The sequence below is a fragment of the Lissotriton helveticus genome, chromosome 2_1 (genome assembly GCF_964261635.1).
Source record: "Lissotriton helveticus chromosome 2_1, aLisHel1.1, whole genome shotgun sequence".
NCBI classification, from domain to species: Eukaryota; Metazoa; Chordata; class Amphibia; order Caudata; family Salamandridae; genus Lissotriton; species Lissotriton helveticus.
The window spans coordinates 850,097,481-850,169,569 of NC_136059.1; positions in this window are offsets into that span (position 1 = coordinate 850,097,481).

Genomic DNA, 72,089 nt, shown 5'->3' on the forward strand with positions numbered 1-72,089 from the left:
TCCCTGCAAAGTAGCAGGGATGCGGCAGTAATTGTGTGCCATGCCACCACCACCCATTGGCCCAAAACGTCACAGAAGCCTTACGCATCTGTGCCGTAAAGGCAGCGCATTGCTGGAGTTGCGTGCCAACGATGGCGCAGCTCCAGCAATGCTCTGGGGTACCCTATCTCCCCAATGCTGCATCAAGCCGTACGTCGGCTTCAAGCGCGCAGGGTTTGAGTCATGCATCATTGTCCTAAAAGTGACTGATTGACATCTTGTAGATTTCCCTCAGCCACTTTTAGGATTCGTTCCTGCGCAGGTACGCCCTCCCTTGCGCCGGAACGCCCCCTGATGGCGCAGGGCTTTACAACGTGATGCATCGCCCATATGCCCATATGTGTTTTTTTTTTTAATATATACGACGCACCAACACCATGGCGAGTCTTTTGTTCTGCTGCTGCGTCAGAAAAGGCACGCAACAATGGAGGAAAATCAGCCGCAACTTCCGCAAGGGACTTATAAATCAGCCCCAACAGACTGAAGTCCAGTCCTTCCTTTAGACAGTCACATGGCTATCAGAAGAAATAGTGGCGGTGGTGGCGGGTGGATTGATAGTTTGAGTATTCACTGATCTGCAAGCAGGATGGACTTTGTCTGTCACGTGTTGCGCACTGCTGCCTGCAGTGCCAGGCCTAGGCAAACCTCTTTAGTAGTCTGTTTATTGAGTTACATAGGAACTTTCTAAGTCAACGTTCCGCAAATCAGGCAATACGAATAACGTAGTATACCACATGAGATAGATCCCGTGGAATAGTTGTCTATCTATTTGCTATTTTTCCAAAATATGTTGTTATTGTTCTTTTGAAATGTTTGATTTGGTTGAAAAATCTCATCCATGTTTTCTGGTTTTTCTTTCTTTCATGTTGTACATCAGCTCCCCCCAAGGGCAAGAGGACACAGGAGGAGGGTGCTGAGGATGCAGGCCAGGATCGGGCAGGCGAGGGCTCCTTTGCTGGCCCCAGTAAGTTTACATTTTAATAAACAGTACATATTTTTTCCTAGCGTTCCTCATTCGATTTTTTCTAAATCGTCTTTGATCTTCTTGTAGACTGGATATAAATTCTTATCCTGCCTCGAATATGACTCCCTGTGGTATTACTAGACTATTCTTATTAGTCTGTCTGTGTAGCTAACTAAGATTGGACATTTGGCAATTCCATTGGACTCCCATTATATTCAGCAATACCTCTATGCACTGTCTCCTTACTGACTAGATAGTGTGGCAGAGTCATTCAGCTCCCGAAGTCACCGATTATAGATCCCCAATGATCTCTAGATTATCGTACGCAGGACAAGAGAGTAGTACGGAGTCACAGCACAGTCAAGAAGTGTCAGAGGCACTCATGCTTGCAAAAATTCCAAAACCTTTAGCTCATCCACTCTAGTCTAGATTAACAAAAACCACAGAGTCTATTTAAGTGTAAAAGCTTTATTAAAAGTAAACACATTTATTAAAATCTACTTTGTCATAAAACTATTTAACTGTAAACGGAAAAGTGGTTAGTGCTGACGATTAATTGGACACATTTCTTGTGGTCGAGCCGAACTCTCACCTAGTTTGAACTTGATCCTGGTCGTGTTCTTAGGACTCAGGAGTCAAGCTTCTGTCTGTTAGGAGAAAAAGTGGTGCGTGTTAAAAATCAAAAGCAAGCATTCATCAGTTGTGCATAAAAGTGCAGCAAGACAACAGCCTTCCCTGGAAAATGGGACATTTTTACTATGGAGTAGACAGTCACAAATTATTACATTGTATTCTGTTTTTTTAACATTTCTCCTAGACCAAATATTATATAGTAGTGAGTGGTGTATTCTAACATTCTTAAATGTACTTTGTAGGTGTAACATCTGGTGACGGGGCCAGCGCGGAGGTGGCTGTGTTGGACTTGGACTCGGAGGCCTCTGGGGAGGAGGCGGCGGTAGAAGAGCTGGTGGCCGTTCCTGTGGGGGATCAAACGGTGGTGGCGGAAACAGGTAAGCTATATATTCCTTACTTATTGAGATTGAAGACTGCATAGTGTGCTTTCTGCACGGGTGTATTACAATTACAAATCAACCAGGTAGTAGCCTCCTCGAAATGTACTTCGACTTAGCTGTGAAGTTTTTGGTGAGAAGAATCCCAATAAGTTCTTAGACGAACGTGATGGATGGGATGAACGAAAAGCGAAAGAAGGGTGTAAGTAAGTGGGACGCGAACTTGTATGATGGCTGGCAAAGAAGAACGATATGTGTTTGCTTGGACCCAGAGGTGGCTGGGAAGGAAAGAATATGGTATGGTGCATGGCTGGGTCAATGATGAAGCAAGGATGGGTGGAAGGACAGCAGCCTGGGTGGGTGAAACAGAAACTGTATGTGTGCGTATACTTTGACTGAATGGATGCCTGGAGCATGGTATTCTCTGACTCTTACATAGCACATGTGTATCTAGAGAGAGTAGATGGTCGCCAGGTGAAGTAAGTGTTACCTTGAAGAGCATGTACCACCGCACCCGCACGTCCGTCCCAGTGCAGGGAAGGCAAGGAAAAGAAATTGTAAATGTGTCCAATACTACCATGAATAGTAGCAGTACTTTGTATTGCGTTTGCATTCACAGCATATATCTGGTTATTACGGTGGACACTCCGTACCTCTCTTAATAACTTTAGTTTACTTGTAGTACGTCATTCATGTGTGGGTGTATCACTGTTCACTCAATATTAAGCAAAGCACCTAAAGTCATCTCATCTGTCATTAAATACGTCCCATGTGAAGTGATAGATAATCAAATTAGTTAGCTTCTTCAGTTTCCTTTTCTAGTACTCATTTGCACTGTAGGGTGAAAGGTAAATTAATTAAGCAGTAGCCCTTGTAACAGAGTATTCTCAGTGCCACCCGTAATAGAAAAGTAATAGCTTCACCACCTGCATGTACTGGACCGGTACAGTAACGCAAGTCTGTCTCACTCATCATGGTGTGCAACTTTTTTTCTCGGGTGCAACTTCACTGTGCTGTGTCCATGTCATTCTGCCGGCTTGCATAAGATAACGTACCCATTTCCCTAAACAAGAGAGAAGAAGAAGAATAAGACTGGTGTACTGTCATAGTCGACTGTAATGGAAGTCCATAGTGGTCGTAGAATTAGTTCATTAAACTACCACTACTGTTAGAGCAAGGATGCAGAAGTGGGAGGTTACATAGATACTGTCCTCAATAGTTATGTACTGTGCTTTCAATTTGCTACTTGTACTCTGTGACCCAACTTTCGGCTCAATCACTTTGTGTTATTAATAAGGAGCATTGGTTACAGACTATGTCTTTCTTTCTTCATATAGTTGCTCCTTCCAAATCAACAACAAGGAGGGAGCAGGCTAGATTGGCCCGGCAACGGAGGCTGGAGGCCACAGTCGCCGAGTATCGGCGGCTGGTGGCCCTGGAGGAGGAGGAGGACACGCAGTCGAGCGGGGCAACATCTTCGACTGTGACCACTGCATCCTCCTCCGTGACTAAGCCAGCGGGACCGAGCCGGGCTAAGAAAGCCGACCGCCACCGCCAAGCAACCGAAATACCAGCTGCCCCCCACAGGAGCTGCAAGGAACGCCAACGCCGCCTACGAGTCCGCATGTCCAACCTGGAGCAGGAGGTCCTGAGGTATAAGACCTTGGTTAAGGGCCTCCGCTCCGAGCTTGCCACCCTCCGCAAGGAGTATGATGCCCATGCCGCATCATGCACCAGCACCAGCACCCTCCAGTAGTGGAGTGTCCCTTGCCCTTTTTTTATAGACTTTTGGGGGGTGGGATTTGGGAGTTGGGATCGTTTTGGGACGTTTCAGAGACAATCGTTGGGGTTAGGGTGGGTGAGGGAGATTATTTTGTTAGGGATAAATAAATATATTTTTCAACTTTATCTGACCATACCTGTTTTTTACTGCTTTTCAGTCTGGTGGGTGGGGGGCGGGGGTGTAACAGTAACTTTGTTTTCCTGAACAGTCGTAGGACTTTAGTAGTACAACCGTCAATCTCTTGTCTACTCCGAAATAATACTCCATTATACTACCTCCCACCAAACGCTTATCTTACCTGTAATTTGTGTTAGAAATTAGGGCTAGGCCCAGGGCTGGCTCCAGGTGAAATGGGGATTAACGTTATCATTCCTGGGCGGGTGACATTTCCTCATTGCGGTGGTACTAGTGGTGTGACACAGTGGCAGTTGCATGCCTATGGAAAAAAAGAAAACGAAACCTTGTTTGTACTCCTTACTGTAGCATTACAACGGTTACGGTACGATCGAGAAAATAGCAGGTGACAGTACACTAGAACAGTGCCATAATGTAGCCTAACAAATGGTAAAGTATTGCAAGTATAACTAGTACTTGCGTTGAATTTATTTGACATTGGCTACTACTACTAGAAGATATAGTACTGAAGCTGAGTAAGTCTAGAAGATATCCTCGTATTCCTTCACCAGCCTGTTGCTGCTATCACCTTATCCTCCCCAGCAAGTGTGTGGAATTATTGATGTCATTTTAGTCAGACATCAAGCAAAACAACACAGCCCGGGGGAAGAGGGTTAGGGTTTGTAAAATGGATGGGAATGGGGGTTTCTTTTTGGGTAGGTTTTGTTGAGAGAAGAAAAAAAAAGCAGAGCATGGACAAACAATAATTGAAGATACAGAGTTTACAGACAATCTTTGGTTACAAACTAAAGGTAAGCACATGCAGTCACACTCATAGAATAAAAGACAACAATGGATACTGTATCTGTATTGCGTATGTTGTTGGAGTTGTCCTGTTGAAATTGGTAAGTAAGTTGCATGCAGCAAACAATTCCTCTTATTGGCGGCACTCCTCCATTCCAGCTGACGCTTCGTCCATCAATGTGGTGGTGACCACTGACAGAAGAGACACCCTGTCCACTGCCTGCCTGGCGGATGTTGACTGAAACCCGGCCTGTAATTATTGAACGGAAAACAGGAAGTGCTATTACAATACCACTGATAAATAAATAAAAGGTATGTACGCTGTGTGGTTCAAAAAGTGACACTTTGATTTCCCTAATAGACAGTACAATATTTTTGAAATTGCGTGCTCTGTCTGAGTCACCTTTTTAAGGATCAATAAGTATGGCCAAAATATTATAGCGGATCTTTCCCCTCAAGCCAGGTGTACTGTAAACTGTGTTTTAGAACAAAATTAGACCTTCCCAGCAATGCTCCCACCAAGACCCTTACTAAAGCCAGTCGCAAAAATGTAGAAGAACCCAATCATATCTCCAAAAACGATGCCTAGCAGAAAAATGGTTACAAAACGTACTTTGAAAGTAACAGTAGACCCAAATACAGACCGTGGATTGTATTCAAACCACTTGCCTGCAAGCAAAAGTATCCATAGCCAGCATCGCTCCAACAGTGCTCTACAACAACAGAACCGCGTTGCAATAGAACCCCCCTAAACACATGCAATCCTGCTGCTAGGGCTAACCCTAACGAACCCTAACTTACAAAAAGTGCCAAAACTGGTGTTTCCTTATGGATTTTGTCCAACAAACTTCTAGCCGGTATTAGACCTTCCCAGGAATGCCCCAGGCAAGACCCGCCAACCCACCCGCAAAAAAACACCCGACACAACACCACCAAACAGCGAAAAAGCTAAATCTCATACTTACAATGTCTCTCGGCCTTCGGTCCAAACGCGGCGCTGTGCAGCTAGGTCGTCATCATCATCAATCATCATAACTCCTGTTTTCCACCACGGATTTCCTGAAAAGCAAATGCAATCAAGATTAGACTGTCGCAGCAGTGCTTCGACAGAGACCCCGGCCGCAACCCACCCACGAACAGCAGGAAGCCCCCCAAAACGCTACATTGAGCAAGATGTCTGAAGAAATGGCAAAAAAAAGGCTTTTCCTTAAGGATTTTGTCCAAAACACTTCTATCCGGCATTAGACCTTCCCAGGAATGCCCCAGCCAAGACCCGCCAACCCACCCGCAAAAAAACACGCGACAACACCCCCAAACAGCGAAAAAGCTAAATCTCATACTTACAATATCTCTCGGCCTTCGGTCCAAAGTAACGCGCTGTGCAGCTAGGTCATCATCAATCATCATAACTCCTGTTTTCCACCACGGATTTCCTGAAAAGCAAATGCAATCAAGATTAGACTGTCGCAGCAGTGCTTCGACAGAGACCCGGGCCGCAACCCACCCACGAACAGCAGGAAGCCCCCCAAAACGCTACATTGAGCAAGATGACAGAAGAAATAGCAAAAAAAAGGCTGTTCCTTAAGGATTTTGTCCAAAACACTTCTATCCGGTATTAGACCTTCCCAGGAATGCCCCAGGCAAGACCCGCCAACCCACCCGGAAAAAACCACCCGACAACACCCCCAAACAGCGAAAAAGCTAAATCTCATACTTACAATATCTCTCGGCCTTCGGTCCAAACGCGCTGTGCAGCTAGGTCATCATCATCATAACTCCTGTTTTCCACCACGGATTTCCTGAAAAGCAAATACAATCAAGATTAGACTGTCACAGCAGTGCTCCGACAGAGACACCAAAACCCACCCACAAACACCAGGAAGCCCCCCAAACAGGCCCCCGAAAACGCTACATTGAGCAAGATGTCAGAAGAAATAGCAAAAAAATATTCTGCATGGATTTTGTCCAAACCACTTCTATCCGGTATTAGACCTTCACAGGAATGCCCCAAGAGACCCGCCAACCCACCCGCAAAAAAGCACGCGACAACACCCCCTAACAGCCAAAAAGTTAAATCTCATACTTACAATATCTCTCGGCCTTCGGTCCAAACGCGCTGTGCAGCTAGGTCATCATAACTCCTGTTTTCCACCACGGATTTCCTGAAAAGCAAATGAAATCAAGATTAGACTGGCACAGCAGTGCTCCCAGACCCCAAACCTCACCCACAAACACCCGGAACCCCGCCAAAGAGCACCTCAAAGGCAAGCAAGTCAGCAAAAACGGCAAGAAATTTCCGCCTCATATTTGGTCCAAAACACTTTTATCCGTTATTAGAGCTTCACAGCAATGGGCCCAGAGCCGTCAACTCACCCGCAAAGAAGTAGAACACCTCCACAAGTGCTGAGCCTTTCTTCATTGGGCGTAATCCAGCCCTCTGCTTTGAGGGAAATAGGAGTCTGGAGGAGGAGGATAGAGGAGCATGTTCTTCTGAACTTGTGAACCTGAGGAATGTAGACTGCGGCACCTTCAAATCAATAAGCAAACAAGTGAAGACAGTTCTGATGATGGTCTTGTTTTTGGGATTAGGTGATTAAAGTTTGAATTAAATTAACTGTGCAAAACAAAGAAAGAGAGACACAAAGCACACAGGAATAAAAGTGAATAAGGACGAAAAAGAAAGTTCTTGATTGATTGTCTCATTTTCAGGGCTCGGTGTCAGGGAATAAGAACAAGATTTCGTCATCATACTCTGCGAATTCAGGCTGGATGAGGTCAGTGGCACCGAACAGAGAAAAAATCCCCTCATCTACGTTGCTGTCCTCCTCGTCTTCATGCGGCGTGCTTTCTCGTACTTTGTAATCTGGTGGTATGAGGTGCTGATTCATCTTGATCATTGTCAGCCGCTCCACATTTTTGGGCGAGAGGCGGCTCCGTTTGGGAGTTACAATGCCACCAGCAGCACTGAAAACACGTTCAGAAGACACACTTGCGAGTGGGCAAGACAAATAGTTTATAGCCAGGTTGAAGAGCTGTGGCCACAATTGTTTTTTGCCATGCCAATACTGCAATGGCTCATCATTAAGGAAGACCTCTGTTGAGTCATTCAGATAGTCCTGCACCATCGACTCAAGGTCATCAACTGTTCCTCCACTTTGCTTACTTTTTGCTGTGCCTGTGACATTTTTTCGAGAACCATACCCCATCAAACTTAGCCAATCCTCCTCCCCAGCCACTGTTAGTGTTGTCATTGTGTGTGGTGCAGATGATCCAGTTGCCGGTGTCTTTAACGGCTGAGAGGTCACTTGTGCCCCAGCCACAGGTGCAGAAGTGGATTCTTGTGACTGCGGATGGCCTGCTGATGCTGATGTACTGGCTTCTCCTTCAATAACCTGCCGTTCTTTTTCAAACCTCTTGGCTGACCAGGCTAACCAATGTTTGTACTTTTGAACATCTGCATCAGCGAAAGGAAAGAATGCGTTGTCTGCCAGCGCCTTTTTGTAGCGTGGATCCAGAATAGTAGCACAAATGTAATGCTGATCTGAGTTGATGTTTTTAAGACGTTCATCACCACGTAGGCGATGTAATAATTTCTCAGACAAAATGAAATGTTTTTTTTTTTTTTCATCTTTTTGAAACTCAGAAGAAACCGCCATCAGTTGGTGCTCCAGTATGCACAACAATGGGATAGCTTTTCCCAAATTACAGTCCTCCTGGCTGACTGCACGCGTGAAGAACTCAAAAGGACGAAGCATGTCTGTCAGGCTTTTAACTATGGCCCATTGCGCCTTACTCATCCGCAGGTCCTCCTTCTGAGATGTAGCCTCTGTCAAGAAATAGTGATCGAGTACCGTATACTGCTCATACAGACGCTCAAGCATGTAGAAGGTTGAGTTCCAACGTGTTGCCACCTCCTGGATGAGTGCTTTCACTGGCATTCCACGTTCAAGTAGCAGTCTCCGCAGATGCTTCCGGGCCTTAAAAGAATGGCTGAAATGGTTGCACATTTTGCGGCAGGTGGCCATTACCTCGAACGCTGGACTCTCTTTATCACTCAAGAATTTTTGAACTACCAGGTTGATACAGTGCGCCAAACACGGCACTCTAACATGGTCACCCTTCAACATGGCCTTAACTACATTGGCGCCATTATCCGTGGAAACATAACCAATCTTGCGTTTTAGGGGGGATAGCATTTTCAAGACCTTTTTGTTAAACTCTTCCAAAAGGTTTTCTGCTGTGTGACTTTTCTCCAAGCCAAACATGGCTAGTGTTGCATGTTTCCGAGCAGCTTTGAAAACTTTGTCCGGGTCAACACCTGCGTTTAGCTTTGCTATAACACCTGAAAAAGAGACCCAGTGTGCAGTGATGCACATGTAATCATCGCCTGGGCCACTGGTCCACATGTCTGTTGTCAGATGTATTGTGTGAACAGCACTCTTCTGCAAAGCTGCCCCAATCGCCTGCAGCACATCTTCATGTAGTGCTGGAACCGCAACTCTGGCAAAATAGAACCGGCTCGGAACCTTCCATTTAGGGCAGAGCGTTGCAACTAATTCAAGAAAACCTACCGCTTCTACAAAAGAAAAAGGTAGAAGGTCCACAGCTAGCATTTTAGCCAGCTTAGTGTTATACAGACGCGTCAGTGGGTGGTTGCGTTCATATGGCACGTCTGAAGTAAGCATTGTTCTAATGTTGCCCTGGACCAAGCATTTACGGGCTGATAATGACTTCGTTGACCCAATTTTGCTCGCTGGTGAACTTTTGTGCGTTGGTGTCTCACTCGCTCCAACACTCTTAGTGTGCCTCACATTGGGTGTGCTGCTGACAGGGGTACTGGGTCTAAGGGAAGTGTTTGACACGTCTTCTTCCTGCTCGTCAACATCAGATGAAACATCAACGTTTCCTTGATTTTGGCCTTTCTTGATCGCAGCTAGGTGCGCAAACCATTTGACAGCGTGCTTTCTCTCAAGATGACCACTCTGGCCGCCGGTACCATAGTTGCTACCTGACTTACCACGACTAACTGCAAGCTTACAAAGGGTACAAATGGCAAACTTTGGATTTTTGGGACAAACAGTAAAGAAGTCCCAAACTGGGGACTTGAAGTGTCTGTGGGACCTGGAGGAGGCGGCGATACTGGTGGTGGTGGTCATGAAGCTAATGCCAGATGAAGTGGAGGATCTGGATTGCCCAACTTTTGTACGTTTTCCACTTTCACCGCCACTAATTAAGGTCGAGGTTGACGCAGGTCTCTTCTTGCCAGAAAGAAATATGGAAGCGGGACGAGTTGGTGTACTACTTAACTCCAATGATTGTGGTGTTTCCACTGCCTCCTCATCGACAACATCATCATCATCATCATCACGCGCAGCAGCTCTTCGGGCTAGGGTCAAAATGTCTGTTTGCTGCATGCCCGCTGGGGCTGCAGTGACCTTTATGATGACTGGGTCGTCGTTGGCAGAGTCTTCATCAGCAGCAGTATCCGCCACTTCTTGTTGAGCCTCATCACACTCCATAAGTCTGAGACTTTGGACGAGCTTCCTTTTACGCTTAAGTACCTTTGTTGGATCATGGTGTGCCTCACTCTCAGACGGCTGTGGTGCTGGTTCCCAAGTTTGATCCGTATCATCAGAAGGAGGTGTGCTTGAAGAGGATGTAGACACCACCCTTGATCTCTTCCTTGCTAGGGTTGTGGAAGACAATGAAGGATCAGCAGGAGGAGTGGCTTCCTCAAATGATACCTCGCCTTGATTGTCGATTTCCTGATGTGCCCCTACTTCGGGAGGAACAACTATTGTGGGCACTTGTGACCCTCCATGCACCTCTGCTTGCGCATCTCCTTGCGCTGCCTCTCCTTCCACATGTACTTGGGCTTGTACTTGCACATGTGATTGTTGTTGCGGCTGTGGTTGTTCAACACTCGTCAGATGAGCTACAACAACCTGTGTTGATTGAGGGACATTGCTGCTGCTTTCTTGCGATGAGCCAACATCACTGGTCGATGGTGATTGAAGAACTATACTGGCTGCCTCTGCAGCACTCAAGGGCTTGGACTTAAGTTGGCGTGGTGGTGGTGGTGGCACTGAGCCCAATGGAGCGGGGGGGGTGCTGCCAGCTTGGTCCCCAGCAGATCCCGCTGCTGCTGCTGCAGGCATACTTTTTTTTTTACTCCCAAAAAAAGGGGCGGGCGGCACACCAGTCTCCTTGGTAACTTGCTTCTTCTGCTCCTTACTGGCACCTTTCTTGCTAGAGGAGCTACGGGTTACTTTTTTTGGGGCCATCCTCTTCAGAGCAGGTCAGCAGGCAGCAGTTGCACGAGTTGCAGAGGGTTCTGTGTCCAGACGTGACGTCGCGTGACGTTATGCTGCACACACCGCTGCAGGACTTCTTCCTGGCACTGGTGGTTCTCTTGAGTCTTCTTGTGCACCTAAAAGCAATGGAAGACAGAGGAACATCAGTTCAGTTATACACCACAAAAATTCGACAAAACACAGAAAAATGAGCACAATCCCATGCCATCCTTGATGTTTACATTGAAGACACCCCACAGAAAGACTACGGACATGCAAGTATGCAACACTCACTACCCCTGGGCATAATGGATGAAAAGTAGGCAAAATAAGTGCAGGCCTCAGACACTGCCTCTCCTCAAAATGGCCCCTTACACCCCAGGCACATGTTGCCTGTACCAGCCAGCACTCAAGATGGCCACCACCACCACCCACATGGCCAGTCCACATCAACAGTACACCCCCAAAAAACAGAAAAACAGCCAGAAATCACCACAATCCAACGCCATCCATGATGTTTACATTAAAGAGAGTGAGACCACACCACAGGCACACTCAGTCCATGCACCACCCACCACCCCTGGGCAAAAGGCCTCACCAGCAGCCCCCCAAAAACGACAAAAAACAATAAAATAAGCCCAATCCCAGCCCATCCATGGCCTCAATTATGTTTAAATTCAAGAAGACACCCCACAGAAAGACTAGGCCCATGCAACACTCACCACCCCTGGGCAAAGGGCCCCACCAGCAGGCCCAAAAAAACGACAAAAAACAATAAAATCAGCACAATCCCAGCCCATCCATGGCCTCAATGGTGTTTAAATTCAAGAAGACACCCCTCAGAAACACTAGGCCCATGCAACACTCACTACCCCTGGGCATAATGGATGAAAAGTAGGCAAAATAAGTGCAGGCCTCAGACACTGCCTCTCCTCAAAATGGCCCCTTACACCCCAGGCACATGTTGCCTGTACCAGCCAGCACTCAAGATGGCCACCACCACCACCCACATGACCAGTCCACATCAACAGTACACCCCCAAAAAACAGAAAAACAGCCAGAAATCACCACAATCCAATGCCATCCATGATGTTTACATTAAAGAGAGTGAGACCACACCACAGGCACACTCAGTCCATGCACCACCACCCCTGGGCAAAAGGCCACACCAGCAGCCCCCCAAAAACGACAAAAAACAATAAAATAAGCACAATCCCAGCCCATCCATGGCCTCTATTATGTTTAAATTCAAGAAGACACCCCACAGAAAGACTAGGCCCATGCAACACTCACCACCCCTGGGCAAAGGGCCCCACCAGCAGGCCCAAAAAAACGACAAAAAACAATAAAATCAGCACAATCCCAGCCCATCCATGGCCTCAATGGTGTTTAAATTCAAGAAGACACCCCTCAAAAACACACTAGGCCCATGCAACACTCACTACCCCTGGGCATAATGGATGAAAAGTAGGCAAAATAAGTGCAGGCCTCAGACACTGCCTCTCCTCAAAATGGCCCCTTACACCCCAAGCACATGTTGCCTGTAGCAGCCAGCACTCAAGATGGCCACCACCACCACCCACATGGCCAGTCCACATCAACAGTACACCCCAAAAAAACAGAAAAACAGCCAGAAATCACCACAATCCAATGCCATCCATGATGTTTACATTAAAGAGAGTGAGACCACACCACAGGCACACTCAGTCCATGCACCACCCACCACCCCTGGGCAAAAGGCCACACCAGCAGCCCCCCAAAAACGACAAAAAACAATAAAATAAGCACAATCCCAGCCCATCCATGGCCTCAATTATGTTTAAATTTAAGAAGACACCCCACAGAAAGACTAGGCCCATGCAACACTCACCACCCCTGGGCAAAGGGCCCCACCAGCAGTCCCAAAAAAAAAAAAAAAAATCAGCACAATCCCAGCCCATCCATGGCCTAAATGGTGTTTAAATTCAACAAAACAGTTGTATCATGCACCCCTAACCAACCCTGGTCCTACTGGATACTGTGGCTACCCACAATATAATTTATTTAATGTTCTGAAAAAGTTCCAAAATTTTACTTGCAGCAACTGTAATGCCCCAAACAAACTTACTTGTGAAAGTTGATTTCTAATCCAAAAGTGATCCAAAGACAGTCAAAAAGGCCTCAAATCCAAATATCCAGCAGCACCCACAAAAAGTAATCCTTCCAGCTCCAGATCCAAATGAAAGTGACCAGGAGATGGACAAAGCACTGGGAGGAGCCTGAGGACAGGAACAGGAAGTTGGAGACTGTGGGGCACTTCCTTCCTCCCCCCCCCAAAATGGACTCCTTGCAAAAAAAAAAAGCCATGCAAATGTCAACCTGAGGAGTGATTCTGATAAAAATCATAATTTTCTGAAGGTTTATCCTGTTTGCTGGTGATTTTCTTGTGCGAATTTGCAAAATCTCTATTTCGCAAGTGCGAGATTGTTCCTTTCCGCCGCAACTACGTGTTCGCAATTGCGAACTCTCGCGAGGTGTGCTGTGCAAGGTGGCAAGCCGCGAGTACGTATTCGCGGGCGACAAAGTCCCGCGGGAACACGCAGCAAGATCTAAAATGGCGCGTCACTCGCAAAGAAAAACAACTCGGCAAACGCTAAAATGACGGAAAGTGAACGCCGTGCACCACGCCGCGCGCCGCAACCAAGCAAAAAATCCGCCGCGAGCGGATTCACGGATTTTCGACAAATTCGCGAGCGTTCGCGGATTGCGGATTTGCCGAAAATCCGAAAAATCCGCGAGCGGAGCGGATTTTACGCCCATGCTTACCACCTAGTCATATGGCGATGCATTGTGTAGTTTCCGTAACTGTATTTCTTCTCGGTCCCTCTGGACAGTCTATCTTGACATATAAGGCAAGTTACGTATCTTGCATTTACTTTTTTCTCGCCTTTGGGAAATTTAAAAAATTGCCAAATGAAGTTTTCTTTCCGGTGAGACCTCCTGGGCTCCTCAGGCAAAAACTGCCTCTCTTCCTGCTCTTCCTCCTCTTCCTCTTCTTCCTCTTCTTCCTCCTCTTGCTGAATGATAACTTCAGCAGGTGGTCCTCTCTTCCTTGGAGGTGGTGGAGGTGGTGGGGAAGCACCAGCTGAAGCTACTAAAGAAGCCATTGCTCACTGGTAACAAAGGGTCTTTCTCTCACAAAGATGAAAGTCAGAGTGAGGAAAGAAGGAGGGGTTTTCATCATTTGGGAAAAACAATAGTTCTCAACCAATGAAAAGTGTTAATTTTATATTACATGACCTAGTGTTACATCATTAGGAAACCAAAAGTGAAATGAACCAATGAAAAGTGTTATTACCAAGTCACATGACCTGCTGTGTTTACGTTACGCGCTTTGCGCCGCCTCCCGGTTTGCTTCTGGGAACCTGCGCTTCGCGCCTCGCTTCGCGTACCAGTTCGCTAACGTAGCACGTCATATGACGTATCACGCGACAACGTGAAACGTCATGCGGACGCGAGGCGTCACGATGTTTTCTAACGCGGCAGTTGCGTTAAAGGAACGTTTACCGGTTTGCGGACTATTTCGCGGCATCAAGGTCAGCTAACGGGAAGCTTCCCGATTCGCGAAGCGGGAGGGAAGAAAAAAAAATATAAAAAAAAAAATATATTAATAAACATATAAAATATATTTTTGGATTTAAAGAAGAATACATTTTACAGCTACAGATATTAGCTTTTAAAAAACCAATGAAATTCACTGAAAAAACCATAGGTTATAGACCATATATAGTTAGGAATTAGCATTTACAAAACCTTGAAAATTCACTGAAAAAACCATAGGTTATAGACCATATATAGTTAGGAATTAGCATTTAAAAAACCTTATTTTACTCACACAAAACCATTGAAATTCCATATATAGTTAGTTGCACTAACTATATATCGCGCACCCGCAATCCACTGCTGATGATGTCACATATTACATCATTCATGACATGGTCAGTGACATCACTGATGACATCACTGATGACATCTCAAATGACATCACTGATGACATCACTGATGACATCTCATTTGACATCATTCTTGTGCTAATACGATAAACCTCTTCAGACTCTAATAAAACCTTAGATACACTCAGTGTATACAGACACTCACACACTGTTACTCATCCATGGAGTTACTCACACACCTAGTCAGTCATGCAAAGAATCAATCACACCTCTATTTCCTCAACTATACAGTTATACACACCTTTTTTATTCAAACATATACTAACACATATTTACTCTCTTATACAATCCCTGATACAAGTTCACAATGATCCATACAGCCACTCACACATTCAGTGGCTCTCATGCACAGTTATTTATATATGCCAACTCTCACATGTACTGTGTTTTACATATGTACTTACTATGACATGTAGCATTGACATATCCATTCACTCATCAATACACTCATGCACACAGTCAACCGCCCATGTAGCTGTTTCCACATGCACTCTTGAACTCATACACCTAGTGAATCAACTGCTCACACATCTATGCACAGAGTCACACACCTCCCAGCCACCCCCACACAAACTCAATCTCCCATACAAATACTTGGGCAACCAATCAATAACATATGTAGCCTCTCGTATAGCTAATGATCCACACATGCAGCAGTTTACATCACAACAGACATACTGAAGCAAACATTCAGACAGTTTAGTCACTAACCCATGCATTTAGTACGACACATTTATTCACTCACTCATACAGTCAGTCACGCACCTACTAAATCCTTCATCGAGACACTTATACATCCACTCATTCTTCAATATATCTAACATATTTAAACTTTACAGAAACACACAGTCACTGGATGATGTCATCAGTGATGTCATCAGTGATGTCACTGACCATGTCATGAATGATGTAATATGTGACATCATCAGCAGTGGATTGCGGGTGCGCGATATATAGTTAGTGCAACTAACTATATATGGAATTTCAATGGTTTTGTGTGAGTAAAATAAGTTTTTTTAAATGCTAATTCCTAACTATATATGGTCTATAACCTATGGTTTTTTCAGTGAATATATATATATATATATTACCTACTGGCGATAGCCAGTAGGTATATATAGTTAGGATTTTTTTCCTATGGGATTTTTGAAAATTCTATGTCGAATAACTTTGGCGTTTGAGGACAGAATTGGCTGAAATTTTCAGGAAAATTGAACATCTTGTTTCTGAGCAGCCCCTGAAACTTTGGGGGGGGTTTCGTCAAGGGGGGGCCGAGAAAAAAGGGGGGTCCCAAAACATGTTTTTCCCATGCAATTTTCCATAGGGCGGTTGGCCTCACTTTTAGCCTGAACGGCTGAATGGATTTACACCAAACTTGGCAAAATTGTAGGGACTGGTAGCCCGATGTGCCTTTGCTATGTCTCAAGATATAGGCTCCAGTGGTTTTTACGAAAATTAACTTTGAAAAATATATATTGGGCTACATTGGGCTATATATATGTTGGAGCCCAAATGTAGCCCAATGTAGCCCAATGTAGCCCAATGTAGCCCAATGTAGCCCAAAGATGGCCACCAGAGACAAAAAAAAACAAATGTAGCCCAAATATCAGCCAGATGTAGCCCAACTATAGCCCAATGACAGAATGTCCCAGAGTGTTCTAAAGAACAACTAGAGTGCTAACAGTCCTACTTATTACAAAGGTATGGCACACCTGAAGCCATCTTGATTGGAATAAAGTGGTAACTCTTAAAACATTTAATTTAAAAAGGAACAAAATGAGGGGGTTCATTTTGCCATAGAAAGTATGATTAGCGAATATATGACGAAATCCCGCATACCATCAGTCCGCAAAAAAAATCCCGCATGTACTATTAGGCCGCAAATTAAAATAACGAAAACTTTTAGAACGAATATGCCTTTAGCATACACTAAACAACTAAACTACCCTAAACCCTAAAACACTACCCCCAGCATGACCCTACACTACACAAACAGTACAACACTACCCTTAACCCTAAAACACTACCCCCAGCATGACCCTACACTACACAAACACTACAACACTACCCTAAACCCTAAAACACTACCCCCAGCATGACCCTACACTACGCAAACACTACAACACTACCCAAAACCCTAAAACACTACACCCCAGCATGACCCTACACTACGCAAACACTACAACACTACCCTAAACCCTAAAACACTAACCCCAGCATGACCCTACACTACACAAACACTACAACACAACCCTAAACCCTAAAACACTACCCCCAGCATGACCCTACACTACGCAAACACTACAACACAACCCTAAACCCTAAAACACTACCCCCAGCATGACCCTACACTACGCAAACACTACAACACTACCCTAAACCCTAAAACACTACCCCCAGCATGACCCTACACTACTCAAACACTTCAACACTACCCAAAACCCTAAAACACTACACCCCAGCATGACCCTACACTACGCAAACACTACAACACTACCCTAAACCCTAAAACACTACCCCCAGCATGACCCTACACTACGCAAACACTACAACACTACCCAAAACCCTAAAACACTACACCCCAGCATGACCCTACACTACGCAAACACTACAACACTACCCTAAACCCTAAAACACTACCCCCAGCATGACCCTACACTACGCAAACACTACAACACTACCCTAAACCCTAAAACACTACCCCCAGCATGACCCTACACTACGCAAACACTACAACACTACCCTAAACCCTAAAACACTACCCCCAGCATGACCCTACACTACGCAAACACTACAACACTACCCAAAACCCTAAAACACTACACCCCAGCATGACCCTACACTACGCAAACACTACAACACTACCCAAAACCCTAAAACACTACACCCCAGCATGACCCTACACTACGCAAACACTACAACACTACCCAAAACCCTAAAACACTACCCCCAGCATGACCCTACACTACGCAAACACTACAACACTACCCAAAACCCTAAAACACTACCCCCAGCATGACCCTACACTACGCAAACACTACAACACTACCCTAAACCCTAAAATACTACACCCCAGCATGACCCTACACTACGCAAACACTACAACACTACCCAAAACCCTAAAACACTACCCCCAGCATGACCCTACACTACGCAAACACTACAACACTATCCTAAACCCTAAAACACTACGCCCAGCATGACCCTACACTACGCAAACACTACAACACTACCCTAAACCCTAAAACACTAGCCCCAGCATGACCCTACACTACGCAAACACTACAACACAACCCTAAACCCTAAAACACTACCCCCAGCATGACCCTACACTACCCAAACACTACAACACAACCCTAAACCCTAAAACACTACCCCCAGCATGACCCTACACTAAACAACCACCACAACTCTACACTACACTAACACAACACTACACTACACAACACTACACTACACTACACAATCACTAACCCACGAAAAAATTAACACAAACCCACTTACCTCTCTCGTCATCGTGGTTTTCACAACGCAAATGCATTTACCATACATGCCTTTAAAACGTAATTCTTTGTAAAGGCATGCGCGATAAATGCACATGCGTTTTGAAAAAATGCGGGATAATGGTATGCGAGGTCAATGACCTTGCGGGATAATGGTATGCGGACTGAAAGTCTGCGGGATAAAAAATGCGGGAAAATGGCTGCAAACCATGATTAGCAGCAGACTTCCCTGGTGAGCACTAGCTTTACTACAGTGATCTAATGAGCAACTAGAGTGCTAACATTCAGAATTTATGGCAAATGTGTGACACATCTGAATGCCTTCTTGATAGAACCAAAGTAAACAAGCATTGAAAATGCAATAGATCTCGCCCTCGTTTAAGTTAAAGCCATTCTGTTTGTAATGAGGTGGCTTTTTAGCTTTGCTTTTATTAGTGTTTTTAAAACTTTCATGTAAATAACATGCATATGTATGCATATATGTATATGTATGCATGCATTTATATTTATATAGATATGCAGATTATATATGTTTATATATGTATATTACCTACTGGCGATAGCCAGTGGGTATATATATAGTTAGGATTTTTTCTCTATGGGATTTCTGAAAATTCTATGTCTAATAACTTTGGCGTTTGTGGACGGAATTGGCTGAAATTTTCAGGAAAATGGCACAATTTGTTTCTGAGCAGCCCCTGAAAATTTGGGGGGGTTTCGTCAAGGGGGGGTCGAGAAAAAAGGGGGGTCCCAAAACGCGTTTTTCCCATTCATTTTTCCATAGGGCGGTTGGACTCACTTTTAGCTCGAACGGCTGAATAGATTTACATGAAACTTGGCAAAATTGTAGATATGGTTTGCCCGACGTGCCTTTGCTATGTCTCAATATATGTGCTCCAGTGGATTTTGAGAAATTAACGTTTAAAAAAATATATATATCTGTGACAGCGCTCCGGTTAGCGCCCCGGTTCGCGTACCTGACGCGTAACGGAACTTCGCGAAGCGAAGCTGATTGGCTCTCCGGTGTCTGTCAACATTCTAAACAGTCCGGAGCGGCCGCCATCTTGTCTCTCGGTACGATCGAGAGACAAGATGTGGTGAAAAACGAAGGGGGAAATGAAGGAAAGGGGGCAAGGTAGACCACTCCTGACTCCCTAGGATTGATGAGGGGGATATTAAAGTGCCCCGCGGGGCAAAAAATAAATTTTTTTTTTTTTTTGCGATTTAACGCCGTAGAGGCGCGTCCCGGTACGCGAACCGGGCAGCTCACCGGGCAGCTCACCGGGCAGCTCACCGGGCAGCTCACCGGGCAGCTAACCGGGCAGCTAACCGGCAGCGTAGCTGTCAACATTGTAAACAGTCCGGAGCGGCCGCCATCTTGTCTCTCGGTAGGTTCGAGAGACAAGATGTGGTGAAAAAAGAAGGGGGAAATGAAGGAAAGGGGGCAAGGTAAACCCCTCCTGACCCCCTAGGATTGATGAGGGGGATATTTAAGTCCCCCGCGATTTTTCGCGGTAGAGGCGCTTCCCGGTACGCAAACCGGGCAGCTAACCGGCAGCGTAACGGGAGTCCGCCATCTTGTGTTTTTGGAGCGTCCGGTTCGCGTACCGGGTAGCGTCCCGGTAAGCGTAACAAGGGGAAAACCAAGAGAAACAGTAAAAAAAAAATTAAGGGAATAGTTTTCCAGCAAACTTGGCAAAATTGTAGGGACTGTTTGTTTGATGTGCCTTTGCAAGGCCTCAAGATATGTGCACGTGTGGATTTTGTCTAATTAAGGTTAAAAAAAATATATATATCTGTAAGCGTGCTCCGGCACGCTTACGTTACGGGTTTTGTTTGCGCTGCAGAGCCGATACGTCACGGTTATGCGACGCGTCATGAGGCGTCTCACGTGGCTACGTGATACGTCACGTAATAAAGAATATATTTTACAGCTATAGATATTAGCTTTTAAAAAACCAATGAAATTCACTGAAAAAACCATAGGTTATAGACCATATATAGTTAGGAATTTGCATTTACAAAACCTTGAAAATTCACTGAAAAAACCATAGGTTAGAGACCATATATAGTTAGCTGGACATTTTATTGACATAAAACCAATGAAATTCCATATATAGTTAGTTGCACCAACTATATATCGCGCACTCGCAATCCACTGCTGATGATGTCACATATTACATCATTCATGACATGGTCAGTGACATCACTGATGACATCACTGATGACATCTCAAATGACATCACTGATGACATCTCAAATGACATCACTGATGACATCATGACACACCAATACCAGTTACTACATACGCACTCACTGATTCCTACGTCTACACACACATTCACTCATTCACCCATACAATCACTCATACATACGGTCACTCATTATTACAACACTATCATATGCACTCATACACCTAGTCAGTCCTGTGAAGAATCAATCACACTTCGATTTCCTCATCTATACAGTTAAACACAGAACACCATACTTTTCACACATATACTAACACATACTTACTCTCTTATACAATCACTGATACAAGTACACATTTATATGCACAGAGTCACACACCTCCCAGCCAGCCACACACACACTCAGTCTTCCATACATCCACTCATTCTTCAATATGTAAAACATATTTAAACTTTACAAAAACACAGACACTAGATGATGTCATCAGTGATGTCATTTGAGATGTCATCAGTGATGTCATCAGTGATGTCATTTGAGATGTCATCAGTGATGTCATCAGTGATGTCATCAGTGATGTCACTGACCATGTCATGAATGATGTAATATGTGACATCATCAGCAGTGGATTGCGGGTGCGCGATATATAGTTAGTGCAACTAACTATATATGGAATTTCATTGGTTTTATGTCAATAAAATGTCCAGCTAACTATATATGGTCTCTAACCTATGGTTTTTTCAGTGAATATATATATATATATATTAAATAAAATGGTAACCATATCAATATATTTCATCCTGAAAGCCTTGAGTATAGCCACTACTTATGCAATCTTCAATTAGATTTTACAAAAAATGTCTTACGCCATCACAAACTTTCCATATATTCGAATCTCATATAGTCAATGTTTCATGGGGTTGGGGTGAGCACATATCACTCTAGACCCAATTTCAAATCTGTAATAAAACAACATACAACCCTCATCAATATAGTATTGCCCCAACATTATTATACCATCATAAAATAAAAATGAAGGTCTGCTGTTCAAGACTCACACCATTTACCTTCAAATACTGCACTACCCCAGCTACTCCCGAAGCAAAGCATATATGTGGTATTCTATGTTGACGTCGTCTTGGTCCAGAGCTTTTAAGCTAACATTTAAAAAAATGAACTATCAGGGAAAAATCATGATCCATACGTAGAGCACGTCATATAGATGTCCAAGATGGAGCCCCCCTAAAGTAAAACTTCTTTTTTTTTTTTTATATTTTTATAGAGACCAAACAGTAAGACAGTACAAATTTACAATTGAGCTACTGAGTTGGCTATACAAAATTCATAAAAAAATACATAAAGCAAACATTAATTCATCGAATAAGACAAATAATAACATAAAAACATACCAGCCAATTAAAGCTAAGAAAAAGCACATTCAGAAACATATGAATAGGATACTTGTACAGAAATACCATCCTAACACCACTAATTGTTTATCCGATCCATTCGACAACAGGTGCCCAAACTTGGGATGCCAATTGCCGGCGTCTCCCCCCTCTACAAGAGAATGCTGAAAATTCTAAACAATGTATGGCAAGTAATCTTGCCCGCCACTGTACAAATGTGGGTGCTTCCGGAGATAGCCACTGAGAGGTAATACATAGACGAACCTGTGACATAGCGATAAATATAAGGGCTGATTCATTAAAGGTGTACCCACCAACTAATATATTTCCTACATCTACCCCAAGCATCACCAGTGCAGGTGTTATTGTACACCGGATCTTAAGCGTAACATTAATAAAGTGCTCAATGTCATCTAAAAAGGCCCGGAGCGATAAGCAGGAATAGAACATATGTGTTGCATCAGCTGCATGCAGCCCACATCGCGGACATGCATTACCCTTTGTGGCCCCCCATTTTGCAATCTTAGCAGGCGTGTAATATAAGTCCAACATAGCCATATAACTTTGATTTTTTTTTTTTTTTTAAATGTTCTGTGGTGATCATTTTATTTCGGTCTTTGTTTTTTTTTTTTTTAATTGTTTTTATTGTTGCTGACATAGAGTATTCACATATCGCAAAACATTTGTCAGCGCAACCTCAACATTCAGCTGCGTCCAACCATTTATGCAACATTTCCATTTTTTCATTTAACTAATTTGAACATTGCAAACAAAGGGTCAAGATGTGTTTCCGTTGGCAGAATCAAATTACACCAATTGCGTGAGAGATAGCAGCATAATGCTATAGGCATGGTTTATATCAATCACAAACTTAACATCACTACATTTCACGATAACCAACTAAAAACCCAAAAACTACAGTACCCCCAACTCCCCCCCTCCCTGCCCCCCTGCTCAACGGACTTAGAACTGCCCGCCACCCCAACTCAGCAGAGTGCCTGAACCCAACCCAAAACATAGTACTTGCACGCTGGGGTGAAGGACTCTCCGGAGTCGGCGGCCCCCTCCTTTGGCCGCGGAGGCCCTCAGCCCAGTGTCCAAGGCGGCATCGTCGGACAGCGTTGCAGTCAGTTCAATGTGCCATTATCTGGGGATCACTGTTCTCCATCATCGTCCCCTTCTCGAATAGTGGGCAGAGACGAGAGTGGCTCCGTTTCCTCGCCGGTTGATTGTAGCTCCTGCTGAGAATCGACATTGCGGTTTTTGGTCTGTCTGTTGGAGCGACGAGGGCGGCCTGTCGCCCGCCAACCCTCCAGCCAGTCCTGTGCTGCCTCCGGGTTGTCGAAAAACCAAGTCTTATTGTCGGCCACAATCCGGAGTTTGGCCGGAAAAAGCATTGAATAGGGGATCTCCCTGGCTCTCAGTTCTTTCTTGACCTCGAAGAAAGTTCTCCTTCTCCGCGCGACCTCCGCCGTGTAGTCCGGAAAAAAGGCTAGCGTGGAATTTTGAATCCTAACAGGGGGTGAGGTCCTCGCCGCTTGTAGAATGACATCTCGATCCCTGAAATTAAATAGCCGTGCTATGATCGGTCTGGGGTTCGCCCCCGTTTGTCGGCGCCCTCCCGGGACTCTGTGTGCCCTCTCCACAGTGAAAAAATTTGAAAGTCCCTTAGGCTGCAGGTGCTGTTTGATTAGATTCTCCACATACAAGTCCATCGTCCTCGTGTCTTCCGATTCCGGCACACCTATTATACGGATGTTATTCCGTCTCGAGCGTCCTTCTTGGTCATCGAGCTTGTCACGCAGTTCCCTATTTTCTTTCGTGATACGTTCCATACTAATCTGCAGTTCTGACACATCTTCCACCAGGGCCTTGGTCACCAGTTCCATCGTGTTCACCTTCTCCGTCATCTTGTGGAAGTCCGCCCGAATCAGAGTAATTTCTGCTGAGATCGACCCCACAGTGGCCTGCACCTGTGTGAGGGCCCGCATGACATCGTCCAGGGTTGCCTTCTTGCCCCCTGCCGCCTCCACTGTCTTGCCCGACTGTGATCTTGCGTCTGGCGGGGGAGTAGCGGGTTTTTCATATGCGAATCTGTCAAGGCGGGATTGTGCCGCGGTGTTTTTCGGCCCCTTGCCGGCCATCTTGAACGGGGAGTCGAGCACTCAGACCCCCCTCCGGTTCCACCCGGACTCCTGCACTCCTTCGGGGCAGTCTCCCGCCTCTCAAGGCTCTCCGATGTATTTGGGGCACAATCCACCCGCAGCCGAGGCCCTCAGTGGTCTGGCGTGGACCCTCCGACTCGCTTCCGGTTAATTAATGTGGCGGCGCTCCCGCAGCCACACGTGGGGCCGGGGGGGGGGGCGACCGCTTCCACGGACGGCTAGCCCCAGCCACGGGGTGTCGACGAGTCTCAGGCAATGGGGATGGTCTCGTCGGGCCCCTCCCGTGTTGTTCGGGCCGGACCGTGTCGCGTTGCCGGTGTCTTCCGCCCTTCCCCCTTGTATCTGCTGCAGGGCAATGGTGTTATTTGGCACGTCGGCCTGTGTCCTGGAGGATGGAACCGCCTGTGCGGGTTCGTGCCGCACAAGAAGTCCCTGCGCACACTCGCGCCTTCTTTATTTACAGTGCGCCCCCACCCAGCGGGGGGGGGGGCCGGGAGCGGTGCCTCGCCGTACCTGGCGGTGTTCGACCGTCGGAGGACAGCACCTCAGTCCTGCCGGCGGTGCCCGACCCGCCTCTGCTAGTACGGGACCCCTGCCGGGTCCTCAAGATGGCGGCCCCGCTCCGGAGTCAGCAGCTCCAAGCGCCGTCACTTAGCCCCTCAGTTCGTCCGGGCCGGATCCCTCCACTCAGCGAGGGGGTGCCCGGGGTTCCGCGCGGGGCTCACCAGGTCTGATGGCAGCTGCGGGAGGCGGGGGGGGGTCACTCTCTCCGTGGTCGTCGCGGGCGGGCGCTTCCGGCCGCTTCTCGCCCAGGATGGCTCACTTCCTGTCAGCCTACCCGCCCAAGCAGGTCCCCGGCTCAGTATCTCCGCAGGGGCCTTCTCGGTGTCCGCCACAACTGGACTCCCCGACGTCGGATTTTCTCCCCGCTTGTCCGAACCTACGCCGCCCGGTCCTGGGCATCAGTACCTTCCCGCCTGGGTCATAGATGGATCGGATCAGTGATCGGATATTGTAGGAGGCCGCTTCAGCCGCAGAGCTCTCTTCCTAAGCTGCCGCCATCATCGGCTGCTGGCCACGCCCCCCAACTTTGAGTTTTTAAAGAGCCAGACACTATAACCTGATTAGCAAGTTCTATCACCGAACTTAAATCAATACCTGCTATACCCAATTTCACTTCCCACTTGGCATTTTGAACAGTCAAATCATCGGAAATGTTGATAAAACATAAAGATATAAAATACCAATTCTACTTCTCTTTCTTATAAGCTCAATAACAGGCACTTCCTCCAAAATACAAGAATTTATCCTAAAAGTTTTTTGAATAAGACTTTGAATCTGTAGATACTTAAAGAAATCTCGTGGAGATAACTGAAATGTATCCCTTATTTCCCTATATGATAAAACAGCGCCATTCTCTGTAATATCACCGAGCACAGAAATACCCTTATTTTGCCATCTGTACATAACGTTATCCTGAAATATGCTAGGAAATATTCGTATAGCACTAAAAGGTGTATATAAATTCATATTTGGGATAATTTATTTCCTCCTAATCTTTCGCCAAATGGTATATGCTGCTAGCAAGACCTTAAATCGAGTCCTCTTAAAATAGCTAGGCTCCAGGACTTCAAGTAACATACCTTTTGCAGCTGAACCTAGCCCTATCTCATAAATAGTGGGAGAGTTACATATTGGTATGGTCACTTTATACCCACACAGCAACACACCCATTCCCTGCAGCATTGCAGCCCAGTAATACAAAACAAGATTAGGAACCGCCCAACCCCCTCGATCCCTGGGAAGGTACATCCATTTGGCTGCTCTTCGTGAGCGTCTATACCCCCACAAAAATCTATAGCAAACTCTATCCGCTTTTGCCAAACATGTTTGAGAAAACAAAAGAGGAATGGTCCTAAATAAATATAAAAACTTGGGTAGTATTAGCATTTTGATGACGCTGCATCGTCCAAATAAGGAAAGGTGTAGGCTATCTAATCTTTCCAGTTTTTTATTGGCTTCATCTATAACAGGTAAGATGTTTAGATCAGGTATACTCTCCACTACAGAGGTTATACGCACCCCTAAGTACATGGCTTGCGAGATCACTGGGGCATCTGAAATAGCCATGCCAGGTGTCTGAACCACCTGCGTCTTTGAGACATTGAGCTTGTAGCCCGACACTACCCCAAACTGTTCTGCCAGTTGCTTAAGTTCCCTAAAAGCTGAAGACACTTCAGAGGTTATAACCACTATATCGTCTGCGTACGCTAATAAGCTGTAAGACATATTATTAACTCTTATCGGTTTAATACGCAGATTAGCCATAATCTTAGAGAGAAAGGGGTCTATATAAAGAGCAAATAATAAGGGAGAACAGGGACACCCCTGTCGCGTGCCTCTAGAAATAGAAAAAGAACAAGTCTGCTGGCCAGAAATACGGAGTTTGAGCCCTAGGAGAAGTATACATTGCATAAATTGCCTGTATAAATTCTTTAGGGAATCACTTCCACTTCAGGACGGCCCACAAAAACCCCCAGGAGACCCTGTTGAACGCCTTTTCGGCGTCCAACAGGATCAACCCGAGAGGAGAATTAGTGACCTGAGCCCAATCCAGTAATGCTATGGAGCATCTAACATGATCGGCAGTATCTCGGCCAGGTATAAATCCATGCTGAAATACTGAGACCAGAGGGGTAATCGCCTGTACAAGTCGACCGGCCATTATTTTTGAATATATTTTGGAATCACTATTAATTAGAGAAATAGGTCAGAATGACGATGGTAACAGCTCAGGTTTGCCTTTTTTTTTAACAGTAGTATGATTGTATTTTGCCACGATTCTGGTACCATACCCCTCTGGGCTGCTCTTAATACCTCCAAGAAGAACTGACCAATTTCAGGTAGAAACACCTTATAAAATTTGAGAGGTACAGCATCTGGTCCACAGGCCTTGCCGTTAGCCAACGATTTTACTGCCATGTCGACCTCCTCCCATTGAATGGGGGAGGCCAAGTACTCAGCCTGTTCAGAAGAAATAACGACAGTCTGTAGGTCTGTCAGGTAAGCTTTGGCAGCTCTCTCAATATTGAGCCGAGTGGTATCTTCACTGTATAAAGAAGAATAAAATCTTAAAAAGACATCGTTAACCTTTTCCTGTGATTCGTGTACCACTCCATATTCGTCTTGAATTTTCACTACTTGGCTCTGAATGCTCCGCTGGCATAGCCTCTTAGCCAGGACCCTGCCCGAGTTCTCCCCGAATTCAAACATTTCTGTGCGATACTGTAAAAATGTTAGCGCAAGATCCTGCCCAAGAGGCTCCAACAGAGCAGCCCTAAGAATCGCTATCTTTTGTAAACAGGGAGCTGTATCATTTCCATTCTTGATATTTAAAGTCAATGCTATTTCAGCATCTCTAAGCTCACTAGCTCCCTTACGCATCCGTTCTTGCTCTCCTTTCCACCTAAACGAAGAAAAGCTTTTAGTCTCCCCACGTAACGCAGCTTTCAAGTGTCCCAGACCACTTGATCTGTAGCAGACCCTCTATTAATACTCAAAAATTGAACTACCCATTTTTTAATATGTGCGCGATACCCCTCATCAAATAGAAGCTTCTTATCGAAGGTCCTGTCTCTTGGTGGTTTTCTAGCACGAGGCCAAGGACACTGAGCAGTCAGTGGATTATGGTCTGAGAGAAAACGTGGTAAGCAGGAGATATTACTAACCGCTGCTAGCTGTTTAGATAGAAAAACAAAATCTAACCTGACATTTTTCTTATGAGGCATGGAGTAAAACGTATAGCCATCTTCAGTTCTCTTATGAAGATACCATAAGTCTGTAAGTCCATGCTCTTGAAGAAGAGACTGAAGGGCCCTAAAGACTTTTGGTTTTCTCCCCGCATAAGTACTAACATTCGAGAAATCCATATCAGTTGGCATATTAATGTTCATATCACCACAAATGAGTAGTGGGTTAGGCCATACTGCCAACTCAACATCTAAGTATTCGAACACTTCGGGATCATCTAGATTCGATCCGTACACATTACAGATTGTTAGCGACTTCCCCCCAATGCACAATTCCACTATAACCCACCTACCCATTTTATCGGCCAATGACTTTTTACATTTACACAAGCCACACCTTGCATATATAGCGACCCCTCTAATCATGAATGTCTGTTTAGAACAGACTACTAACTCAGAACCAGGAACTTTCAAACATTCCCTCTTCCCCCATGGAATATGTATCTCCTGTATGCAAAGAATATCTACATGCATAAAATCAACAATTCTACGAAAAAGAGCCTGCTTTTTAGCGTCATTAAGGCCACATATGTTCCAGGTGCCAATAGTTATTTTATCCTCCCCCATCTAAACCCTGAAAAAAATACAAAAGAATTTGTACAACCAATTCTACATGATAGGTCTCAATTTTTATTTTTTTCCCCAACCCTACTCTTACCCCACCATCCCAAACCACCCCTTCCAACACCATACCCCCTCCTCCCACACCCACCCAAACCCCCCCACACCACCCAAAAAAGAGGCTTAAGGACACTGTCCTCATTGATGTTGAGATGCGTCAACCGTTCCCCCCCTGTCGAGTTCCCTGCCCAAAATATATGGTGCTCTCTTACTTCTCTTCTCAAATATAGTTGACTTTTAGTCGTTAATATCAGTATTAAGCCATTCTTTGAACACAAATCCCTAAAGAACTATACGAATTAATAATAATAATAATAATAAAGAAACTGCACTGTCTATGCATACAAACAATTATATACTAATACAATTAATACATTGTCTCCCAGGGACCAGCTCTTAAACAAGCTAATGGCCTACTCCCCTTTTATTTGTATTTGTAACATAGCCGATATTTATATGAAGAGAGATACACTCTTTAACTTTCAACTAAAAAGAAAAAAAAAGACATTAATCCTACCCATCACCCCAGATTCAGGAGTTAAATATTAATTACAAGTTGTCGGTTCAGATTCAAATTACTAAAGCAACATATCCTAAAGTAAAACTACTATCTGAATTAAATATTTGATATATCATTTACACTGAAATACCTATATGTAACTATTAAAATAACGTTAAAGTTATGTAAGTATACATCTCAAGTCATTTTACAGGTATCATTCAACTTATTCTCATACTAGTATGTAGCTATGGCGTTTTACGTGGGTTCCTTCTTTGTAAAGGGAATTAAACCCAAACCAACTATCCCTGGAAGGCCACATTCCAGACACAGCCCAGCAACCACCGGTGTACCATGTGACACCATCTTCAAGTAGGGATTAGATCTGAATTTGACAGTCAGTCTCTCAATTACATTCAATTTTATGTAAGTAAGTATCACATTAAAGCCATGAAGAACTGAGTGCACATCCCAAATTATATAATTTTAGCCAATACCACATTGTTAGTCACCCTGCAGTAACTAATCAGTTTTATACAATGCACTGATGCTAAACTCCCTATCATCTCAATCAAACTAATATAATAAAGCAAATCATAAAAACCTCAAGCAACCCAAACAATTATGTGAATGAAACAAAATCTAAGCACAACATCGCAGTGAGTTGGTCCCAAGGTTTAAGGGGTGCTAAATAAACTTGATTATTGTGGCACAATCAAAATGTAAGATATTAAGATATCTTCCCACACATTTAATCATTCATCTCACAGGAAGTATTGTAACAAATGATCTCAGTTCAGTCCCTTCTCAGCAGCCTTTAACTTCATTATCCACAACATTGTTTCTACACAACATAGGTATAGGTCCCGATTGCCACCTCTAGGGTTAGCTACCCCTACTTCAATCCCATGAAATTGAAAACTTGAGTTTTAAATTCTAGTCTGACAATACAATATGCACTGCTACAGGATACCTCAAATTGCCAGTTTTTGTAGCCCTTCAGTGTTCTGAAATTCTTTAACTTAGTGTTCTGATTGTACTTCCTGTGTAAATGTTGCCACAATCACACAGTAAAATATTGACTACATAGGGGTGCCGCTCGCAGCAGTTTCTTTGTGGGCTGTGACCTTGTGTTTTAACAATCCCTTTGGATTTTAACTGTGTGGGTTGCTATTGCTGAGTGAGTCGCGCTGCCGGACTGCGAGGACCAGCAGCCCGAGCGGAAGAACATTGCCGGCACCTGGGACTCCTCCCGCCCACCCCAGACTGCATCTTAAAACTGCTCGCGTCCCCGCTACGCGGGAGCCACTCGCAGCAGTATCTTTGTGGGCTGTGACCTTGTGTTTTAACAAACCCTTTGGATTTTAACTGTGTGGGCTTGCTATTGCTGAGGGAGTCGCGCTGCGGGACTGCGAGGACCAGCAGCCCGAGCGGAAGAACATTGCCGGCACCTGGGACTCTTCCCGCCCACTCCTGACTGCATTTAGCTGCGCCCACTTACGCGTCCCACGGGACACGCGCCGGGCCAAGGGCGGGCCCGTTTTAGCCCGTTCGAGCCCGAGAGAGACCGGACCGGGCCCACTTCCTGTCATCTGCTCTTGGTAACTGATATTGGTTTTGGTTTAAGTATTAATCTTGCTTACATAGAAGTTTGTTTTATTATGTCCGCACAGGAGAGCAGAAGTAAAGCTGCAAGTGCAGGGACGTCATTAACTGGTACCTTGGATAATTTTATAATAAGGGCTAATTCGGTAATTGACCAAGGCATAATTTTAATGGAACGTCGCGTGTCACAAGATTTGGCGATGGCTAAAAGGTCATCATTGGGCCATTTTGCAATAGCCCGCACACCTGATCACACTGCGAAAACTAAATCTATTGTAGCCCAAGTACTCATACATGGCCCCCCGATCCCCAATGAACAATCACATACTCTGCCTGTGGATATTTCACAATTGTCTGAAACACTAGAGATTGTTTCAACCCCAACAAGTGGAAATTCACCCGAGATATTGAATACTAGAAAATTACGAGAAAGACATGAGGGCGCAATTCCAAAGAGAAAGAGGGCACACACAACAAACACTGGAGGTAGGAAACCTAAAGTAGCAAAAGGCACAGGCAAGAGCGATATTACTTCTAAGCGAAAGGGGGATACCGGTCAAAATACTCCGATTAGGCACACCCCACAACTCCCGGCCACACCCACTCAAGATTTAGCCTTAGGTAACGATGTTAACATAAAGGGTAGAATTGAGGATGAAGACGATGACTTAATAAAAAAACTGGGGGCCTTGTTAAAACTTTCCCTCAAACCTTTAGAATCTAGACTCTTACGTATCGAGAAACAGCTTTCCCAGCTGGAACGGAATAGTAGGGGTATGTTACATCCCATGAATGCTAAGATGCCATGTTTGGCTACTGCCAATTAAATACGGTACCTGAAGAACAAGTTAGTCATAAACCTCCTTCCATGGCCCCGCAACCTAATCCTAATGTTTCTACCGTACCAAAGTTAACACCTTCTGTAGATTCTGCTAAATCCACCTTGCATCCCACGGGAGGAATTATAACATCTAAAGCCCATATTAGAGAGCCCCGAAGCGACCTACAGGGCGGGAAACTCCAAGAGGGCAGTAGTTTTAATTTACCACCAGATACCAGTCCATATCTGATGGTATTGACCGGAGTTCCAGAATTAGATAATTCCACCTATGAATTTTATATGTCTTTGAAAAACAAAGTGACATATTGGCTCAATGCAAATCGACCCTTACCTACGCTTATCATAAGCGAAATATTGATGGTAAGGAGAATCGCATGGGTGGGAAACAGCCCAAAAACAATTCCAGGGGACTGCGTGCTTGTAAATTTGCGGGATCCCCGCACAGTGGATTACATTTGCACTTGGAGAAATGAAAATATAAGTTAATCTACAGAACCCCGATCACTTTCGTACTTTTATCCATCAACTAGCACACGTGATCCTGCCGGCGACTGGTCACGGGCGTCGAAATATGCCTGGGACAAAAGGGAAAATAGAGGGTATGCATTATTAACTGACTGGAGAGATATACCCACTCAAAATAGGTTCAGTAGTTTGGATCTGGTGGATTGACTTCTCTCGAGCAGTGACCATAAACAAATAAGGAAGTAGGGCAAGGTGATCAAAATCCCTCAAATGGCCACATTATAAGAGAGAAATGTGATCAAATGGTTATTACTCAGGAGGGCACCCAAAACATACATATAATAATAGATGAAGGAGGCTAGAGGCAAGTCCATGACATTGATAAGCTTACGACAGGCATTCCTTGCAACCCCCTTCTTACACACCTAGTTGTTGAGCAAGAACAAACCACGACTAACAAACAACAGGACCTAGAAGTCTGCTTCGATCACGTGGGTTGTGATAATAGTTTAGTGCCCTCTAAGAGGGAAAAAGCCTCAAGTAGGTTTATAGACAAGAGCAATGTGCTAACTCTTCTTTCCTGGAACGTTGCTGGTTTATCCAGTAAGTTAAACGACCCAACGTTTATGTCCTTCATAAACAAATTTCCGATCATTTGTTTTCAGGAGTGTTGGGAGCGGGTAGCCATTCACATAAATGGATTTCGAACATTTCACATACCGGCTAAGTATACAATGAGGGGCAGAAATTCAGGGGGACTCTGCACCTACATATCAAATACTGTAAATATCAAGGTCAAAACACACAATGCAGGGCCAAACAATCATTACATCCACTTTTTTATACTTAACATGGGAGGAAATCAAAGTATTAATTTGATTAATTTGTATAATAACATCCTACAAATAGAATTGACAAATGTTCTACATGACCTCTTAAGATGTATGCAAAATGCATGTGATGTCAGTTTGAATGGGAACTGTATAGTCTGGGCGGGGGATTTCAATTGCTACTTGTGCTCAAACAGTCATCTGGGAGCGTGCGGGTTGGATAATCTAGAAGGTGACCCTTGCACTCACTTCGCACACACTACCGCAGGGAATTTATTAAATACCTTACTTTTCCAATTAGACCTGGGATATGCAAATGAATTATGTAACCCTCAAGTGGCTTTTAAACCCACTTTTAATGGCAGGGGAAGTAACTCACTGATTGATTATATTTTGGTATTAAATAGTTATTTTTGTAATGTCCTTAAATTTGAAACAGGTGATAATGCATTAAGTGATCATTTTCCTAACAGCCTGTTTTTAAATATCTATGAATTGTAAGAAAAATGATGTCACAGACAACCTTTATAACCATAAGTTAACTTTGGCTAAATTTAATGGTTACTCCATAAAATGGAATAGAGTGAAGCCCACTGCCTTTCTCCAAGGCTTAGTTAAAAATAATTTTAAACATTTTATGACCTGTTTAGCTGAAAATAAAGACTGCACCTCAGTCATTAGGGCCTTTCGTGGTGTCTCAGAAGAAATAAATAAAGCTCTTTCTGGGACCCTGAAGAAGAGCTCAGGAAAAAAGGCTAAGGGTTGGTTTGACAATGAGTGTAGGAAAGCACAAGCAGTCTTGAAGCTGACACTCAAAAGTGAACCGAAAAATTCCTCCGAAATAAGAAAGGTTAGAGCCATTTATTATGCAGCCATAAAAAAACGGAAGAAGGTTTTGAAGCAGGAAGCGTGGCGAGCTCTACACCAAGCCTGTATTTTGGAAGATAACACTGGGTTCTGGAAAGCGGTGAACGCACCTTTCTTTGTAGATAGAAATACAGATTCTATAGAGAAGGCCATTGACGAAGGCACCTGGGTAACCCATTTTACTGAATTATATAAAAGAGATGATTCAGTAGGGACCGGCAATGTAGAAATAGCTGTAATGCCTGAGAAGAATCTAGAGGGATTATTTCCATTAAATATTAATTTTATGTTATCCGAAGTTGAAACAGCCATCATAGAAAGTGCGGCAGGAAAACCCCCTGGGCCAGACTGGGTCCCCGTAGACATTTATAAGACAAATATGGATCTATGGGCACCCCTTCTGACCAATGTTTTAAACAGTTGCAACGAAGAAGGGTTCTTGCACTCATGGCAAGAGGCAATCATGTTCCCCATTTTCAAGAAATGGGACTGAAACGATCCCAAATGTTACAGGCCAATCTCGCTACTTGACTCCTTGATGAAAGTGGCAGGGAGAGTAATCTTAAACAGACTCCGGATATGGGCAGAAGACACAGGAGCCCTCTCAAAGTTCCAGTATGGGTTCAAAGCGGGTTTGGGAACTGTGGAACAGGGGTTGAACCTGGCAATAATTAAAGGCAAGCATGTGGTTGCAAAAAAAGGCAATCTATTTTCAACTTTCGTCGATTTAAGTTCGACGTTTGACTGCCTGAGCCACGAAATATTGTGGGACACCCTGTTACAACTAGGCATTTAACCCAATATGCTAATTGTATTAAAGAATTATACCGGGGGGAGAGAGCTAAAGTGCGCTTTGGAAATGAGGGCCAATTCACTTCAAAATTTCCTATAAAAAAGGGAGTATGTCAAGATTGCAGATTAGCACCTTTTTTATTTAATCTCTATATAAATAGTGTGGCAAGCCATTTAATAAATAAAAAACAGGACTTCCCTCAAATTGGTGGTACTTTTGCCCCTATTTTACTTTACTCCGACAATGCGGTTATCATGGCCAGGACCCAGATAGGTTTACAGAGAACGCTTAGTTCCTTCTCAGACTACATGGGAGACACAGGGCTAAAAATCAACATTGGAAAAACTTTTAGTATGTGTTGTACGAAAAAGAAAAACGTCCAGTGCAATATTTCCCTAACAAAGTCGAAGATTGAACTAACTAACACCTTTTCCTACTTGGGGATTAGTTTAGACAGGAATGGGACATGGTCGGCAGCTGCTAATACGAAGAAACTTGCGTTTTCCCGGGCAATTGGGGCAGTAAAAAACTTTGCAATTAAACTGGGGGGCAGACCAGTACACATTTTGCTCGACATTTATAAATCTAAATGTTTGTCCACCGTAATATATGGCGCAGGAGTATGGGGAATCGTAGACACCCATGACATCCAATTATGTGAAAATGCTTTTCTCAGATATTTGCTAGCTGTTCCTAAGTCAATCTCCACGTATGTGTGCCGCAAGGAATTAGGCCTGGACTATGTTACAGACCTTATTAAATTGAGTCCTGTCTTACTGTGGCATAAGGTATGGACCTCGGACGAAACTGAGTTAAATAGGAACATAATTCAGGACTGCCTTAAATTACAGGGGGCCCTAAAAATTGACTGGTTTATATACATCAAGGGTTTTTTCAAACAGATTGAACACCCTGAATCTTTTGACTCTCCTACTCTGCTAGCAACAATTTCAAGAAAAAAACTGAAAAATATTTGCCATGTTTCGCTAGAGAACAAAAGGTGGCTGCTAGAGAGCAAAAAGGATTCTGTGATGGAGAATCAAATACTCTTACAGGGACAGGGCATCCAGAAATACTTGATACATACCCAGAGTTCTTATACCCGGATGCTATTGACACGATTCAGGGGGGGGGGCCTTTTTTAGGCTAATTACATTCCCTGAACCTAACAGCTGGTCGAAAGATTTGTCACTCTGTCCCTGTGACGAAATATCGCACCAGTCACTGATACATTGTACTCTGTTTTGTAAATTTTACACATTGCCAAGAAACAAATATTTAAATTTTTTATTGAATCAATGGGGTTTGAGACAATGTAGACCGGCATTTGTGAAATTACAAATGTTAGAAGATGAGAGGTCCATGTACTTGGTTGCCATGTTTTTAAAATGTGTAATTAGATGTAGACTTACAATTAACTGAATTATTATGACTGCTTTCTGGTTTTCTTTTACTGTAGTTTTAAATGAATTCTACTAATGTTTATTGAGTTTTTATTTGTGCTTTTGTGATTTTTCCCAATTGAAATCGAATAAAGCTACTTTTGAAATTGACTATGACTACATAGTTTGTATAACAATAAAGCTACTTTTGAAATTGACTTTGACTACATAGTTTGTATAACATGTAATATTAGTCAAAATCATGTATTCTTTACACCCATTATAACTGAAAGTTCTTTTTTCGTCCATCTCCATTTTGCAAACCGTACATCGTTAACATTTATAAAAGCCCTTTTTCATGGAGTTTGACCAAGTTGTATTAATGTTAGGACCTACTGGGTAACTGCGGCTTAGTATATTATTAACTGTCCTTCCTCTTAGAAAAGTGATACTGGGGGAGGGGCAATATAGTTCTTGATTGTCTCCTCATGTCTTAAAATATGCCAGTGTTTGTCCAGTATTCAACTCAGTTTCCTTATATCCTAGCATTCTAGCAACACTTCATTTCATTTGATACTAGTATCTCTCTTCAGTTTAGTCTCATGTTTTAAATTGAGAGACTTATAATTAGCTGGTTTGTTTAATCTTCGATTATACCCTCTAACACGAAATCTATGTTCTATATCCATACTAATATTATAAAGAGAGAGCCCAAACCGTGGAGGCGGGTAAGCTTCGGAACCACAGCGCCAACCGGAACACCCAATACAGCGTTGGAAAGGAGAGTATCAGCAGATGGACATAGGCTATACACCAGCCCAACATATACAGTAGAAGGGATAAAAGAATGTTTGGGAAAAAGTAGTCAGTTGTGGGCGTGTGCGTTCTGCTGTAAAGCGATGGGCGTGTGCATACATCGATGGGCATGTGCATTCGGCAAAAGCCTGTGGTATTATACAGCTTGCGATGAGCATTCTGTGTGGGACTAGCGTTCTAACACGAGTGGGCGTGCCCTTCGGCATTGTTGTGGGCGTGTGCCGTCGGAGACGCCGGAAACATTCAGAAGCAGGAGTTGTGGCGTTTGCCGTTGACACGATGTGGGCCGTATAAGTGCACCGCGCCGTGTTTGGGGAGTGCGTGCATTTTGCGGCGATCGGGGCGTCGGCTGGAGCGGACACACACATTTGCATATTGCGGCAAGGACAAAAGACAGAAGAGCACACGCTCACCTTCAGCGGTACCGAACGAGGGCTTCCGATCGCATACACAGGCAAGTTTTGGAATTAATTTGCCTTGCCTATTACAAACATTGCAGACATTCTATTTCATACCCGGACAACGTTGGAGCGGGCCGCTAGTCAATGATAATATTATTAAACTCATTATCCTCACTACCTCATTATACCTCATTATACTCATAATCCCCTGTGCCCTAGTCATTTCCCCTAATGGGATGGCTGTAATCTGTGATTGTGGATGTGAGTTTGAAGCATGTAAGATGGCATTACAATAACTATCCCACAGTTGTTCCTAATTTGGTGTCTGCCTACTTACAAATTAGCCATTTTCTTAGAAAGAGTGGACAGGTACCTGGTAAACTAGCTGGGAATATTAGTAAAGCCTATTTTGTAACTTACCTGAAAGGTATAGGTAATTGATATCGCTTATTGTATCAGAAAATATGGGACACGGCGGTTCCTCCATTTCTAGCCTGTATTGCAGCTTCCACAAAGTGTAGGATTGATTGTCACATGGGGCATGGCACAATCAAATGGTTCATGAAGCCATTCAGTCTGCAATTTACAAAAGGATGTCCTTTTTCTCAAAGTGGATGCTATATTGCACTTCACACTGCATCCAAAAGATATACCCTGTTTTTTCAGCAGCATGCTTCAGATGTGGCAATGTAAGGGCAACTGGTCACATGCATGTTTTACATGTTCATCTATTTCTCATTTTTGGGATTGCATGGTTCAATGCATTAGCCAATGCTTCATATCACTCTAAGCTAGACCCCTACAGAGCTCTGTTTTGCATGATCTTGCAATCTAGGTATATAACTGTACAGCAACAGCAATTAATTCTGCTATAGTTATTTCCCTTCTATTTGTTGATGTCTGAAATGTTATTTTCAATAATGATTGATATATGAAATAGATCTTTTCTACTTCAATAAATAACATTTGAAAAAAGATGCATTACAAGATGTTTTCCTATGGTCCATCCTAATCTCTGATTCTTTACGTACAATTCCATATCCAAAAAAGTGATCCTGTCCTTACTAGGTGAATTTTGTATTGGTGTTATTCTCATTCAAGTACGCGAAGAAATCAAAACGTTCATTCTTACTCCCTTTCCATATCAATAAACATTGTTTTCATTGACTGAGGATTGAACTGGAAGAGTCTTCTGCTTGACTTTCCTTATGTTTGAATATATGACTTGGGGTTTGGTAGTGTTAAATGTTACTTTTGAGTACTATATCTTAATATATACTATATGCTTTTCTAGCCATGATGCAATCGGCAACGTGGAAACACATGTTGGCTACAATGAATGATTAATGAAAGAATATTTTAGAGTTTTCTCAATGGATGATACATTGATTCATTCGATGACTGGAAGAGAAGAGTGCTTGGAGGACTAATGTTGAATCATTTGGCTTTTTCCCGCTGGCGAGTAATTAGTAGCCACTCCTACCCTCTGGAAGCAACACATATTCAGTGAATATAATAATTTGTTGTTTACGTAAGTTGTGTGCATCATTTTGTGTCCTGGTTGCCTTTAGTAATTACATTGTAAAAATAAATTTTTATTTAGTACCAAATTGATCTTCTACCGTTCTGTCCCTTAAAGTATGGTGATGCAGGTGTCTCTGCAAATTCATTTTATTGGCTTGTAAGGGAGTTGTTGGCTCAGGCTGGCAGGTGTGCTGTGGTTTGAGCTGTGTGTCATAAAGATTTGGTCTTAACTTTTGGCTGTGAGCATATTGTCACTGAATGACAGAAAGCTAGTGTTCAAATTGGAAATGTGTTCAGAGATGATGAAGTGGGTTTGGACTGGGTGTGGCCCTTTGACTTACTAGAGAAACAGAGGGGTTAGATCTTTGTTTTTAGCTTATATGAAGGAGAGCAATCCCAACAACAACAATATTGTCATGCATATCCCTTTCTAAATATCAAATACAAAAATATTGTATTTCTCTATTCACCACATAAGACACCAACATATCAACTACAAGACTATTGTATAGACAACCATTATTTTAAAAAAAAATAATACTAAAACTAATACTGTGCACAAAAGTATTAATATGACATGGATGATAAATTGCATTGTAAAAAGTTAATAAATCACATCATTAAAAAGTTTAAACATGAACAACACCACATGTTCACAAACATACTATTAAAATGTACATAAATAGTTAGAAAATATAGCATAATGAAAGGAAGAAAGAATAACAAACAAGACATGCTGTTTTTACAGTTAAACTTTTTTAAAATACTATGCCAAAATATAGCTAAAATGATATCAAACTATTGCCCCGAATTATTTTACCATATTAAAAACTCTCTGCACAGCTATGTAACATACAACTTTCAAAGGGCAAGGCTAAGACACAGCATGTAAACTTAGTTGATGGAAACCTGTAAAAAATGCTATTTATCATAATTGTATGAGAGAAACATAGCTGTGGATGAGACAATAGAAAATATTAAATAACATATTTGCACACCAATAATCGCTAAAACTGTGGTATATAAATAAATAATACCGGATCTAGGTTTGACTGGACATAGCAATAACAGATAGCTCAATAAATAAGAGTCAAGATTCGAGGTAGTAGGAGTTTGCAGGTTTAATACAGCATAAAGGACAGGAACAGGACAACCTGCACAGGAATAGGATGGCAGAGCCCTGCAGGGGGGACAGGGAATGAGCGCGCTAGGGAAAAAGGATTGGCGTAACATTTAATAACAGTACACAAGCATATATACTAAAACAGTTGCATTACAATACATACGATAGGCGGAGCAGTGGGTGTGGTCAATAGCAGTCGCGAAAGATAAGGGTGAAAGTAGGTGTAACAAGAGGCGTATACATAGACATGTGATGTAAACGTAACAGAATATGTCATAAATGGGGCGGAAACATGGAGGGGGCTACCCAAGGAGCCGGGACCTCTAACCTAATGGTGTGCACAAACTGACAATGACGTGTTACTAGGAGAAGCTGGGGGCTATGACTTCTGCGCTAGGAGCAGAGACTGAAGTCTGGAGAGTCAGGGCGACATGTACCTAACACTATCTAGTATCTGATGTTTAGAGAACATGTTGATAGAATCCAAAAGCTATCGGGGTAAAGGCTAACAGACTCTAAGACTGGTGCATGCATTATTCTACATGTAGTGCGTGTTGAGGAATATTAAATGACCATTAATACAGTATTTCTCTTACATGGAGACGTAAAGGCTAGATGATGACGGAAACTATTGATGCGATTCAGTAGCTTAGGAATGCAGAGAAGGAGGGCTGGACTGATAACTAGAATCATAACATACTCTTGGCAGACTAGCAGGCAGAGCCAGGCCGAGCCGGGCACTGTGAGGCAGGAAGTAAGTGAAGGGTCGAGGATACAGGTGGGGGCTGTATCGCTCCTCAGCGAGGGCTCAGGAGACAGGAGCTGAATCTGGTGTCCGGGCCCTTTTGAGGCCTAGAAACGGGGACTGTACAATGAAATAACGTGCACACTGAGAAACGTGGCAACGTAACTTTACATAGGCCTGATATTCATAGTATTCACGAGAACTGGAAACTGGCATACTAGGGATGGACACAACTGTAATTGCGTCTTTAATCGAACATGGGGGATACATATGCATATTAATCATACACACATAACATAAGATGGGGGACACGTAGGGACACAGAACATGGCAAAATTTACTTTTCCACATTCCCTCCTTGTCACTACGTTTCCATCAGGAAACATCAATATTCATGATACCATCTATCATTTCATACAGTATCATTTGCTCGTCTCGAATTTTCTTGGAACGGGATTTAGAACGGGACTTGGGACTAGGAATACAAGAGGTAGCACAAATGCCACAAATCGCAGGGCCACATTGTATACAGAGGCAGCAACTGAATATGATCGCTACTGCAATACCTAGAAAGGACAATACTTTCCATCCCCAGGCGGAAATTATATTCCAGAACCAACCGGACCATGTCCAGGTGCCTGGATCTTGGTGTAACAGATGGGCAATTTTATGGAGTCTGGTTATAGCTGAATAAACAGACGGCGCGTTATTAGGAATGAAAATGCAGCAACTAGATCCGATGACTCTACATGCCCCGCCCCTATCGGCCAGTATGACGTCAAGGACGAGACGATTCTGGAGCACGACAATTCTCATAAAGGATTGCTCCTCGGTTAAGTTACCTAGAGCAGAAGTAGTCTCAATCACTACTGCTTCAAGGGTTCTCGTTAATCTAGGTATCAGTTTACTATTCACGACAGTACCTAAATAGGGGAAGACACCTTTATTGATATCTATGTATTGTTCTAGGGCAGTTTCAGTATAATCGACAATCGGGAGGTCTCTCTTGTGTCTAGTATGTACTAGGTGGGAATTCCTATGATAATCAGGTGGGGCTAGGAAAACTGGTGGCAGTAGGAAGGCAATGTAACAGGTACCCTCCCACTCGAGGGGCAGACGAACATATGCGGTCTGACCACAAACAAAATAAGAATGACGTGAAGCTTTAAAAATAGGTTTCCTACTGTCACTATACTTGACAATAGTAGTACAATCACTATGTCCTACATGTACGGAACCATTCTTTCGGACACATAATTCGCCTTTAACTGGTAGTACTGACATAGCAGGTAAGTCTGGAGTAGTATCAGACTGAACATTCAGGACCATAAAATTCGAAGAATAATTACCTAAATTATAAACTTCATTTTCTAGATCTAACCCTGTTCTGTGGGGAAGACCTTGCTTGTCTGGGAAACATGTACTGTTAAGAAAAGACATATCTGTTGAGGATGACGTTAACGTGGACCATGCTCCACACGAACCGTTATGTGAAAATGGATAAGGAAAGAGTGGCAGAACTCCCTTCGGTGTCTGGAAAGGGGGGAGTCGACCACACACCCAACAATTAGTGGCATTGCTGGTCTGGTGTGAATAATGTAACATGCGGATAAAGGAATTATTTCGCATAGCAAGACGATATGAGAGTTCATGAGGAGGCAGATCACTAAACGTGTGCTCTACTGTAACATTAGAAGACTTATTTACATGAGAAACTGGAAAATACAAATAAAATGCATAACCTGTGCAGGTAGTCATAAGGCTGAAAAACAATATGAAACTTAGAAAAACGATACATCGGATTGAGTTTTGACTAACTCTCTCACTATGGGGGTCTATTTTATACATGTCAGAAACCGGTCTAACCGTTTCACCTAGGGGAGGACTTAGACAATCAAACTGGCTGACTTATTTTACTAGACCTTAATTTTAGCTTATACTCCTGTTGCGGAGTTTTCTCTAACAGGGAGGGTTTAGTATCATTGTCTTTTGCGGGACAGTCCTTAAGAATAGTACTTTGGCAGTCTTTCAAATCCTCGGAAATGTTCTTTGAAACAGTCTTTAGTCCGTAAAGTTTTTTCACATGAGACAGGTGGACCCAGCCCTTCCTGCCTTCCAGCTTGACGGCAGTACGGGTGGCCAGGAGGACCTGTTTTGGCTCCTTCCAGCGGGGCTCCAGCGGACTTGAACGATCAAAATTCCGGACAAGAACCATGCATCCGGGAACGATTTCATGCGGTGCCACCTCGGTATTGTCTGGAAATGCGGCGGCAACCTGTGAACGACAAGAGTGTAGGGCAGACATCAAGGAAGCTAGGTAATCTGTCAGCATATTACTTGAAACATCGGTAATACTTCGGGGTCTAGGTGTACCCCACATATTAGGGGGGCGGCCGAATACGACCTCATACGGGGACAGACCTGATCTGGAATGTGCGACCATGCGCATATAAAACAAAGCGACTGGCAGAGCTACTAGCCAGTCTACACCTTTCTCTTTACATATTTTGGCAATGCGGATTTTCAGGGTCTGGTTATGTCTCTCTACGAGACCGGCTGCTTCTGGATGGCGTACACAATGGAACTTCCACTGGTACCCTAACAAAAGGGAAACATGTTTCATGAGTTCAGATGAGAATGGCTGGCCGTTGTCAGAATATACGACTCTAGGGAGTCCGTAGCGGGGGAAGAATTCACGAACCAACTGCTTGGCAGTGGTCGCGGCTGTGTAATCTGGGACTGGATATGCCTCTGTCCATCTGGACAAAGCGCATACAACTACAAGGACATACTTGAAACCTCGACATCGCTCCATCTGAATATAATCCATTTGGAGGACTTCAAAAGGGTGGTCAGGGGGCTGGAATCCACCTTGTTCCACCGGGACACTTTTACCTGGATTAAACTGGCAACATATCATACAGGTACGGACTTTCTGCTTGGCTGCAGCTCGTAAATGCTTGTTGAACCAAATGTTCTGGATATTGTCTAACATAGCTTTTTCTCCTAAATGTGCTGGACTATGTGCGGTATTGATAATGACTTGAACCATAGAGTCGGGGAGAAACCATGTGACTTTTCCCTTCGTTACCCATCCCTGATCTGTCTGGACCCCTCCTTGTTCGGACCATTTCTTGATTTCATCGGGAGTAGCATGTAACTGGATATCTATGACATCTTGAGTAGGGTCCTTAACTGTCATACAGGTAGTCGGATCTGGAGTATGTGTCTGTGTCGGATTAACTGAAATGTCTGGAGTCTGTGCTGTAAGCTTGGCTGTGCGATCTGCTAGATCATTACCTTGAGAAATAATGTCAGTAACTTTCGTATGTGCTTTGCATTTCATGATAGCAATAGATGTCGGTAAGTGTATGGCATCTAACAGAGCTTGAATAAGGAGACCATGCTGAATCTTGGTTCCATGAGAAGTCATGAAACCTCTCTCCTGCCAGAGCACTCCAAAGTCGTGTACGACTCCAAATGCGTAACGCGAATCTGTGTAAACATTAACTTTCAGGTTCTTGGCGTGTATGCAGGCTTGTGTCAGAGCAACTAGCTCTGCTGCTTGAGCAGACAGGGTGTCAATACGGTGTGTTTCTATAACTTCAGTGTCAGTAGTCACTGCATACGCGGCTACTAGTTCTCCTGTACTTGTTCTCATACATGAACCATCCACATAAAGTGTCAGGTCGGGATCTGGTAATGGGATGTCTGTCAGATCTTGTCTTGGCTTAGTCATAATATTAACTACTTCCACACAGTCATGTGTGGCAGGATTCGAATTAACTGACGGTAACAGTGTAGCAGGATTTAGAACGTTGCAGCGTCTGATTTCTATGTGTGGCTGGAACAGTGTCAGTTCATAACCTGTTAAACGTGCAATTGTCAAGTGCTGAGTCTGGGTTCGGTTTAAAAGAACTTCCACGGAGTGTGGAACTTGTACTGTCAAGGAATGTCCTAATACTATGGAATCACTTTGTCTGATAGCTAGAGCTGTGGCTGCAACTGACTTGAGGCACGCAGGCAGAGCCTGGGCTACAGGATCTAGTGTGCTCGAAAAATAAGCACAGGGCTTGTATTGTCCTGCTTGATCTTGTGTGAGAACAGATAATGCTGTACCTTCGCGTTCTGTGACGAAAAGTGTAAAAGGCTTACTGTAGTTCGGTGTAGCTAGAACAGGAGCTTGACATAAAGCTTTCTTTAACTCATTGAAACTAAGTGTATGTTCAGATGTCCAAGGGAGGACAGTCGATACGGCTGCCTCCTGTGTCGTTAACTGTATCAGTGGCTTAGCTAGAAATGCATACTGAGGAATCCATTGTCTGCAATAAGAAGTGAGGCCGATAAAAGCACGTACCTCCTTCTGGGTCTTGGGCTGAGGAAGACTCGCTATTAACTGGATACGGTCGGGTGTCAACTGCCTACCCCTCTTGGACAGTAAGTGGCCTAAATAGATCACTTGCTGGACACAGAATTGAAGCTTCGAAGGGGACACCTTGTGCCCCATCTCGGCAAGGAAATACAAGACTGTAAGTGATGCTCGCTCGCAAGCACGTTCAGAACGGGCTGTGATCAGTAGATCATCGACATACTGGAGCAGGGCAGTGTCTGTTGGCATGTGAATGTTGTCTAGTTGTCTCTTAAGTGCTTGACTGTAAATACTAGGACTTTCTGTGAAACCTTGAGGAGCTCGTGTGAACATATAGCTCCTTCCATTTAAACAAAATCCGAAAAGAAACTGGCTGTCTGGATGAATGGGGACACTGAAAAACGCGTTCTTGAGGTCTATGACTGTAAAAAATGAGGCTTCGGAATCAATGGCTGTCAATAGGGAAGAAATATCTGGGACAACTGGGTACTGGGGAATAATACATTTATTGAGTTCTCGAAGGTCAATCACTAATCGATATACTGGGGGTGCATTTGGATCAGTACGTTTCATGACTGGAATGATCGGAGAATTACATACATTGGAGTCAGTTTCTACAACTACTCCTTGAGCCATGAGCTCGTCAATAATTTTGGATAAGGCTGTTACAGCCTCAGGTGGCAATCTGTACTGTCTGATTCGTGGTAACACTACACCTGGTTTGAGAGTCACACGATGGGGTGTGATTTGCATGAAACCTACATCAGTTGGACCTTGCGCCCATAGATGCTGCGGAATATTAGACAATCTCGGATCAAAATCTCGTAATACATAGTGACCCTTGAAGTCACGTAAAAACAAACGTATTCCCTCTGGGGAGCAGAAAATAACTGCACCTAATTCTTTCAGTGTCTTAATGCCTAACAAATTTTCTGGACATGACTTCGTAAGTAACAGATCAGTAGTGCGGGACAATGGACCTACTTCTAGAGTAACTGGCTTAGATATCTCGTTTACAATAGGCTTTCCTGAAAATCCAAGGGAAACATTTCTAGAGCCTGAGAGCGGAGCCCCTGGAACTTCGGCGTGACTGATGGTCGTCCTACTTGCCCCTGTATCAATCAGAAACTTTCTGTCTTTCCCTAGTACCTGACTATGAACATAGGGACCTTCTTGATCTACAGGAATCTCGATGAGAGGCAAGCCTACCTCCCTCTCTAGGCTGTTTCATGAATATGGCTGATACTCTGGGTACTCGGACTGTGCATACTGGTACATCTGCTGTGTAACATGCTGTGTTGCAGCAATAGGCTGCGGTGCTGGAACTGTCTGTTGTGCATTCTGTGGCTGAGAAGTCTGTGAAACTTGTTCTTGTCTAGGCGGACGTGGTCTTTCTTTAGTTTTACCAGTAGCTATATTGTGTTTCAGAACTGCACACTCGTTTATAAAATGACCTGGCTGTTTACAATAATTGCATGTCCCTTTAACGGGAGCTGCTGAATGACTGGCTTGATTCGTACCCCTCTTCTGACTGTCTTGAGGAACAGATTGTGCAACTAGTACTTTCATTTTCGTGTCTTTCATACGTTTTCTTTCATGATCTTGCTCTTCTCTGATTCTATTCTGGTTATACTGAAGCATCTGTAACATTTGGGACGGGGTATTAGCTTGCCAGGTACTTTCGACTTTCAAAACTCGATTCTTAACTTGTGGACTTGAATTCTCGACTAATTTAGTAACAAAAAGATGAGGGTATGACTCACTACTCGTCTTCAAGCCACTGTTAATACTAAAGCATTTCTCGAATCTAGAATAAAAATCACTAGTGTCTTCGTCTTGTTTCTGTTTACAGGCTGAGATTGCATCCCAGTCTTCCTTTTTAGTGGCTAATAATCTGGGCAAAACTTGTATTAACAGTTCAGGTAATTCTTTACATTTCTCTCCAAGACCGGTACCTGGTACTCGTATCTTATCTTCAGCTTCTAGAACTGCCCAATCGATCTTTTTCTCTCCCACCTCCCATTCTTTTTCCTTGAGTTTCTCGTATACCCCTGCGGGCAACAGGACCTTTAGCATTTTAATAATATCTGGATAAGTGTATTCTCCCATACGGAGCATGTCTTTTAATTCTCGGTGGAACCCTGCTGGATCTTTGTCGTGACAGGGAATTAATTTCTTCATCTCTAAGAGTTCCATCTTTGTAATCGGAGTGTAAACAAAGACTCGTTGCATTTCACCATCCGCTGTCCTAACTGGGTGTACTTCTCGTAACGGATTCTGTCTGTCTATATAAAAGGGTTTACTTTCTGGAGGTGAAACATGAACAAAATGCGGGTTCAAAAACGCACTATATTTGTGACGCTGTTCTAGAATGACACTAATTAAATCGGTACCTAGACGTTTCCATCTATACTGGAGTAACTCGTTCAGGACATCATGTAACGGACCTGGATCAGAATGTTGACCCTCATACAGAGTAATGAGGTGTTGGATCATATACATACCCACCAGTCGCTGCTCGGCTGGGGGCAATTTCAGAAACATCTGTGCCACTATTTTGTCTGGAAAAGTGGTAGAATCAGTAATCCATCGGACTGCTGATCGGGCTAGTTCTTGTTCATGCATAGTACTTAGCTTACTATAACCGATTCGTGATTTCAGAATGTGATCGGTAGCTTGAAATACTTGTTCTAGGGAACCTTGTTCTGGTGTTGGGTAATGAACAGTTTTCTTGCGTTCTAGGCGTAAATGTCGGTCTGGAAATCTAGATTTTCCTACATACGCTATTCTGGCGGGATTCTCGTCGTCTACCTCTTCAGTAGAAGAGTCATTTTCTTTCTCGCTTACTTGTGCTGCTTTACGTTGTTCATGTAACTTTATTATTTCCTTACGAATTCTCTTGTACATACTCTCTATACTACTGATAGTTCTGTGTTTACCCTCGGCTATATTATCACTCCACCTTGTCAGGATTCTCATTTCGGCTGGATCTTTGGTCGGGTAATCTTGTTCCCTTATTAAACAATTAATCAGAAACTTTAATATCATGAGCTGGATCTCAGCTTTCCTTTGAGACATGGCTTCGCCAATACTTTCTGGATCATCCCCTGTACGGATGAAACGATATATTCTGTCTAGATCTTCTTTCATATTCGGTAGGGTGTCCAAATACCCGGTCACCCGTCTTACACGGATGGAATATATAACTGTACTATCATCACCTGCAACTGGATCATAGCGGCATTCAGTAAGGGCTCGTCGGATATCTGCAACGGACTTATATTTGGGCGTACGCTGTAACGCACATTCATGTAACTCGACTAACGTTAAACGTTGGTGTGGTGGCGGGGTACCAGGAGGACCTCCTCCTGCGGCCCCTAAACTGGAATCGTCGACTGATACTCTTCGTGCTGGCAGAGTGGGAAATTGTAATGTAGGCTGGACCGGGGGTACCGTAGCAGGTACTCCGGTGTCTGGAGGAGCAGGATTTACATTATTTACAGGGACTGGCGGAACAGGATTTGCATATTCTGGAACCGTGTCGTCCAAATAGGACGAAATGAAAATATCAGCTGCGGTCGGTTTGTGACGTAGCTTGGTCGGAACTAATGGTGGCGGAAAATTACTGGATGCCTCCGGGGTTGCTTTTGGCAAGCCCTCGGCAAGAAGAGGGTACATACCCTTAATAAGGGCATTCCTCTGTCTGTCTGACTGTTCGGTTTTAACTCGTTCACCTATCTCGATTAATTCCCTTTCTTGGGCTCGTTCTAAGGATTCTCTACTTAATTCTGACTTTCTGATTTCTTTTTCGGTTCTTTTATGAGATTCTTTGCGCCATAACTCGATGGCATCTTTCTGTGACTGTCTGGCTTTCTTTTTCCATAATGCTTCTTCTACTCGCATGATGCACTCGGCATCCCATGTGCCTGATACAGGTCATCTATACTTTTCTTCTAACTCTTTGGTGTACTCCACCCATAAATCTAGATATAATATGGCACTTATGCCATGCTTCTGATACATAAAATGACCTGGACTGTCCCTAGGCGGGACAGGAACTGCTTCTTCTAACAGACCTTTTCTAGTTCTTAACTGACGTAGTCTGGAAAATAACGGCATGACTGAACTGTAATCTGGACACAATACAATACACAATGAACACGATAATTACACCACTCTCATACCACGACATTAAAATACATGAAGAACATTTAAAATAACAGTTCGGACAGAATACTACCTGGAATACTGAAAACAGAATACATGAATTTCTCAAGAACAGAACTGACTAGAACAGAAACTAGATGCACTGCTGAAACAGTACGAAACTTACCGGTCTCATAAAGAGACACGTCAGGACCCGCATCCACCGGAGTGGACACTTCGTTTTGGGTCTGTGTACCACCAAAACCCACGGACCAGAGACAATTAGATTGACCCTGTCTAGATACTACCCCAGCAACGGTACTCACCGGGCAGCAAGAACGGAAGGCCTCGGACTGGACGGGACTGCTTCGACGCCGGACGGACGAACTTCGGACTTCAGTTACGGGTGGGCCTCCGGATACCTCGGACCTTGGACTCTCGGCTTGGGCTCTGGTCGGGACTCGCCGCGTTCCTCCACCGCCTCGTCTGGATGCTGGACCGCAACCTCCGTCTCCTCCGTAGGCCTGAGGGATACTTGAAGCAGAAATATCTGCACGTGCACGGTATGGTTCCGTCACGGCTGCAGAGGGTCAGGGGGCATACGTGGCTTCACCGGCGCGTGGGGAAAGGGCAAGTCCCTATTCGGGCGCCATTATGTGGTATATAAATAAATAATACCGGATCTAGGTTTGACTGGACATAGCAATAACAGATAGCTCAATAAATAAGAGTCAAGATTCGAGGTAGTAGGAGTTTGCAGGTTTAATACAGCATAAAGGACAGGAACAGGACAACCTGCACAGGAATAGGATGGCAGAGCCCTGCAGGGGGGACAGGGAATGAGCGCGCTAGGGAAAAAGGATTGGCGTAACATTTAATAACAGTACACAAGCATATATACTAAAACAGTTGCATTACAATACATACGATAGGCGGAGCAGTGGGTGTGGTCAATAGCAGTCGCGAAAGATAAGGGTGAAAGTAGGTGTAACAAGAGGCGTATACATAGACATGTGATGTAAACGTAACAGAATATGTCATAAATGGGGCAGAAACATGGAGGGGGCTACCCAAGGAGCCGGGACCTCTAACCTAATGGTGCGCACAAACTGACAATGACGTGTTACTAGGAGAAGCTGGGGGCTATGACTTCTGTGCTAGGAGCAGAGACTGAAGTCTGGAGAGTCAGGGCGACATGTACCTAACACTATCTAGTATCTGATGTTTAGAGAACATGTTGATAGAATCCAAAAGCTATCGGGGTAAAGGCTAACAGACTCTAAGACTGGTGCATGCATTATTCTACATGTAGTGCGTGTTGAGGAATATTAAATGACCATTAATACAGTATTTCTCTTACATGGAGACGTAAAGGCTAGATGATGACGGAAACTATTGATGCGATTCAGTAGCTTAGGAATGCAGAGAAGGAGGGCTGGACTGATAACTAGAATCATAACATACTCTTGGCAGACTAGCAGGCAGAGCCAGGCCGAGCCGGGCACTGTGAGGCAGGAAGTAAGTGAAGGGTCGAGGATACAGGTGGGGGCTGTATCGCTCCTCAGCGAGGGCTCAGGAGACAGGAGCTGAATCTGGTGTCCGGGCCCTTTTGAGGCCTAGAAACGGGGACTGTACAATGAAATAACGTGCACACTGAGAAACGTGGCAACGTAACTTTACATAGGCCTGATATTCATAGTATTCACGAGAACTGGAAACTGGCATACTAGGGATGGACACAACTGTAATTGCGTCTTTAATCGAACATGGGGGATACATATGCATATTAATCATACACACATAACATAAGATGGGGGACACGTAGGGACACAGAACATGGCAAAATTTACTTTTCCACAAAACTGAAGTGAAATATCAAACATATTGCATCAATATTGAAATCAACCACAGAAGCAATAATACTGCACAAAACACTTCTCTGGGTAGCCTGAAAAATGGCTGCAATTCCGAACCTAAAGCAACAATAAACCTGAACTGCAAAAAGTATCAAGGGTCTTATTCACAAAGGCATTTTGAAGTTTGGAAAAATGTACACCGGTAGTACTAGACCTCATACTCCAAAATGCTATTAATGAATCTCCTGCCTGAAATCTCTCCCTTCACACTTCCTTCCTTTTATGTGCGGAGATCTTTGCCACAAGTGCAGAGATCTCTGTACACAGAGATAAAACCTGTTTAAGTTAACATTAGAGGGACAAGTGGTAGTACATTGAACATGGGGCATATTTATTAGTGAATGGGAGGCGTATATTTAAATTCTGTGAGGGGATTAGGATGGACTTTCTAATAGTAAAACACATCCACAAAAGAGTAAGATAATTGCTATTCACAAAGAATAAGACTAAATTCTATGGCAGGACAGGAGGCTCAGATTATGCTTTCTCGATTTCTTTTCTACAAACAGCAGCCAATAGGAACACAGTAAAGAAACGAAAAACTACAGCTCCCATGAGCACTTAGGTAACCATAGAGAACATATCCCTATATAAAGAACCATAGAGGGCAAGACTTCCTCTTTCTTTGCTGCTTCGCAGCCAGTTAAGTCATTTTACCTTCATTATCTTTCATTCTTGTGCTTCTAGCATTGCTTGCTTTGTATTCGTCTTGTGCGCGCACATTGCGCTTGCCTGCTTGCAGCGTTGTGTACTTTCGCTGTCTTCGGCGTCTGCATTGCCGCTGCTGCGTTCGTTGCGCTGTGTTTATTTCGGCTTGCCTGTTCGCCGTCTGTGTTTGGAGAGCACGGGGTCGCCTCTCATTAGGCTCGGGCACTTTGGAGCCCGCGTCGCTGGTGGAGTGGGACTGGGGACAAGAGCGGTCGCGCGTTCCAGTCACGCGCCGCTCTATTTCCGCATTTGCCGGCAGGCGGGCGTCTGCGCATGCGCGACGGCCCATTTGTTTACTTTTCCGTGTGCCTCACGGATTCCCTGACACGCTAGAGGCGGCGTTATTAACAGCCTGTGCCCACTGCCTGCCGGTGTGCTCCCCGTTTGACACCCTTGCTTATATAGAGTTGGGGTTGGATAATTTATAGAGGCTTTTGCCTAGAGTGGCTTTCTGCAAGCCTGTCCCTCCACTTTTCAATTTCTTTGCGTGGGCAGTGTGTAGCTCTCCATTGTTGGCTTGCAGAGGGGTTGTCACTCCCCCTGACTGGGTCACTTCTGTGTCCTGTTCCTTTTTCTGTGTGGGCTTCTTGACTGGCTATCCTTTTTCAGCCTCGCATTTGTTATCATGGCTGGTTATGAGGAAGAAGACTCTTATTCTTACGACGCGGAGCCTGAGGACTCCTTTGAATACAATTTGGTCGATGCACTTGATCAAGGGGTGCAACATTCTGTTAATACTGCGCTAGTCCGTGCCATTGGGCCATTGAAGCGTCACCTGATGGACTATGCGCAACAACAGGGCTGGATTCCTTCTTCTGCGTCCGCTAAGCGCTCTTCTAAGTCCCCAGGGAATCCACACAAATCAGACTTTGTTAAATTGGTCAACTCTTTGTCAAGCTCCAAGAGTTCTAAAAGGGCTATGCCCTCTACCCCAGATACTGATGATGCCTCTTCCTCGTCCTCCTCTTCTGGTCCCTCTGCTCCTCCTGCTAAGAAATCGAGGAAGGAGCATTTTGTTGACGCATCGGCGCATCCTCCGGTGCTTACCTTTGAGCCTACTGACATAATCCATCCGAGTTTGAAGTCTTGGCTCCCGGCTCCTGAGGTCGCAGAGTACGTCCAAGCCCATATTCGAGACTCCTTTGACCAGGAGGTGCGTTCTCATCTGCGGTCCGAATGTCCCCGCCTGGATTTGGCAGACAAACTCGCTGAAACTCCTGAGGTGGATCCCACAATCCTTACCTACCTTCGGAAGTTCACCAAAGATCCCAAGAAGGGCATTGATAGATCCTGGCGTCTATGCCAGGATAAATTGTTAGATCTCCTTGGTCCGCTCACTAAGATACTGGACTTAGGGTACCGGGCTCAAGGGTCTGCTTCTGGCATCGACCCGGATGAGCTGATTGGTTGGGCCCAGCGGGCTATTTGCCAGTTGGGCAATGCGAATTGTGCTCTTTCTACGGAGCGTCGTCGTTCCATTCTTCTTAAAATGGACCCACGTTTAACAGAACTGGCTTCTTCAGAATCTGGGCCCCTTGCCCAGGGTCTTTTGTTTGGTCAACCGTTCCTTAAGGAGCTGACGAAGTTCGTCTCTACATTTAGTGGCCTGGATAAGGCGCAATCTCAGCTACGCAGGGCGTTCCGCCCGGTTTTTGGCAGGGCCGGACGCTCCCAGGGACGTTCGTTCGGCCGTGGTTCAGGCCAACAACGTGGCACTCAGTCCCAGCAGGGTAGAGGTCAGCAGTCTTCCTATTCCGGTTCCAAAGCCAATTTCTACCCCTCCCGCAAAGGCCGTGCGGCAGGCCTCTAAAGGCGGTTATGGCGGACAACAGGGAGGATGCCAAGATTTCGCAAACACAGGTGAGCCTAATTCCTTACGATTCAGTTGTCCTGAGGGGCAGGGTGCAATATTTCCTCCCCAATTGGCGTACAATCTCCAGCGATGCTTGGGTGTTACAGACAGTTCAAGGTTACCACATAGAGTTTTACCATCCTCCCCATCAACCTCTCGCCCCTTCTCCCCTTGTTTTTTCCCAACAAGATCAGGCCGTCATCTCCTCGGAAATCGAGTCCCTTCTGACAAAGGGAGCCATTGTGCGGACTTCTCTGCATCCGCAGGGCTTCGTCAGCAATGTGTTCCTGGTGGAGAAGAAGGGGGGAGGTTGTCGCCTGGTGCTCAACCTCAAAGAGTTCAACAACAGAGTGGTCTATCGCCACTTCAAGATGGAGGGCATCCATCTTCTCAGGGATCTCCTTCGCAAGGGCGACTGGATGGTTCGCCTAGATTTGAAGGACGCTTACTTGTCCATCCCCATCTTTCCGCCTCATCGCCGTTTCCTTCAATTCCAATGGTTAGGGACGTGGTTCGAGTACACGGTTCTCCCGTTCGGTCTCTCGTCCGCTCCGTGGTGCTTCACAAAGCTCCTGAGACCTGTCATGGAATCGCTGAGGGCGCGCGGGGTGCGTCTGATCGTATATCTAGACGACATTTTGTTGATGGCTCAGTGTCCTGTCCAACTGCAGACCCATTTGGCATGGACTGTCGAACTGTTGCAGTCTCTAGGGTTTCTAGTGAATCCTCAAAAGTCTCTTTTAAATCCCTCTCAGTCGATCGCGTTCCTGGGTTTCCTAGTCGACTCGGTCTCTTGTCAACTGCTCTTGCCCTCCCAGAAAGTCAGGTCTATCAAGAGAGAGTTGACGTTACTGTTGTCCAAACAGAGTGTCTCCTTACGATCGATCGCTCGGATTGTCGGACTGTTGGCTTCATCCATTCAAGCGATCTTTCCGGGTCCCTTGCATTATCGGGCCCTGCAACGTCTCAAGATCAGGCACTTGCAGAAGGGTCTTCGCTATTCCGATCTTGTTCCTCTGTCACCAGACGCAAAGTCGGAGATGATGTGGTGGCTCAACCACATGGAGGCTTGGAACGGGAAAGCCCTGTTCGGCTCGACTCCGGATGTGGTGCTGGAATCGTATGCGAGTCTTTGGGGCTGGGGAGCCCGGTGCGGGTCTATGACAATGGGAGGCCGTTGGTCACAGGACGAACTGAGTCTTCACATCAATTGTCTGGAGCTCCTGGCGGGATCTTTTGCGATCCGCAGCCTTGCTCCTCAGGCCACCAGCTGTTGCATTCTGCTCCGCATGGACAACATCTCTGCGGTGAGATATGTGAACAAATTAGGAGGGACGAGGTCGAAGCTCTTGGCCGAGATTGCGAAGGACTTCTGGCACTTCTGCCTTCAGAGGAAGATCACTCTTATTGCAGAGTATCTACCGGGTCGCCAGAATCAGGTGGCCGATTGGAACTCTCGCCATCTGCAGGATTTCAGCGATTGGCGGCTTCATCCCTGTGTGTTTCGGCACCTGTCTCACCTCTGGGGTCAGCCTTGGATCGATCTTTTCGCCTCTCGCCTCAATGCCCAGTTGACCAGGTTTTACAGCTGGCGTCCGGATTCGGAGGCTCTGGCCACGGATGCCTTTCTCCAGACTTGGCCCCCTCAACTTTGCTATGCGTTTCCCCCATTTGCGATGATTCCGCGAGTCTTGGCACGAACAAAGCACTTCCAGTCGGAGGTCATTCTGATAGCTCCCCTTTGGAGGGCTCAGGCGTGGTTTTCGGATCTTCTGGAGATGAGTTGCTCGACGCCGTTCCTGCTTCTACAGAAGTGGAACTTATTGTTAGATCCTCTTCTCCACCCACATCCTCTGGTTCTGTCGGGTCAGCTCCGGCTGGTTGCGTGGCGCCTTTCGGGGAACGCTGGAAAGTCCCTGGCTTATCTGGAGACGCTACACGATTTATCGGTGAGGCTTGGGCCCCCAACACGCACAAGCGTTATGCATCAGCTTGGCGACGATGGAGTGGTTGGTGTTCTGAACGGAACTTGGATCCCGCTTCAGCGGATGTTACTTTAGTAGTTAATTTTCTTGCCTCCATAGCCTCTTCTGGTTCTGCTTATAGGACAGTCAATTCTTTTCGCTCCGCTGTTTCTGCGGGCCACGATTTTGTTGACGGGAAGCCTATTGGAGAGCATCCCTTGATTTCTAAATTACTTCGTGGCATTCGGCTGGTTAAACCGCCTTGTCCAAAGTATGTGGCCCTTTGGGATGTATCCATTGTCTTACGTTTTCTGGAGGCTTGGCCTCCCAACACTTCCTTGTCTCGTAAACAACTTTCAGCGAAGCTGACGATGCTACTTTGTTTGGTGTCTTGTAAACGCATTTCGGATGTGCGAGCGTTGGACCTCGCGGGGCGTTTGTTTTCTCCGGACGGGGTCACTTTTACAGTTTCCCGGCGCACCAAAAGTAACATGTCTTCTGTGACATATCCAGCTTTTCATCAGAATCCACAGTTATGTGTGGTCCAATGCATAAAGGATTATGAGGTAAGTACTGCTCCTTTTCGACAAGATTTGTCTGGTCAGTTGCCGATTGCTTTGCAGAAGCCTTTTAAGCCTGTGGCGCCGGCTACCCTGGCCCGTTGGGTACGTTGGCTTATGTCTGAGGCTGGAATTGATGTCTCCATTTTCGGAGCTCATTCCGCTCAGGGTACCATGGCCTCTAAGGCTTTTACTGTTGGTGTGAGTTTGAAGGACATTATGAAGGCCGCTGATTGGTCTTCCGATACTGTGTTTAAAACGTATTATTTCAAACCCATTGTGGATATTCCTTCTGTGGTGGTGAACCAGCTTTGAACAAGCATAATCTGAGCCTCCTGTCCTGCCATAGAATTAAAAATTTGCAAACATTCGTGACAAGAATTTTCAATTCTATTAAGGACACGGAGGCGAGGATTATCCCACCCAAATGTAGTTTACTGCATGTATCATGTATTTTCTCATTGCTATGGCATTGTGACATGTTTTTCTTTCACTGTTTCCCTACCCTTTGTATTTGACCTTATGGTACTGGGATGGTGTATTACGGCTCTGGTTTTCTTTTAGGTTCTGACCAGAAGTGAGATCCTTCAGTTTTCTCCTGCCTTGGTTCCGTTTCGGATTCTGGACCTGTGGAGTTCTGCCTGCTCCAGTCGTCTGCTCCTTGGTTTTCTTGGAAGGTCGCCTGATGATCGTTCTCCTGTTGCCTACGGATGTTTCCTCCAGACTGTTCTTCGGTTCCACGTGAATTGACTTTTTTCATTGACTTATTTGTTTATTTTACTGTCCAAAGAAAGAGGAAGTCTTGCCCTCTATGGTTCTTTATATAGGGATATGTTCTCTATGGTTACCTAAGAGCTCATGGGAGCTGTAGTTTTTCGTTTCTTTACTGTGTTCCTATTGGCTGCTGTTTGTAGTAAAGAAATCGAGAAAGCATAATTCTCGCCTCCGTGTCCTTAATAGAATTGAAAATTCTTGTCACGAATGTCTGCAAATTTTTAAATATACTATTTTGCAGAAGCCTTTTAAGCCTGTGGCGCCGGCTACCCTGGCCCGTTGGGTACGTTGGCTTATGTCTGAGGCTGGAATTTATGTCTCCATTTTCGGAGCTCATTCCGCTCGGGGTGCCATGGCCTCTAAGGCTTTTACTGTTGGTGTGAGTTTGAAGGACATTATGAAGGCTGCTGATTGGTCTTCCGATACTGGGTTTAAAACGTATTATTTCAAACCCATTGTGGATATTGCTTCTGTGGTGGTGAACCAGCTTTGAACAAGCATAATCTGAGCCTCCTGTCCTGCCATAGAATTAAAAATTTGCAAACATTCGTGACAAGAATTTTCAATTCTATTAAGGACACGGAGGCGAGGATTATCCCACCCAAATGTAGTTTACTGCATGTATCATGTATTTTCTCATTGCTATGGCATTGTGACATGTTTTTCTTGCACTGTTTCCCTACCCTTTGTATTTGACCTTATGGTACTGGGATGGTGTATTACGGCTCTGGTTTTCTTTTAGGTTCTGACCAGAAGTGAGATCATTCAGTTTTCTCCTGCCTTGGTTCCGTTTCGGATTCTGGACCTGTGGAGTTCTGCCTGCTCCAGTCGTCTGCTCCTTGGTTTTCTTTCTAGGTCTCCTGATGATCGTTCTCCTGTTGCCTACGGATGTTTCCTCCAGGCTGTTCTTCGGTTCCACGTGAATTGACTTTTTTCATTGACTTATTTGTTTATTTTACTGTCCAAAGAAAGAGGAAGTCTTGCCCTCTATGGTTCTTTATATAGGGATATGTTCTCTATGGTTACCTAAGTGCTCATGGGAGCTGTAGTTTTTTGTTTCTTTACTGTGTTCCTATTGGCTGCTGTTTGTAGTAAAGAAATCGAGATAGCATAATCCTCGCCTCCGTGTCCTTAATAGAATTGAAAATTCTTGTCACGAATGTTTGCAAATTTTTAAATATACTACAATAGAACGTGTGATATATTAGCCTCAAATCCACTCCAGCGAAGCTTTGGAGTATGTCAAGTAACACACACAGAGCTAATCACTGGTACTGCAACACCCTGTCTTAGAAATGAATTGAGGTAAGGGATTAAATTAACAACACATACGGAAACAAATGAAAATACATGGACTAATATTTTTTAACCCGAATTATTGTTACATAGGGACAATTGACACAGGCATGCAGTGTGAAACCACTTATTTCCCTCAAAACTTTGAAAGTGCAAATTTACACAGCCCATATTTTGCTGTACCCCCTGTAAAATATAGACTCCCAGGCAGTAGCGGTCGGTGGTGGGAGTAGCTGCCGGGCGGTGACGTGGGGAGGGAGAGGGGCAGGGTGGGGGTAGTAATCTATGGATTACGGAGGATTACAGGTAAGTAAAGATATAAATAAATAAAACAAATTTTGTTGCGCGCACTGCATCCCCAAATGCTGATGCAAGGCAGGCAAATAATTTCTTTTTATTTATTTATATGTTTACTTACCTGTAATCCTCCGTAATCCATAGATTACTACCCCCCCCACCCTGCCTCTCCCCCCTCCTCACATCACCACTAACCCTGGGCGTAGTGGGCGTAGTGGGGCTTCGTGGAGCTACGTGAAGTGGGCGAGAAACTACGCCCACCTCCGCACTCCGCGTAGCCCCACTACGCACCGCAGGCCTCCCTCCCGCCCTCCCTGAATACTTTAAATTAAAAGTGGAAAAGAATTAAAAGGCACTTACCTTGCCCGCCGCTGCCCGCCGCTGCCCGCCGCGTCCCCGGGGCTCGCTATCTTCATGGCTTCCGTCTTGTGTATCTAATGCGCATGCGCGGGCGACCGCGCATGCGCATTTCTCGTGAGAAATGCGCATGCGCGGCCGCTCGCGCATGCGCATTAGATACACAAGACGGAAGCCATGAAGATAGCGAGCCCCGGGGACGCGGCGGGCAGCGGCGGGCAAGGTAAGTGCCTTTTAATTCTTTTCCGCTTTTAATTTAAAGTATTTAGGGAGGGCGGGAGGGAGGCGGGTGGCGGCCAGCTACGCTCCGTCTGCGGAGCGTGCATAGTGCCGGATTCTACGCCTGCTACGCAAAATGCGTAGAAGCCGGCACTACGCACACTCCGTGCACGGAACGTAGCCGCCCGCCCAGGGTTAATCACCACCCGGTAGCTACGCCCACCTCGACAGCTACTGCTCCCAGGAATGACCCCATGAGCCAGTGAACATTTTCATAGAAATGAATTATGATCTGATATTTACATATTGATCTTTGGCTGCATTCTTATGAAGGAAACCAATCACCTGCTGATTACAAGAGGTTCTAGGCAGATGGTGTTTTAGACTAACAAGCAATTTAATGGGATTGGAACCCCTGAAGTTTAGTTTTAACATAGAATATGAAAAAGATTTAACATTATCTCATTGGGATAATAAAATGTGATGTTAGGTTTACTGACAGATTTATATAGTGGGAGCACAGGTAGCTGAACTGTTTTGCACTTTACATACATCTCTATGCCACAGGACCATTGACCTTTTCAATTCTCTTTTTGTGACTAGACCCTGCAGCCTGCAAGTTGAAAATTGATCCCTGCAGGAGGTACTCATCTCATTATAATTTGGATCTGTCATTTATACAGGCAATGTGCACATAATGAGTGCTTATGCGCTGCTTTGCATTACTTAGCGCCTAGAGGGCGTTCCAAGGGTGGTGCATGAACGTTTCCATGCAATCACCCAAAATATTTTTCTCAAAACACTATATACAAAAAAAGTAGGCGCAAATTCACAAACATTATGCGCTGGGTTCATCTCACAAAAGTGATGCAAACCAGCACAACATTTTTTTTGTCATTTACTATCCAGTGTAAAACTTGTTTTGCACTGGAAAGTAGCTTAATAGTAACACAACGCAGTGCAAAACACTACTTTGCATTACTTAGTGCCAAGGGGGTGTTACATGAGTGGTACATGGGTGTTCCCATGCATCCATACTTTGATGCAAAACCCTATCAACTAACAATATTAGAAAGGGTTTTGCACCACAAATGAACACCATTTGAAAGGAGGCTTTAAGAGGATAAATGCTTTTATTTCTCCTTCCTTTACTGACTTTGCATGTGTACTGAACTGTATAGCACACATACAAAAAAGGAAAAGTTTTCTAGTACTTCTTAGTATAGTATATCATATTGCAAGGGTATCCTTCCAGTACAAAATCTATACTAGACTCATGCACACTCCATTGCACTATGGTGCAAAGGTGTGTGCCTGGTGTGTGGTAACAAAGTTCTGCACTAGCACTTGGGAGAAGGGAGGAGAGTGACATATTCCTGTAAATATGGCGCTCTTCTGCTCTCTTCTTTCCACACATCGAAGCATTTTTGGCTGCTGCATGAGAATTCAGTAAATCTGAGCCCATACGGGGGCCATATTTATGGGTTTAGTGGCACAGGGCAGTGTAGCAAGTCACCTTGGTACACTGCCCTATCTCACAAGAAAAGGTTAGGAATGCTCCATATTTATCCTATACAGTACATTCCTGTCCTTTTTTCTTCTGCTGGTGCCATTTTGGCTGCCTAGTGCCAACACAGGCACCCCTGCACCATGATGCAAGGGTGCTTGTGTTGTAGGGTGGATTGTTTTTGTCCAGGAAGGGCCACCTTCCTGCACAAAAATAATCATGAGAGGCTTTTTCCTCTTTCTATGTGTGCTGCAAAATGTAGAAAAACAAGGAGAAATTACTATATTTCTCTTCGATATGCCTTCCCTGGGAAGGAGTATTTTTTAGGCGCATTCCCAGGTTTACAAGGTCTGGGAGTTGCATGGGAACACACATGCAACTCCCACGTAATGCCTACCCAGGGCAGAGTAGTAATGCAACACAGCGATTTGTATTGTATTACTCCATATTTTTGGAGCCACTCAAAACCTCACAAAGTGGCTTTGCGTGGCTTAAAGAATATAACATAAGATTTGCATCGCTCTTACACCATGTTGTGTGGTGCAAGAGTGACACAAACCAAGTGCAAGCCTCTCAATCATATCCAGAGCCCAGGAGCGGTGAGCCCAGGTAAGAGTGGTTGGGGGGGGGGGGAGGTTATAGTGTAGATAGACGAAGAGTGAAAATTAAATTTAAAAAAAAAAAGGAAAACCATTTATCTTGCTCTAGCTGAATCACCAAGTCGGCGATGCAGCAAGCGCAAGGCATGTGTTTTATTTTTTCCTTCATCGTCTGTGACTCCCTCACCACCCTGCCTCGCCCCACCACCCCACCGCTCTTACCTGCACGGGCCACTCATGTATGAATTGACGCCAAGCCACTCTGCATGGCTTTTCCAGGCCTAATAGATATGGAGTAAGACAAAGCAGCACAAGTCGCTGTATTGCTTTACTCGGGGTCAAAGAGGCGTTCCATGGGCATTGTGGTGGGTTTTTCCATGCAAGGCCCATGGATTGTGTGCTGCCCATGATTATTTTTGTGCAGGATGGTGCCCCTTCCTGCTAAAAAAAATCTGCTTGCAATGGAGGCACCCTTGCTCAATGGTGCAAGGAAGGGTGCCCACTCTGGTTCTAGGCAGCAAATTGTGCGCCACAGCAGGGCAAAAGGACGGGTAATGAATGAGTTGAATTCCTAGCCTTTCACATTGGCGTAGGGCAGCGCAGATAGAAGACTTGCAGAGCTGCCCTATACTAATTCCTCAAAAATGAGGCTCTGGGTCTCTTAGCTAAGAAGCTGCTTGAAAGCATGAAAAATATAGTTCAGCAAAAAACGGCTGGTGTGCCACACAAAAACAAAGCCGTTTTCACGTAGCTGTAATAAATTGCACCAAAGCAGACAGGTTTGAGCAAGTGACTATGTACGTAGCAGTAAAGCAGACAGGGGGCAAGGAGTGTTTTTTCGAGTTATTTCTCGGCGGAGGCTAGCCACTGTCTAAGCAAAAACTGAAATAACAGAAATACTGAAGGTGTGAGGTTGTTGCCACGACCATGACTAATCCTCTCTGCTTTAACACTTCGTATTTTATTTTTCACTCGCCAGCAATTTCGTCTTGCTGACAACCCACAAGCATGCCTTGCTCTTTAGAGGGAATGTTGATTGCCAGACATAAATGAATTCTGTGGTTGCCGCAGAGTGACCTTGTCAGAATTCTAAATATCAAAGTGTGTCACTCTCACATGCCCGATAAAAGTGCTATTTAAATATCCATGGAAACTGGGTCTCACGATCAACACTGAGCCCTTTGTTAAAAGTAAAACACGAGATCGCTGAAAGATACAAAACGCAGCGGTGATTTATTTTGAGCTTTCTGCCATGTTATTTTATTTTGAAACAGGAATCATACAGCGGCCCTTAAAGCAACAGCTGGATACTTTGCTCAGAATGCTGTATTTTTTTATTTGCAGTGCAGTACTGTTGGTAAAAATGTAATTTGGCACAATAACAGGTTCAAACAGGCTTCCCTATAAATACTTTTCTTTGATGCCTGTAAAGACCTCACAATAGTGTATTCAGTTGGCACTCTTTTTACATTATCGTGCGAAACGTCCTTTTTATGGACAGATAATTTCGATTTAGTGATTATTCTCATACGAGGGCTAAATTGCGATTCCTGAGTGTCTTGCAAATGCATCATTTAATTTTTCAGATACACAAACTGCTCTTTAAAATATTTTGCCAGATACAAAAATGTAAGACAAGGTTTATTTTTTCTATTTAAAGAGGTATTGCCACTATACAAATTTAAATGGCGTGTCTACCATTCTACAAACTAATAACACGTGCACAGTGTTTAGTGTAGGGAGAAGTCTGATAATAACCCAAATAACAAGCATTGAAAATGCAACAGGTCTCGCCTTTGGTTAAGTTAAAGCCATTTGCTTTGCTAATGGTATTGGATAGCAAAGCAAATGGCTTTAACTTAATAAAAGGCGAGACCTATTGCATGACCACCAGAAATGTTTCTTGTTTTTTTCAACTCAGAAATCAAATTTCATTCTCCTTCTACGTAAAGGTAAGCTTTCTTTTTCTGTAGTCTCCTGAGTCCCCCCTCTGTGTTGCTAAGTGACCTCCTAGCTAGTAGCGTCTTACTGGCTTGCAATCTTGTAGGTTATAAGAACCAGGTATGCATCAGACTTTTATCAGTTCTGAAAGTACAGTGTGATGAAAGGACGTCTTGTTGTGCCACGCCTGTACGCTTTGCCCAAAGTATGATGACTTGTGTTATGCTGCATTGCGCTTGTCCGATGCTGAGGAAATACGGTGCAGCCCATGCCAAAATAAAGTTGCACAACACAGTGCAACTTTTAGTCAGGCAATGCAGCACCAATTGACTATTAGTTCATCTGGCCCTGAGTACCTAGAATGCCTTAGAGCTGGACCATTGAAGATAGTTCAAATACGAAAACAATTATTGGCACATAAGTATACCTGATTTTCCATACTACTAGCACACTAACATATCTGAATAATAGCATTTATCTTAAACCACTTTATCATCATCATTTCTATCCCTACCACAAAAAGCAGTACTAGCAGGCACCCCTGTCAGGTGCCCCTCCCAGTGGGGAACCGGAGCAACAGGATCCTGTTCAGCAAAGCCGTAAGCAGGGGTTGTTTATAGCAGAATTGCAAGTACTTCAAGAATATAGGGCATAAAAGTATGTTTCCAAATGGCAGTGAACAATTAATCTCACTCCAATTTAGAGAGTGGTATTTAGATATGCCGGGTGCTCAGTCTGAGATGGGGAGAGCTCGTTGTTGCTTGTTATAATGTTCACTAATTCTGTCCTATGGTGTCTGGCTAGTATGATGATGAGAAGATAAAAGGGTTAAGTGAATTTATTTCCTTGCAGCCTTACCTCTGAAGGACCCATTGACATATCTCCTCAAATTGTACCACCCTCCCCCTCCCGCCCCCCGCCCCCATCTTGACCTCTTCAGACGATATGCAAAGGAATCACCTTTATTGTAAAACATTTGGGATGATAACATGTCAAGAGTGTTGGATTGAGTTTGTTTTTGGGCTCGCATTATACCCTTTCTTGAATGTAAACGAACTCCTACTTTGTAAATCCTTAATCAGACAAATACTTGGTTTTCTAACAAATTACTCATTCAGCATTTCGACAGGCTTCTATCCCAATTTTCTTTTTAGATCTTGCATACAGCCAACAGTAGATTTCTGCTGCAAGCCTCATGTGACCTACACACTTACGTACACAGAAGAGTGTGCTTTTGGTCAGGCCCCTTCAGTAATTGGTTGTTGGCATTTCTTAAACTATTCCATTGGCTGGTTTGTGGTCCTCAAAGCCATGGCATTTTGTAGAAGTTTACAAGGGCTCTAAGTAATCTCCTGTGGTAGCCACTCCACTCTTCTGCTGCTAACCTGACCCTGACTCACTCTGTCCCACTCCACACCCCAAACTCCCAGCCCCACGCCCCAGCGTAGGATGTGCATTGCTCGATTTGTAAAAAAAAAATATATGAATAAGTGCCAAGGCTCTTCTTGTTAGGAGGCCACTGTAACTTACATCACCCCTTGCCCCTGCCAGCACTGCTAATGGTAGTAACAACACAACTACTAACCATTACACTACTACAAGTGTGACAATTCTGACTATTTCAAGCCTCCATAGCTATACGAATGGCTTTGGCAGAAAGTAATAGTCATTTCTGGTGTAAATTAAATTAATAATTAATAATTTCCTGTTGTTGTGGTCATCTCTAAATTAGCCAGACAGCATCACCTTGTGCAGACCACACACAAAACCACTGGCTCAAATTAAGCACTGATGGAAGTGCCCCTACCGCCTCTCTGCTGCTACTTGCTACCAGGAACCAGAGCACTCGGCCTTTTGACTTTGCCATTGCCTGTTGAATTGCGTTTCAAGCATTGTCAAAGTCAAATTATTTCAAAATGGCCTCAGTGCATGTGGCCATGCGCAGCAACATCTGGCCAACAAAACAGACCAATTGGCTTTGACAATGCTTGTTTCTACTTGGATTCCCAGACAGGAAGACAATCAGACTTGTGGTGTATCAGGTATACAGTCCATATTAGCAACTACAAAGGCCAAATGATGTTTCTTTCCCGGCGTAACACACCTGGGAAAATAGCCCCAGCATCTGCTTCACAGAAGCCCACACAACGCCTTGCTTCCTGTGATCAGTGGTTCCACCCCAGGGCCGCCCCTCTTGTGATCACTGGTTACACCCCAGGGCCCGCCCCTCCTGGGATCACTGGTTACACCCCAGTATAACTGGGGTGTAACCAGTGTATACATGATTATATGAAAAGTAAAGAAATATAAAAAAAAATGTTAAACGTAAAGGGCGGGTGCTGCGATTATACCAAAAGTAAAGAAATAGATTTTATTTCTATTTCTTTACTTTTGGTATAATCGCAGCACCCGCACTATACTTTTAATGTTAAAAGTGAAGCGCGGATGCCGCGAGGGCTGACGTTCTTTGTGAAATGGGGCAGTGTTGGGTAAAAGCCACGGATCAGGAATGTAGCCTTCTGGCACCTTGTCTTAGACGTCCCCACGTCATGAGATACCTGGCACAGCCCCTCTGGTCAGGGTGCCTGTCTCGCTACGTGTTACCTAGATTGTAATTGTAATTGCATTTATATAGCACTTACTATCCCTGCCGAGGCGTCAAAGCTCTTTTTTCGGCGAGTACCTTGATGTTTATTATCGCCACATCCACCGGTCCCTCACATTAGAAAGGTCAGCGTGGACACTTTTCTCGGAAGCTCTCCATTTTGCCTTCCCACACTTAAACAAAGCGCCTCGGACCGGGCCACGCTCCAGTCAGGTGAGCGCTTTGTTCCCAGTGTCTGAGCTGCCTGAAGACGTGGAATCCCAGCAACTGGTGCTTGCCAGGGCCTCCAGCTTCATGTTTTTTGGAAATGCACCTATTTTTAGTTGAATCTAAGAACAAGTTGCTTACCGTGAAAGGGTGGGTAGGGGTGGGAGCCTGTTACTGACTAGGCTCATTGGAATGATGGAGACAGGTTCACCATGAGGCAATATATAAGGCCGCGTAAAGCATAATGTAGTAAGTGGAGGGTGGAGGGGGAATTTGATAGGGGGAGGAGAGGTGGTTCTGAACAACAACGCTCAAGCAGGTAGTGGTCGGGACGTCATAACCCAATGGTAAGAAACATAAGAGTCCAGACGTATTGAAACAGGCTGCCCTTCTCCCTACCCATGGGCTGCCCTTCAGACCAGCCCTCCAGTCTTCTTCTGGGGTGTGGGGGATAAGGATGGCCACTGTCTCAGCAAGCCTCTAGCCCCCACATCTTCACTCCTGTGAAACCATATTTGCTTGTGTTTATGGCAGGATGCTTGTCTGACTGCTGTCCTTTTGGTATAATCGGGGCACCCGCGCTTTACTTTTAATGTTAAAAGTAAAGGGCGGGTGCCGCGATTATACCAAAAGTAAAGAAATAGATTTTTTTTCTATTTCTTTACTTTTGGTATAATCGCGCCACCCACGCTTTACTTATAAAATTAAAAGTAAGGCGCGGGTGGCCATGTGTTCCTACCCCATCGGATTGTAAATTGAGGTGTTTCATCTGGAGGTCTCAGCTGCTAAAAGGAAGCTCTCTTGGTGAAATACTAAGTTTCAGCATGCAGGATCTCGCGTGAAACAGAGCTGAAGACACAACGTGTACGGAGCAAGCAGTGTACCAAGCCCGGGAGGCAGCAGAGCTCGGGTGGGCGGGGGAGGAGGAGGTGCAGGCAGTGACCTCCCGGCAGCGACTCAGCGGGAAGCGAGACTGCATGTTGTTCTCTCTCCTCATAAACAGAGGTGCTTGATCCGTCCCTACAGGCCCAATCAGAGAGCCGTAGTGGTGCGTGCTCCAGCCATGAAGGCAGCATGATGGAGCCTATGATAACAAATCTTTTACGACAAAAGGAAAGCAGGCCATCGTGTCCAGAGGGGCGGTCCAAAAAGCGGACAGGGCGGCAACTAAAAAACCTCCTTATCAATGGGAAGCCAACGTTCACGATAAACGCTGATGCTACCCAATGAAAAGGAGGGGAGTGGCTTACAGTACCCCTTTTCTAACAATACCTCTTGCAGAGGCGGGGCAGCTTTGCTGCCACACCCACGCGAGACCTAAAAAGGTACTGTGGACAAAAAAATAAAAAATTAATACGTGTGATTTCAGTTGGACAACGTATTTACACTTACACAAATATGCACTTGCTACATTTAGAACTTATTTCACAGGTAACTTTAAATTTACAAAGAATTTTGAATAAGCTCCTATACCAATGCAACTCTTACTGCTTTTTATCGCCAGGAGCTTAATCCACGCTATGGAATCAGCATCGATGGCACCACGCAGTGCTCCAGAGGGCGCTGCGTCTTTCTACCCCTCAAGTATATTTTCTGCTTGAGCAGTAGCTTTCTCAATGCAAACTTTAGCGGCCTGCCATTACCGCCCGCATTGAGAAATCTTGCTCGGAGGTGTTCTAGTGCTTGAAAATCACATGCAGCTGTTGATAGAGTTTTGCTGAAACTCTGCTCTGCTCACTGTGGAGTGGCAAAATTATACGAACTCTGCCAGTAGAGCAGAGTTTTTCAGCCACCCTATTTTATATTAAATGATTATACGCGCATTGTTTAAAGAAACAGGTCTAAATACATAGGAGGTAATTTAGGAGAGATGTGCATCAATTTTGCACCATGTAAAGTGGTAAATGTGTGATGCTGGGCTTTGAATCAGATTTATGAAGCCACGCAAGCCACCTTACATGGCTTTGAGTGGCCTCATAAATCTTAAGTAAGATGATGCAGAGCAAATAGTTGTGTAACTTTACTCTGTGAATTTTGCTGTGGGAATTTCCACGCAACACCCAAGACTTTGACGATGCCCCAGATTTACAAAATTATGTGAGTCATAACGATGGGAAGTATCTTTATTTCTCCTTGTTTTTTCTACTTTCTATGTGTGCTGCATTCAAAACACCTCTTAGTATTGTTTCTGTGCAGGAAGGTGCCCCTTTCTTCACAAAACAATCCTGCATGCAATGGACACAGCCTTGCACCAGGATGCAAGGGTGCCTATGTTGGTGATAGGCTGCCAAAATTGCGTTAGCACAGGGAGGAAAGCTAGGGATGCTCCATACTGCTTAAATATGGTGCATTCCAGCCCTTTGACTTTGGCATGGTGCAGCACAGTAAAAAGACTCTCTGTGCTGCCCTAGGCCAAAATCCGATATATGAGGGCCATAGACTGTAAGTGTTTTTTGGGGGCCTGATTCACAAGGTAAATATGAGATCGCAAATATATGTATGTAATTATAGATATATATTAAGCTACCTCAGAAAATTGAAACCCTTCTTAAATAAGTCAGACCTTAAATCAGCAGACCAGGCACTAGTAATATCAAGGATTGAGTATGGTTGCACAACCCTAGCTGATCTCCCCAATATTTCCAGAGCCCCACTAAAGGCCTGTCTCAATGCGGTCACAAGACTGATTTCCGGCTCCAGGGAATTCAACCACATCACCCCCCCATCTGAAAACACTTAACTGGTTGCCTTATGAAGAGAGAATACAACTAAAAATGGCATGCATTACCCACAAGCGATACACTACAAAACACCAGTGTACCTAGCCCAGAAAATCACACTATCAGGAGGATGCCATGTCTCCTAGAGCCATTGAGATCTATTACTAAAACCGGCCTGATTCCATAAGAAAAATAACTTATTACCAAGCATTCTCTGGTGCAGTGCCTAGAATTTGGAACGCTCTCCCGCCTAACATTAGAATAATTTCGTCAATATCTGCTTTAAAAAATTAAGCCAAATCTTTTTACATGAGTAAATATCACCCCTAATCGTAGCAGACTCGCCATTATCATTGTTGCACTAGGATTATACGCATGCTACCTTTCCTCAAACGTTAACCTCTTTGGGGTATTGTATATATGTTTATTAAGCTTAAAGTTTTTCGCAAAATCATTGTACAATTACTGATGACTCGGTAACAAAACTGTTTATTGATATGCAAATGTGAAGCACTCAGATATCTCACTCAGGGTCATGTTCGCGCTATAGAAAACACCAAATAAATAAATAAATCCAATAATCGTATTCACAAAGCAAACAAGTGAAGGCACATAGGTGTTGACAAGCCACCCCAATTAGAATACAACAGGGCTTATTAGCATATTACTGAAAATATGAATGTTGAATTATAAGTTGTAAATCTGCATGCTTAGACTGTGTAAAAGCGTAGTGTTGAATGTTGAGCAGCATTCCAATTGGGAAGTAGGGCAATAAGAGCGAAGTAATAGTTCAAAACCTGTAAAAGGAAGCAACTCTTAGAACCCTGCCGTCATATTCTTTTTTTTTATTTCAACATGTTTTATTTATTTTTTATACAAGAACACATTAGCAATTCTGTTACAGGGTTAGCATAGTGTGTACCAATCACTGTGTATACATGTAGTAATTCAGTTTGGAGCTGTGAAGATGCAGACCAAACAACTCAGGAACAAGAGAAGATTTGGATAAAAGGGTCAGACAGCATGGTAAATATTGGTTTACTGAAGAAGTACACGGGTGTGTGTAGCAGAATGCTTGAAATAAGTTCAATAAGGTTCATTCATAAATGTGCATATAAATAATGATATCAAAACTATGAATCTCAAAAAAACTATAATTGAAGAACTATTTTCAGACTCAAGGAGGATCTTTTAGTGATTATTCACCAAGAGGCTGATGCACCTCACACACAGTAGTGCTGGAAAAAAATTCAGAATGGGGTCGATGCCATCAATGCTACATCACTGAAGTCATAGGGACTGTGAAAATTCTAAGTGCTGCACACAAACAACACGTGTAGAAAATGTAATCAGTAGGACAGTGGCAAGAGTGTAGCATGTACTGGTGGGGCTTTTAGAGCACAGTGTTGCAGGTATATTACTAAAGCATGGTGTGGTAGCGCACTGACATTTATAGACAGTACACTTTCCATTGAAATGGGCACTAAACCTGCTCAGACAGAGGTGTTTACTGATACAAAAAGTGCACAAGAGCTAATATGTGGAAATAAGGATTCAGGATTCAGGAAAAATGTCTTGATTTATTTTCATCCTCCTCAAATCTATGTTTTCATCACACTTCAGATTTACAAACAAATTCTGCTTTAGTTGTGCTTTCTAAACTACTGATATAGACAAACATTTGTACACTTCATTTACAGGTATTTACATTTTATTACGTGTTTAAAAAAAGACATCTACAAGATTGCCAAATAATTTACTTTACAACATTACATCACTTTGCAGTTAAAGTAAGCACCAATCTCCATATTAAAAGAGTAAACCGCCATTTACCAGAAGATACTGCTTGACATTTGGCCTCTCTCTTTGAAACACAGAAAATGTTACCAGATAAAAAGAAAATTTAAAGTATCCTTATTGCTCATTCGCCTTCTGAACTCTGGCATGGTTATTTTGGTGATGCTCAGCACCAACAACACCCTTATTTCCAACGCCTATGCACACATATTTTTGAAATATCCCACAAAAAGTAATATTGCATAAATCTTAGAGTATAGACAGGATAAAGCAAAAAGAATATTTTTGTTTTAGAAGTCCTTTTAAACATAAACGTGAATATTTCATTCACAAGGAGAGATTAAGTTGTATTCCAGTTCAATAGCACAATCTCACAAATGGAAATGAATAGGAATAAAGACTCATGCATAAACTTTATATGTCGCCTCCCCAAAATCACAAATTCCGGGCACTAGCAGGAGCTGTCATTGCTCCAACCCTATGAGAGCAGTTTACTTTTGCTCCTGCCAGGTGGGGAAATTCTGTGTCTTCCTGTCAGGGAGAAACCTTTGTGCTCTCACCCATCAGGAGCAGTTTTCTGATCTACCTGGAAGGGAGCACACTACACTTGGGGTGTCTCTGGGGACACCGTCACTGGGCCTGCTCTGGGGAATGGGGTCCAGTCCCCAGGTGATGGGGTACCCTAGGCCTCTTTGAGGCTGAGGGTGGGGGACCACACTCGCCCTCCCATTATTAATATACCAGTCCTGGAGGATGCAGTCCCTGGGGCCTCAATGAACCTCAGGAGTGGGGTGGGGTGCCACCCTCTCGTGTGTTAAAATTCAGGCCCTGGGGGATTGGGCCCCTGGGTACTTCATAGGCTCAGGGAGGGGAGGTGCATGCTTCCTCTCTTATTTAATAAATGTTGCCAGGGTCCAGGCCCACCCCGGGTAATTGGTTTAAAATCACACGTGGCTTGTGCTTTTTTAATTTACATTTTGTTGCGGATCGTCTGTGAATTCACAGCAACATTAAAAAATATGTTTTAGGCCTGAGGGGGTGCCTTTAGGAACTCCCACCAGACCTATGGGGAGTGGGGTATCTCCACCCAACTCCCATGTATCTTTCATGTCCTTTTTCTTAGGACAGGCAACTTAGTCCCAGAGTCCTTAGAAGGCTGCCACAACATGTTTGTTAATCTCTCAGTTCTGTGGATCCTCCCAGGATTGATACATAAAATTATTGTGTTATCTTAATGTCTTCAAAACTACTAAATGGGTTACCACCACATCACAAAATAACAATTTCTGGGCTACGATCTAGCTTTCTGCCAACTTGCTGTAGTTCCATTAAGCAATTTTTGTGTCATAGATGTTCAAATCTCCCAGGTAAAAATGATAGGGAAAACAGGTTTACACCATCTTCTTTTCTCTGTTGCTGCTTCACAGACTACCCCGAAACTTTCCAGGAAGAAGCGGAGGTAGGGGACACTTTTTTTCTAAAGTTTCAGGAAGATTTGACAAATGGCATTACAGTTATATTTCAAAGAAAAAAAAAGATTTTCCTATGGAAGTGTTGTCCGAACTATATCTACTCAGTGGCAACCGCCACTGGGTAAAAACATGTATATGTATATAACCTTTGAATTGAATTAAAGGGAGTTGGAAAAATACTAGAGAATATTAGTAA